The following is a 72,089-nucleotide window of genomic DNA, read 5'->3' as shown; positions in this document are numbered from 1 at the left end:
TCGGCCTTTGAGTTTTGGGGATTGGTTTATTTCACTTAGCATGATAGTCTCATACTCCATCCATTTACCAGCAAATGCCATAATTTCATTCTGCTTTATGGATGAGTGATATTCCATTCTGTATATATACCACAGTTTCTTCATCCATTCATCTGTTGAAAGGCACCCAAGTTGGTTCCATTTTTAAGCTATTGTGAATTGAGCTGCTATAAACATGGATGTGGCTGCATCACTGTAGAATGCTGATTTTAAGTCCTTTGTCTAGAAACTAAGGAGTGGGAAAACTTGGTCAAATGGTGGTTCCATTCAGAGTTTTCTGAGGAATCTCTATACTGCTTTCCAGAGTGGTTATACCAATTTTCAGTCCCACCAGCATGGTATGAGTGCACATTTTCCCCCACAACTTCTCCAACATTTATCATTGCTTGTATTCTTGTTGCGTGTATTGTTGCCATTGTGATTAGAGTGAGATGAAGTCTCAGTGTAGTTTTAATTTTCTTCATAATATCTTTCACAGAACCCACTCAATTTTAACTTAATTTTGATGAAGTACATTCCATCTAATTTTCCTTAGGTAGTGTTAATGTCAAGTCTAAATTTTTTTGGCTTTCCCTAGTGTGAAGATCTCTTCTATGCTTTCCTCTAAAACATTTGTCGTTTTTCTGTTTTACATTGAAGTTTATGATCTGTGTATCCATTTGATGTTGATTTTGGATGAATTTTAAAGTCTTAGGTTGAGGCCCTTTTTGGTCCTTTTCAAATTATTTTTGTCTATGGATGTCCAGTTGCTTCTGTGCTATTTCTTGAACTGTTGAATGATCTATTGCTCCACCGAGTTGCTTTTGCACCTTTAAAAAAGGCTTTGGGGCATATTTCTATAGATCTATTTCTGGGTACTCTGTGCTGTTCTGTTCATCTATATGTCTCTACTTCTGACAGTTCCACATACTGTGTACAATAGCTCTCAAGTAAGTCTCAAAACCCAGTAGATTTAATCTTCTGCTTTATTCTTCTTGAGACGGTTAGCTGTTTTCATTTTTTTTCCTTAATACTGCACAATTATTGTGTTTACAAAATGTGTACTTTTAAAATATCTTGTATAATGCTAACTTGCTGAACTCATAAGTTTTGAGTGTTAGAAATTCTTGGGAATTTTCCATGTTGACAATCATGCCATTACATAGGGGCAGTTTTATGTCTTCCTCCTTTAGGATTTAGATCTATGTACATTTCATTTTCTCTCTTGCCTTACTACACTGGCAAGAACTTGCAGCACAAAGCTAAGTCAGAGAGCTCTTTTATTTCCTGAAAGAGACTACGTAGATTTCATGTGATTTCTTTGTGAACATGGAAGCCTTCTCCAGTGAAACCATCTGAGCCTGGATCTCTGCTTTTATTAGGGAGAAATTACAAGTTCAATGCCCTTAATGGTCCTAGGTGTATTCAAAGTATCTCTTCTGTATTAGGTAAATTAGGATTTGTATTTTCCTGGTTCAAAGCCCTTGCTCTAGAAACCTCCCATTCCAGAGGCAGTAATGCCTGACTCAAAGCAGGGCCTCTGAGGGGAAGCAGTCGCAGCACAGACCCATTAAGGAAAAGAAAATAATTTAGAAAAGGGAACCATAAAAAAAGATGAAAAAAATTATCCCCTCATAAACATTGCTCTTTCCCAGGCCACAAGCAGTTTCTTCTGGTAAGCCACCTCTATCATCCTAACTTGATCTGAATTGTGCATATTGCCTAAGTTCTAATTCTGGCTCTGCTACTTGTGAGCTGTATGACTTTGAATCATTTACTCAGCCCCTGTGTACCTCAGTTCTCTCTCAGTAAAAATGGCCATAGCAATTAGTGTTTTCCTCCTAGAGTTGTATGAGGATTCCAATGAGTTAATAACTACAAACTTTTAAAAATAATAAATAGTTCATGGATTTCATGTTTATTTAGCACTCTTTCTTGAGAGATCTTTCTCTTACCTGCTGGATTGCTTTGACAATTTTTTTTAGAAGAACTTCTGATATGTAAGTGAGTCCATTTCTAGACTCCTTGTTTCTACCAATCCTTTTGTATATACTTTTGCAAACAGCACACTATCTTTATTACTTTGGCTTTTGAGTCAGTCTTGAAATCAGGGAGCACAAGTCTTCTAATTTTGTTTATCGTCTTCATGATTGCCTTGCTATCTTATGTCATTTGCATATAAATTTTGCAAGTAGCTTGCCAATTTCTATTTTTGAAATAAAAAAAAAAGTCTGATGTAATTTCAACTGGGGTTGCATTGAATCTACAGGTCAATTTGGAAGATGCTACAGTTTCCCTCTGAAATGTTCCCAGCGGCCCATGTGTTAGAACGTTGTTGGTCCTCAGCTTCCTGCTGTTGGGAAGCGGTTGAACTTTGCAGAGGTCACCTCATGGTAGGTTTTTGGTCACTGGTGGGGAGACTGTGCTCTCAAAGGAGACTGCGGAATTTTGTCCTCTTCCTCTGTCTCTTTTGCTTCCCAGCCATGAGGGAGCAACTTTGCTCTATCATATGCTTTCCATTATGATGTGCTACTTCACCAAGGGCCCCCAAACCACAAGCTTACCAGTCATGACCTAAAACCTTCCAAACTATGAGCTGAAATAAACCTTTCCTCTTTATCTCAGTCCATTTATCTCAGTTAGTAACCTAACTCAGAAAAGAATTGACATTTTAATAATATTGAGGTTTTTCAATGCACAGACATGGTCAATGGACATATTTATTTTAGTTCTCAAAATGTCTTTCAGCAATGTTCCCTAGAGGTCTTATATATCTTTTTTTAAACATAATCCTAGGTGTTCTTTTTTAATAATATTAATAATTGTTACTTTAAAACCTCATTTTCTAATTATTGCTGGTGGAAATAAAATCAATATTTTTCATGTTCAACTTTTAGCCTACAACTTTACTAAATTACAGTATTAGATGCAGTGTTTGTTTATTGATAACCCTAATCCTAACCCTCAGATTTCCTATATACATAATCATCTGACCTTCAACTAATACTTTAATTTTTATTTTCCAATTTTTGTATGTATTTACCTTCCTACTTCTCTCTCTTTTTTCTTTCTTTCCTGCCTCATTCATTCTCTTTCCCTTTCTTTCTCCCTCCTTCTCTCCATCGGTTCCTTTATCTCCCACCCTACCCTTTACTCTTGATGGTGCTGACTAGGACCTGTGATGCATTCTGAATCAAATGGCGAAAGTAGAAATTCTTTCCCTGTCTACACCCTTAAAGGAAAGATTCAACATTTAATTTTTAAGAATAATGTTAATTGCAAATTTTCATATAAATATGCTTAACCTTCTGTATGTTTTGAAACTTTGCAGTTTTAAACTTGCTTTTTCTCTACACATTTTATGTGGAGATCAATCCCTGATGATAGATATATATATCATTTCTTTTTCACTGATGCATGATATTTACTGTGAAACACAATCAAACTTGTTTATGCATTTACCTCTTGATATTTAGGCTGTTTTATTCTTTTTAAATGTATGTAGTACTTCTTTTATAACTCCTTTGTATCCTTCTGTACAAGTATGAATTTTTTTTGGTATATCCCAAGAGTTGGAATAGCTAAGTCAAAGATGTATCCACCATTGACATTAATGTGTTTAGACAAAATGCCTTCACAAAATTTGGGGATCTAACATTATAATTCTGTGTAAATGGTGAGTTCCCATGCAATAAATGCTTGTCATTATCAAATGTTTGATAATTTTTTTGCCCATCCGGTATGTATGAAATTGTATCTGCTTAGATTTTAATTTCACTTCTCTGATTACCCACAAAATCGAAAGTTTTAAAAATTGATCTTTTAGTTTATTTCATAAATGAAGGCTTCAGTTCCTCATTTGGCCATGCGAATGAACAAATGCCCCAGCACCTTTTGCTGAATTGTCTATCTTCTCTCTATGATAACGTGCTCCTGACAAGTATTGTAAAAGTGAGGTACATTTCTGCCCTTTTCATTTTTCTCTCCACATCTTCCCCATCTGTTTCTGTGGCCATACCAAAGCTTTATATAAGACTTCCTATCTGTGGGGCAGTTCCCTGACGACACTGCTCTTCTTCAAAATTTTCTAAGCTGATTCTTCCACATGCACTAGAATCAATAATGTGAGGTTTCAGTAAATTAAAAATAAATTGCTCTTAGAATTTTTATTTGCATTGTTTTTTAAAAATTTCTTTTTAATGGATGATAGTAATTGTACATACATATGAGACAGGGTTTAATAATTTAAGACTGTGACTCCGTGGCTTACAAACTGCTTTGTTTTAAATAAAACCTTTATTTTTTCCCTTTTTAAATAAAAATTATTTATTTATTCTAATTTGTTATATATGACCGCAGAATGCAATTCATTTCCTATTATACATATAGAGCATAGTTTTTCAAGTCACTGGTTGTACACAAAGTATTTTCACACCATTCATGTCTTTATACATGTACTTAGGATAATGATGTCTAACTCATTCCACCATCATTCCTACTCCCATGCCCACTCTCCCCCCCTCCTCCCCTTTGTCCTATCTAAAGTTCCTCCATTCCTCCTGTTGCTCCCCCTGCCTTTTGCCCTTATGATTCAGCATCCTCATATCAAAGAAAACATTCAGCCTTTGATTTTGGGAGATTGGCTTACTTCACATAGCACTTCCATTTACCTGAAAATGCCATGATTTTATTCTCTTTTAATGCTGAGTAATATTCCATTGGGTATATATACCAAAGTTTCCCTATCCATTCATTTACTGCCAGGCATCTGGGTTGGTTCCACAGTTTAGCTATTGTGAATTGTGCTGCTCTAAACATTGATGTGGCTGTGTCCCTGTAGTATGCTGTTTTTAAGTCCTTTGGGTATAGACTGAGGAGAGGGATAGCTGCGTCAAATGGTGGTTCCATTCCCAGTTTTCCAAGGATTCTCCATACTGCTTTCCATACTGGCTGCACCAATTTGCAGTCCCACCAGCAATGTATGAATGTGCCTTTTTCCTCACATCGTCCCCAACACTCACTGTTGTTTGTCTTCTTTTTTTTAAAGTTTTTTCTAGTTGTGTATGGACTCCATGCCTTTATTTGTTTTTATGTGGTGCTAGGATGGAACCCAGTGCCTCACACTGGCAAGGCAAGTGCTCCACCACTGAGACATGACTCCAGTATCTCAGTTGTTTGTATTCTTGATAGCTGCCATTCTGAGTGAAGTGAGAAGAAATCTTAGAATCGTTTTGATTTACATTTCTCTAATTGCTAGAGATGTTGAACTTTTTTTTTATATGTTTGTTGATTGATTGTATATCCTCTTTTGAAAAGTATCTGTTCAGTTCCTTGGCCTATTTATTGATTGGATTTTTTTTTTTTTTTTGGTGTTAGGGTTTTTGAGTGCTTTATATATCCTAGAGATCCGTGCTCTATCTGTTGTGCTTGTGGTAAAGATTTGCTCCCTTTCTGTAGGTTCTCTATTCACTTCACTGATTGTTTCTTTTGCCAAGAAGAAGCTTTTTAGTTTGAATCCATCCCATTTACTGATTTTTGGTTTTAATTCTTGCACTATAGGAGTCTTATTAAGGAAGTTGTGGGGCCTAATTCAACATGGTGAAGATTTGGGCCTACTTTTTCTTCTATTAGGCGCAAGGTCTCTTGTTTAATTAAACATAGGTAAAGAATGTGTAATTATCAAACTAGGGTGGTTAACATTTCATATTCTTAAATAGTTATTATTTCTTTGTGTTTGCACCATACAAAATTCTCTCTTCTAGATTCATGTAGATGTTTTACAATAATTTGTGGAAAATGAACAACTGTAGGACACCTTTTTTCATCTAGAAACGCCATCTTGCTCCATTTATCTAGGCCTACTCTAATTTATTTTAATAAAGCCCCGAAATTTTATAAAACTTCTCTCTTTAATTTATACCTAATATTTACATATGTTTTTGTTACTGTACATGGCATTTTCTTAAAAAAATGCATTTTATTTTGCTTTTAGAATATGAACATGCCACTGATTTTTATATGTAGATCATATTTATAGCAAACTTGCCAAATTCTCATTATTTCTATTTTTTTTCCTACTAATTCTCCTAGCAATTTTATGAGAAAATCGGATCTGTCAATAAGGACAGTTTTGTTGCTTTCAATCCTTATACATTTGGATTTTTGTTGCCTTTTAGAAACTTTTCTGTCGAGGTGACTGTGGAACAATGAATTTGAGTTAGAGGAAGAGCTGTAGTTTCCTGGTCCATTGGGCTTGTTTTGTGACTGATGCCTAGACATTTTATTCCAATGTTCCCTGTGTGCCGGATCAAAAGTACATTTACTCATGTGTTTATTAGACCAACTTTTTAAATTGATCTTTCCAACTCTTCCATGTCCTCACTGACTGTTTTGCTTATGTGTGAGATAACTTCCATCAAGGTTCTGCATTTTTCATTTTTCCCTGAGTTTCTGTCAATTTTTATTCTAGACATTTTTATCTATTTTAACACTATTACAAGGAATTTTCATATCTTCTTGAGCTATTAAAATTCAGTATTAGTCGGTTTGAGCTGTCATAACAAAATATAATAGACTGGTTGACTTAAACAGCAGAGATTCATTTCTCTCAGTTCTGAAAGTTGGGATTCCAGGATCAGGGCTCTTGCAGGGTTGTGGTGAAGGCTGTCTTCCTGGCCTGCAAATAGCAGGCAACCTCGCCCTGGGTCCTTACATAGTGGGACTTGAGTACTATGATGGCTTTTCTTGTAGAGCCAATAATTCCATCATGAGGACCCCATCTCATTACCTTCTCTTGTCCTAAAAAATGCATTTTATTTTGTTTTCAGAATATAGAAATGCCACTGATTTTTATATGTAAATCATACTTATAGCAAACTTGACAAATTCCCTCATTATTTCTATTTTTTTTCCTACCTATTCTCCTAGCAATTTTATGAGAAAATTGGATCTGTCAATGAGGACAGTTTTGTTGCTTTCAATCCTTATACTTCCCCAAGACCACATCTCCCCAACACCATCACATTTGGAGTTACTGCTTTCATGGATAAATTTTGTAGGGATGCAGTTTAGTCCGTAGCAACCTCTTATCTACAGTTATCCTCATTTTCTCTCATGTTTTTACAAAGTATCTGTTTGACTTGAAGCTTCCTATGATGAGTATTTATCTCCTTGTAATAGTTTAATAGTCTAGTATACAACTATAGATTTAAAAAATAAATAACAAATATTACAATGACTGCCCTTTATTGAACATTTACCTATTTAAATGCAATATAATTACATATTTGAAATTATTTTTGTCTCATTTCTTGAATTTTCATTTGATTATTATGCTCTTTTTAAATAATTTCTTTAGTTGTAGATGGACACAATATTTTATTTATTTACTTTTATGTGGTGCTGAGCATCAAACTCAGTGCCTTATACATGCTAGGCAATAAGCACTCTACCACTGAGCTATAATCTCAGCACTGAATATTGTGCTCTTGATTTTATTTTTGTTGTCGTTGGGAAATACTTGCTTGCATTTTTATTGTTATTCTACAGTTTTCCACTCTTGTTTGGAATCATACAGCTGTTCTATTGTTTTATTTGCTCCTCTTTTAAATGGAAGTTACATAACCAGTAGACTATAAAATTAAGTGTTTACTCTCATCCTGAACCATCCAAATGCTTTGGTTTTATTAGTTTGTGCCTTTCCAACTGACATGATTATTGACATATATTTTAAGTATTATTGTTTATTCTGAAAATTAGGGAACACTACTTCTTATGTAAGTGGTGATCTTCCAATATACTGGATAATTTCTTGTTATTGTTTTGTGTATTTCAGGTCTTTGTTCAGGATTTATTTCCTTCCTTCTGCTAGTTCTCATATGAACTTGTTTCATAAAAACAGTTATTAGTAAAGTTTGGTTTTGTTGGAAATATATATATTTCCAAATACACACACACACACACACACAAACACATCCAAATAAAATATATTCGTCATTCTTGAATTACTATGATCTCTTTGATACACTTTGGCTGAGGTGCACTTTCATTTCCACCCTTTGGATCCATCATTCCACCATCTTGGAGCTTCTGTAATTTATTAAGAAGTCAACTTTCAGTCTGTCTTTTGCATATAATATGTCTTTTATCACAGGCAGCTTGAGCTCATCTATTTACCCTTATTTTTGAGCTGTTGTAGTATAATATTTCTAATATGTTCTGTACTTTTAAATTCATTAATTAATTCTTTGTATGACTGTAGTTCCTATTATATCTGAGATTACATGAATTTCTTCAAATCTGTAACTGTCTCACTAATGTTTCTTTAAATGTTTCCCCCATATTTAATTTCTTCCCATCTTCTGTAACCTATATTCTACCTTCTCATTCTATTCACTGTTTCTTAGTTTCTTCTTCATGTTTATAGACATATTTATGTATGTATGTATTCACACAGAGAGATTGTTTTAAAATTTCTCTAGTCCTCAAGTATATTCTTCCTGTCTTGTAGCACAGTTGCTCTTTCTCCCTTCACCAGTGACCGATCTGTCACTTAATCTACCTACAGTTTTATAATTTACTTATTATGTCTTTTTTTTTTCAACTTTAGAAAACCTTTCTGCCTTTCTTGGAGAGCATTTTACTTTGAACCATGTTATCAGTTCTGTAGTTTAATCCTTATAAAAGCTTATTCGCACTTATTTCCTTTGTAGATAAGATCCTAATACAGGGTGTCTTGGGGAGGCCCTCTTTGCTCTTTATTCTTTTGACCATCAACTTTTTATGGTATTTTGTAATTTTGGATATGGAGTGTATTTCAGTATGAACAAAAAAAGACAGTTTGTTTATGTATCTCAGTCATTATGGCTTCCTTAGTCCACTGAACATAATTATTCAATGTTATGTTTCAAATTTGTAATTTGAAATTGCAAATTTAAACCTCAAATATTCATAAGGGCAGATCTGTAATCTTGAAACCATGGACAAGCTACACAGGTCTTTTTTTTTATAAAGTTAGTTATTTTTTTCTGTCCTTTTACTTTATTATTGTTACTTTGGCTTCTGAAGGATGCCAATTATATGTACGTGTGTGTGTGTGTGTGTGTGTATTTCAGTTCTCATTCTTTCACTTTCTTGAGCCCATGTCTCTTATACCTCTTGTGATTGGTAAAATCCAGTATTTGAATTAGCTAAAATTGGCAAGCACCCTCGATAGCAGCTGTACCCTTACTGCTCTCTTGAAAAAATTCAGCTTGCCTGTTCTTTCTTTGTTTTCAGCTCCTGAAGACTAATATTAACTCCTTGTTAGCTATGCCTAGAGTTTATAGTTTGTGCTTCCACTTCAGGTTTGCTTTTAATTTTTCCATCAGGTCTGTGAGACAGAGACTTTGTCAAGATATAATATTTTCTTTTTTTAAAAAATTTTATTTGTTTTAATTAGTTATACACGATAGTAGAATATACACTTATATACTTTTTCATATCATACATAGATGGGATATAATTTCTCATTTTTCTGGATCATATTGTAGAATCCCATTGGTCCTACAGTCACATACATATATAAAGCAATAATGTCTGTTTCATTCTACTATCTTTCTTATCCCCACATCCCCTGCCTTCCCCTCGTTTCACTTCCCTCTACCTAATCTAAGGTAATGCTATTTTTTTTTTGCATTATAATTCTTAATACACATATATATACCACAATTTTTGTATCTCTGAATATAAAGTATATTGACACCCAATTCAAGTCTTCATACATGTACTTTATATAATGATGTCCATCACATTCCACCATCCTTGTGAATCCCCTGCCTCCTCCCTTTCCCTCCCACCCCTCTTTCCTATCTAGAATTCATCTATTCCTCCCATGCTCTCCCTCCCAATCCCACTATGAGTCAACCCCCTTATATAAGAGAAAACATTCGGTATTTGTTTTTTTGGGATTGGCTGACATCACTTAGCATTATCTTCTCCAACGTCACCCATTTACCTGCAAATGCCATGGTTTTGTTCTTTTTTAATGCTGAGTAATATTCCATTGTGTATATTGCCACATTATCTTATCCATTCATCCACTGAAGGGCATCTAGGTTGGTTCCATAGTGTAGATATCTTGAATTGTGCTGCTATAAACATTGATGTGGCTGTGTCCCTGTAGTATGCTGTTTTTAAATCTTTGGGGTATAGTCTGAGGAGAGGGTAGCTGGGTTAAATGATGGTTCCATACCCAATTTTCCAAGGAATCTCCATACTGCTTTCCAAATTGGCTGCACCAATTTGCAGTCCCACCAGTAATGTATGAGTGTACCTTTTTCCCCACATCCTTGCCAACACTTATTGTTGTTTGTCTTCCTATAGTGCAAGAATTAAAACAAAGAATCAATAAATGGGATGGAATCAAACTAACAAGTTTCTTTTTCAGCAAAAGAAACAATTTGTGAGGTGAACAGAGAGCCTACATCCTGGGAGAAAATTTTAACCCCTCACACATCAGATAGAGCACTAATCTCTAGGGTATACAAAGAACTCAAAAAGCTAAACACTGAAAACCAAGTCAACAAATGGGCCAAGGACCTGAACAGACACTTCTCAGGAGAGGATATACAATCAATCAATAAATATATTAAAAAATTCTCATCATCTCTAGCAATCAGAGAAATGCAAATCAAGATATAATATTTTCTATGTTGCCAAAAATAAAGTCTAATTCAACATGGTCATGTGTTGCTCAACAATGGGAATATGTCCTGAAAATTCAGCCATCATTAGGGGATTTTGTTATTATGTGAACCCCAAGTGGACTTACTCAAACCTACATGATGCAGATCTTTATACAACTGGGTTATATTTTAATCTTGTAGGAGCACCATGGTATATGCCTTCCATCACTGACTAACATCTAGTTATATGGCACCTGATCATATATGTCTGTGATGTTTGAGACTATGTTATATTATCTACAGTTAGTCAGGGACTCAAGTATTGGAAGGGAAAAAAAGTGTATTATCAAATAAGAAAAATCTGTCAAAATTTAGGTAAATCACACCAAGTGCTGGATTTGAATCTTGGAACCTCCCAATAGTACGCATGTGGTCTAGGAAAGTGAATTAAACTTTCTGTGCTTCAGTTTTTCACCTGTAAAACTGACATAATATTTGTGCCTATTTCTTAGAGCTTTAATATACAATAGGTGGATTAGTATGTGTAACTTGCTTAGAAGAGTGTTTGCAATGTAATTTTGACTATATCTCAGTTATTCTTATGTTGAATTATTACCTAAAGTTCAGCACTCTGCAAGATACCACACATGCAATAATGAATAGTAGCCCTGCTCTCAGGTTTCAGCTCATCACTATCATGGGAGAGGCTAATGTATAATCTGTACTATACATTGTTTACAAGTAACGAGGAGATCAGTGAAAGAAAGAATTAGTGCATTAAACAAAGCGTAGAGGTGGCTCAGGGGATGAGTTGATTAATTCTTTCCTCTGGGGTGAAAGAGGCAGAAAAGAGGAGGGTCACATTTGGGAAGAAGATGATAAATCTCCTTTGTGTCGTGATAGATTTAAAACCCTTTCGGAGATGACCATCAGGCAGATAGGAAGGGAAGCCTGAAGTTATTAAAGACAGCTTGAGTTCTTTGTGAGCTCCAGGTTTCTCATTCAAATGTGTTTCCAGTCCTGGATTTCTTTGACACTTCTATTATTATGCAGAATCAATCATGAGGTGTTGGAGAAGATGGATGAATGCTAGACTGAACATAATATTTGCTCCAAGAACCCCACAGATTGCCTTGAAAGGGCAGTGCTTGCTTCTTTTATTTTCCTTCTGTTTCCTACACATCCCCAACTCCAATGAGGTTGAAAAAAAAATGACTAATGTGCTATTGTCCTTCAGTTGGATACAAAGGACATGAGAATTCCTTTGAACATTAACTGACTACTTTATACAGCTGGAGGCTTTGTGCTGGGGACTTGCTCAAGCTTGTCCTTTTAATGAAACACTTGGTCCAAACATTAAAAAAAGTAATAATGAATTCCTTATGAGGCCACAGAAAGAGGGTGGAAGGTTAATATGTGTTAGAGATGAGAAAACAATTCAACCACCACAGTCGATGAATACAGATTTCCTTCATTCTTCTTGAAGTCATTCACTAAAATTTTTAACACCTTCTCTTCACTTCCGATGACCTTTTCAAGGCCTAAATGAGAGGAGTATAGACTAACCCTCCAATCAGAAATCTTCATTCCTTGTACCGTTATAGCAGTGATGAGAGATGTCTCTACCCCCTAGACTGAGGCATTGGGGGATTCTGCCAAGTCATCAAAGAGTTTACTCTGTTCAGAAGCATATGTTTACCCTCTGCTGCTGCTTTGAAACTGAAAAATCTACATGTAGTTGCCATTATGATGTGCTTGGTCCGATTCAGCAACCACTGATACAAATCCATTTTGTTGCCATGTAGTCACATGTCACCTGTGATCACTCTGCATTAATTAGAATACTTGGTTGACTAAGATAATTCTATTTTCTAGTCAGGCTTGATGATGACATTTCATTTATATAGGAACTTTTATGATTTGAATTTCCTGATTAAAGCACTCAGTTCCTTGGTGTAAATAGAACATGGAATGGAAGCGTGCCCAGCCTGCCACATGAGGGAGCAGAGGGGTGTCAATGTTATAGGAAAAGCAAACCCTGGAAAATATTGGGAATATATGGGATTCTTCCAGGAAAACAGGTGCTATAAGTTATTGCAGGATCTCCAATTCATTTCCCTTACAGACAAGCCCTCATCTAGGAACAAGCATCAAATACTACCCTTTTCCACACACAACCAAATACATAGCAATATATTTGTAACACATGGCATAAGATTCCATGGGAACTTCTGAATTTCCTATAATGACCTCCTGTTGAGAAGTGCTAATTAAGTGTTCTTTTTCCAGAATCAGTTGGCATATGAAATCAAACATGTTCTTGACCATGAAGGAGCTTGTGGTCCATTGGAAGACATAGTAAATCAAGCATTCAATTATAACAGAATGAAAAGAGAGAAAACACAAACTGCAACAGGAATCCACCATTAGGATACATATAATGGCTTTGGGAGCCAAGTAAAAATAGACTTGCCAGAAAAGCATGCTGTAATATTTACTTGAAGGATAAGTAGAAAATAGCCAAGCAACATTGGTGAAGGATGTGCCCCGAGGGGATGGAAAAGAATATGCAAAGATCTGCTAGAGGCAAGATAACACACAGTTGTGTTCAGATAAATGAATGTTGTCTAATACGGGTAGAGAATGATGAGAGATTATCCAGGAATTCGACCATCTGCTAAGCTAGACCCACACCTTTTGTATGCTTTGCCCTGAGGGCAAGAGGAAATATTATATTCTAGCCTTAGTGTGAAAAATTGTTTGAAGGGATGACAAGATCAAGGAAAGTCATCCTAATTGTAATGTGGTGTCTAGGAGAATAAGACCTACTGTTAATTTGCTCGGATGTAAGCTCCTGCCTCACCACTTACTAAGTACTTAAATTTGGAAAAAAAAAAAATCTAGCATTATCTCAGTTAGTTGTCTCATTTGGGAAATGGAGAAAATTAAACATCAACAAGAGTTCTTTTGAGGATTGAATAGGGAAAGTGTTTGGTTCAGCACTTTGTCCAAAAGTTTTGGCTTATCACTTTCATTATCATCATGAGCAGCAGCAGCATTATTCAAAGTGAAAGTGTCATGGTGCATAATAAAGTTCTTGTGGTGACTGGAATGGAGACATGTATGCTAATTGGCCCTTGCAATTGATAGGATGGATGTGGAGGTAGGGGGGTCAGGTTAGGTGGACTTCTGCGTTTCTGCTTGAACAGTTAGATGAAAGATATTGTCATCATCACACAGTTTCAGGGAGGAAGGATGAATTCTTTTCATACACTCTGGTGTTGAACCTGCCTTAATATGAATAAGAACCAAACAGTTGGCTGTAAAGACAAAGAGAGATTAGAACCCACATCACGGACATTGACATATCACCTCTGGCTCCAGATTCAGTCAATCCCAGAGGCCTTTTGCTCTAAACAAGTTCACACTTTTCTAAAGTACTTGTTTGACCTTTATACAATTCTGTAGTTTAGATGAGTCTGGCGATCTTATGTCTATGTTGTAGATGGAAAACTTTAAGAACAAAGTTATCACTTTTCTCCACAAGCACCTGAATGATAGATGAAATCATTGACAACAAAAATAGCCCATGTCTTTACTCAGACTTCTACTGAACACTGTTCCTCACTGTTTTCCCTCACAGCTCAAGATTGAAGTAAACATGAGGTGGCCCAGGCTGTTAGATTCACTGAAATTGACTCAAGCCCCATGATATATGTATTGGGACTCTAGAGTGGGCCATATGGCTTATGGTTTTCCTACTTACTATGATGTTTTCCTTCTCCAATAATATCCCTTCAAAAGTGCCAGAATATTGCTAATATGTGGGTTGGCTCTCCCCTCCACTCTGATTATACCCATCCTCAACTGCTCTGATTTGAAGTAATAGTTTTTCTATTTTTGTCTTGATTTCCTGTTAGCCAGGCTGTCTAGTGTCAGATGATTGAGCACTTCACCAAGACATTCTAGTATCTGCTAAGACTTATCATCTTTTCCACCAAAATATTCAGATGTACCTCCTGATCAATAATATTAGTTTCACTGATAAATGGGCATCCCCAGAATAACTGAGTCACCAAAAGACAGGGGAAAGACTAGGTCAAGATCCAATTAAATCTCATAAAAGATGAAAAAGATGTGAACGAATAAGCATAAGCAACAACAAAAGTGATATTATGCCTATGTGCCTCATAAATAATGTCTCAAATTCCTTCCTTTTTTACATGTTTTATGCTGTCTTTTAAAGATCTTGCCGATGTTTTATTATTACTTTGGACATATATTTACTGTATGTATGAATAAAATGGATTTCATAAAATGCAATCCTATTTTTATAATGACTAAAAATCTATAGGGAAGAAAAAATTACCGGAGGATATACCTCTATGTCAGAATGGTAACAATGGGTATCTATTTTTAAGAAGCATGATATTTCTCATGAACTTGTTATGTTCATTTTCAAATCTTACTAGGAAATGTTATCTGGATATGAAGTAATTTCCACTACAGAATTTTTATTTTATTCTGTTTTTTTAAAATTATATTGTTATATTATCGTTTTAGTCAGCTGTTTTGCTGCAGTGGCTAAAAGATGAGACAGGAACAATTTTAAGGAGGAAAAGTTAATTTGGGGACTCAGAATTTCAGGGGTCTCAGTCCATGAAAAGCCGACTCCATTCCTTGGGGCTTGAGGTAAGGCAGAACATCATGGCAGAAGAGTGTGGTGGAGAGAAGCAGCTTAAGGCATCTCACCAGGAAGCGTGGGGCAGAGGGGCAGGGAGATCTGCTAAGCAAGGACAAAATATATACCTTAAAGGCACACTCCCAATGACCCATCTCCTCCAGCCATATCCTACCTGCCTTTAGTTCTACTCAGTTAATCCCTATCAGGGTTTAATTTGCTGATTGGGTTAAGGCTGTCTAACACAATCATTCCACCTCTAAGTCTTCTTGCATTGTTTTACACGTGTGTTTTGGGGGAACATCTCACATCCACACTGTAACAATTTTAGCATGTGAATGTTATAATATATGGATTATTAAGCTACAAGATAGCTTCTTAACCAAGTGATCAAAATTACCATTATCAGTAATGTTAGATACTGGCTAAGTATATTGATGTTAATGATATCAAATACCACTTGGTGTGATGCATTGAGAAAAACCCTACCATACTGCTGACCTTTTCTTGTTAAAAATGCATAACCTGAATTGAGTCATGAGACAAAAATCAGAGAAACAAAATGGCAACATTCTAAAATGCAATGGGCTTACACTCTCCAAAAACCCCAGTGTTCCAAAATACTAGGAAGCCTGATGAACTGTGTGATACTGGGCTGCATCCTGGGGAAAAAAAAATAGGGAAGTGTTTTGTAAAAGGAGCATCGGGACCATCAGCAACATTTGAAAATGGACTGCATATTAGATAATAGCATTGCATCCGTGTTATTTAAAGTTTATAACTGCACTGTGATTGTGCAAAGAGATGTTCTTGTGGTTAGAAGGTAGAGGCTGGGGTTGTGTGAGCAGAGGGAGTAACCTGGGCATCATACTCTCAGAAAGTTAAGGAGGAAGGAGGGAGGAGGGAAGGAGCAAACTGATTGGCATGTCTGCTTCAGCTGTTAGATTTAGCTCTTTGAAATTAAAGTGGTTTAAACATTAATTTTAGTTAGTAACATTGCCTTGCAACAATTTATATCTACTCTTCCAAAGAACAGTAGGACAAATGAATCAATATTTAAAAAGTGGTCCTAAATAATTTTTGTTGTCACTTCTGAGAAAGTAAAACAGAAATATTTGGATGACATTCATAAGAATACACATAGCAGCTTTATGTATAAAAGCTCCAAACTGGAAATAACCCAAACCTCTATCAATGGTAAAAGAACTTAATTATGGCATAGTCACATAATGGGAAACTACACAGCATTGAAATAGGAAAAAAAAAACAAACTACTTTTAGACATAAGGACATACATGAATTTCATAGGCATAGTATTGAGTAAAAGAAGCCAGAAACAAAAGAATATCTATTGAAAACTTCCGCCTATATAAAACCCAAGAACAGGCAAAATATATTTATGATGACAGAAATAAAAATAAAGGTGAGATGGAATGTGCTGTCTGGTTAAGTCTTTCTGGAGTTGGAAGTGTTCTGTGTGTTGAACTGGGAGGTAGTTGCACAAGTAAAGTCATCAGGTTACATCCTTACCGTTAGCATGCTTCACCAAGTGCGTGCTCTCTCAAACTTTGGCTTATTTGTAACCACTGCTCCTCAGTGTTCCCTTCGCTGTTTCTAGCCCAGAGACTTTATGTTGCATACATTCAAGATACATACTTGGAATGCATAAATCTGATTTACCATCCTTGTGTCTCATTTCCTCAGGACTGTTCTGAATGTTATAATCAATGTTAACAAGTATCTTATTTCTCTTAATTAATACTGTGGGAACAAACCTGAAAATGTGGCATTAATCTAAGCAGCAATTTGATTTGCTAGAATTTCAGATAAGGTGAGTAGTCTATTAGGATATGGGTGATAGTGGACCAATTACACACCTATTGTGTAAGTGAAGTGTGGTAATCCACGTGAACCCAGTGTTCAGTGAATTGGGAGGTATGAAGACACCCCCAACCCAGCACAGTTAGCTGGAAGTCTTTCGCGGGCAGGATGATGACCTATTCAAAGGCCACAGCTAACTGCAGACCTACCCAGAATGGTAGGCATCAGCATCCAGGAGGATGGAAGAAGGACACAGGGGCCAAAGTTTCTAGGAGGCAATGGTGGGAAGTCACATCAGGTCTTAAAGCAGATATCCACAAAGCTATAGTCAGCAATTCTGAAACAAACAAACAAACAAAAAACAGCAGAGGTTAGAGCAAACATACTGTCAGGGACTAGGCAAGGAGAGCTGGGGTTTAGTCAGCCAGATTTCAGTCCAAGTCAGACCTGAGATGAAGCCAGAGCCAGAAGTCCACCTGGGAGGGGAGCCCAAGGACTCCGGGAAAGGCAGCGCATACAGATCCATGCCCAGGTAGGTATCCTGGGCTTTTTCTACCTATGTCTACAGCTGTGGGAACAGAGGAAGTTCCAGATTCCACAGTGTCCACTTTCATTCAGGCCTCAGTGGAGGTGAATCTCAAAGTTCATCTACCTTTTTTGAAAGTGAGAGCCATAAAAGAAAGTGGCCCAGAAATGACAGCTAGGATTTTCACTTACACATTAAGTCAGTTCTGTTAATGGTCATCCTACAACACACCAAATTACATTTTGAGTTAGATCCACAGTATTAACTTTCCCAGGACACATGGGTAGTATTTAACAGAAAATGGTCCTCTTAAATTGCTACCATGATGCTCACTTTAGAAAAAATAATACGCTTTTGTAGTCTATGCCTTTATGAGCATCTTTGACATAATTTTTCCAACCCTAAAAAATGCTGAATTAATTTGCGGTTCAATGAATTATCTTTTTAAAAGATAATAACTAGAGATGAGTTGTCCCATTTTTATATTAACAAAAATATTAGAATGAAATAAGTATTCTAATTAGGAAACATAGAAAGTAGAATGAGTTTTTTTTTTTCTCAGAAATTGAATTGCTTTTAAAATCTGTATAAATTTTTAAGGTGTAGTAGAACATTTATTATATGTAAATAATATGGGGAATACTGGAATGGGAATTATAATATTTCAATAGAAATAGGGAATTTAAAAGCAAGATATTTTTCAGTTGCTTATTTTTTATATAAAATTTGTGGTACATACAATAGGACCTATGGCAAATTTATATTGCAAATAAAATAACTCTTTCTTTATTATGTTCAATTGTAAAGACGGCTTTGTGAATAGTTTACTCAAACTTATGTCAACAGATATCTTCAATATACAATTTGATGGAGAAATGTATGAACTTTAGACATTTTTACTGGGTGATTTGGAGAGTTCCATTAAACTGACACTTTGGGGATGGATCACGGTGCCAACTCACCTCACCTTGCTTTGAAAAGCAGGAATAGCTATCTTCAAAAGTAGAAAACTGGTAGTTTAGCAGATCATTAGTATTTCAGATCACATGATATCATTCTGTAAGTGGGATTTTTTTTTAAAAGAGAGAGAGAGAGAGAGAGAGAGAGAGAGAGAGAGAGAGAGAATTTTAATATTTATTTTTTAGTTATTGGCAGACACAACATCTTTGTTTGTATGTGGTGCTGAGGATCGAACCCGGGCTGCACGCATGCCAGGCGAGTGCGCTACCGCTTGAGCCATATCCCCAGCCCTGTAAGTGGGATTTTTAACAGAAAAGAATATCTAACTTATTTGTTAAAAGCACATTGGGTGTTTGATTTTCCTGTGTACTTACCCAAAACATAAAGTTATTCATACAACTTGTAGGTATCACTGTTATTTTATAAATGACTATGACCTTGAAACTTTGTTCAGGAATGGTTAGGGCTAGGAAATTTTAGTTCTGACTTTTTGTCATGCATGTACACATATATTCAAACATTCACACACCAAGAGCTTTTAGTTCAAGAAAAGATATATGTTGTTTTCACATCTCACCAATACAATGAATATATTTTCCAATGTATGCTATTATTTAACTGCTTAGGAAAACAATTGTTTCACAAGACATTATTTTTAAGGTGAATTGTGAATTTCCCTTTAAGAAAAGATCACATTTTCTTGCTTGTACATATATTGAGTTATTTTAGATTTTTTTCCAGACTTTAGGAGTATTTTGTTGTAGAAGCTCTGGATTTTGTTATATTCCTTCCAAGATTGTTGATCTATTTGTTTTAAGAGCCAATTTACCTGGTTAGATTCAAACTGAAAACTCTATCTTATTAAATAGCAACATGACTAATAGTTCAGATATTTTTGCAATCTGCTACAGCACTTGTAGAACCAGTCAGAGATTTGGTGTTATATACAGATACACACAAAACTCATACAGAATTTGGAATTATCCTTTTTTTTTTTAATTTTTTTCCTTTTCAAATTTGCCCTATCACTCTTTAGTGGCTCTGGTCTTTTTAGCCAGGAAAATAATGTTTCCCCTACTCTAAATCATCTGTGCTATATTGTGACTGTAATCATCTCCAGATTGAAGCCATAGATATAGGGAATTAATTCTGTGTGGTTTCCTTGCTTACTTCAAATTTTTATACCCCTCAAACATCATCCTACATTTTATTTACTCTTTAGAACACTAAAAGCAGATTTCATATATGCTTACTTCTTTATTTTGCTCATAATCATAGTTGCTAACTGCATGAAATCTGTTCTATTATGAATTCACTGCTCCATACAGGTGGTTGTTGGAAAAGGTGCTTAGAATTCATTGAAGCCGGTTATGATAAAATGGACAGACATGGAAATGACTGTCATGAAGGGATAGGTTTATACTTGTGGATTTCTGCAAGGAATCGACATAGCACACCATGGAGGGTGCACAAAGGTCACTCAAGAGGCAGAAGGAGAAGGAAAATGAGGCTATAGACTTTATTATGGTTTCGACCAGAAGCAGTGAGTGAGCAGGATGGCTGGCTTGGATGATTGCGGCTGTGGGTGAGAGGGTCTGTGCTTAGCTCTCTAGTGCTGGCCCTGGGAGATGAGGGCTGGGCTATGGTGGCCTGGAGAATGAGGGCTCCACAGAGAAGGTGATTGTGGCTGGGAGTTCTGGAGAGTCGTTCTATGTATGAAGGTCAGACTTGCAGATGAGTGCTTTAGATCTCTAGAGAATAACTGGCTGTGAGAAGTCAGTCCTTCCAGGATCAGCAAGCACCCCGGATTTCCAAACGCCAGAGTACAAAGTCATACCTAATAATAATAATAATCTGCTTGTAAGTTCACTTTGGTCCTGAACACAGTAGGTGCCTTCTCTGGGGCTTTTTGTTATGCATGTCAATACGACTAGCCCTGTGTGTTTATTTCGTCACCTTTGTGCAGTTACTCCTGTACATTCTTGACCTAATTGCCGAATTCTCATTATTAGACCATCCTTTAATTTCTGAGATAGCTCCCCTTTGTTGTATTGTCCCTTTTATTTAGATTTACTTTCTAGCATACATTGAGAATTTGGGATCCAGTTGTACAATATCATTTCAGTATTATGCCATATGTATTTTACATATTTTCTACATTTTGGAGTTTTGTTTTTAAAGATGGTATACTATGCTTTCTGATTGATGTGTGAAATTTAATCATTCTTTCATTGATATAAATTTATATTGCTTCTAAATATTTATAATTGTTATGATTTTAAAAATATAATTGCCATATGATTCAACAATCTCAACTCTGGGCATATATACAAAGGAAATGAAGTCAGTACATGAAAGACACATTTGCTCTCCCAAATTAATTGAAGCACTAATTTCAATAGCCAAGAAACAGAATCAACCTTGGATTCCATAAATTAATGAACGGATAAAGAAAATGAATTACAGATACATAATGGAATACTATTCAGCCCTAAAAAGGAATGGAATCCTTTCATTTGTGGCAACAAGGTGGAACTGAACGTCATTATGTTAAGGGAAATAATCTAGGCAAAGAAAAATAGGTACTGCATGATCCCATTCATATGTAGAATATAAAGAAATTTATTTCATAGAAATTGAAAGTAGAGTGGTAGTTACCAGACATTGATGGAGAGTAGGGGGAATGAGGAAAGATGGATCATTGGTTACCTGGTTAAATCTGGATGACTGTAGGAAGTCTGATGTGCTGTTGCATAGTATGTGATTACAGATAATGATGATGTACCATACATTTCAGAGAACTATAAGAAAGGACTGAAAATTTTCACCACATACAAGTGATAAATACGTTTAACTTGGTTTCAATGTTGCAGAAGTATATGTGTATCAAAAGATCACGTGGTACCTCATTAAAATGTATGATTAATATCTTTTTGTGTATCAGTTAAAATTAATTTAAAAATTGCCAGGCTTTGAACAAGTACTCAAGTTTTTCTGAAGTTTAGATTAATTTTTATATTAATGAGAATTATTAAAAATTTATGTAATTTTCATTTCTTAAAATGTGAGAATTCTTCCCCATTCCTAATATTTAATCTAGTTTTTTTAATTTTTCAGTTAGATATTTCATTATAGCATTCTTTTTTTTTTAACTTTTTTAGGATAAATGTGTTCCACATATGGTTGAAAAGAATAACTTTCTATGGAGACATATTTACATTTGTGATTTTTTTAAATTTAAAATCAATGTTTCCTTTACATGGAGTGTTTAGGTCTTGTGCTCTCTCTCTCTCTCTCTCTTTCTCTCTCTCTCTCTCTCTCTCTCTCGATATAATGAATACTTTTCAAACTTCTGAAAAAGAACCACTGGAAAAATTGCCTCCCTCTGTGGATATGTCTTAGTCATGCTTTATAACTTTCATAAATATTACATATGGATGCCAATTATATGAAGAATAAATATATAAATTATTGTATCATTTAACCAAAGTCTTGCAGCAGCTTCTGAATAAGGAGAAAAGCAGCTGGAAGGCAGGGAGACATGGAGAACTGAAGGGCCAGGATCTCAGGTGGGCGAGGAAGACACCCAATCTTCAGTTAAGAACAGAGAAACAGAGTCCTCCAATGACTCCTGTGATGCAGTTAGAAGGACCAAACACCAGAGGGCGACTCCGGGAGAAAACCGCACATCCTGTGTGTCTGTGGCTCTCAGGAAACACTGTTTTTCCATGATTGTTTCATATTTTACCCACACAAACAAATCACTGTAAGTAGAAAAACGTTTTTAATAACTTCACACATAATGTAATTACATAGCACAATTAAATAATGTATATGGCTAATAAAATAAAATAACATGTGATGAAGGAACTTAATAATAGAAATGACATTTTCTCTTGACTTGTTTGCATGCTCTGATTTTTGTAGCTTTTTAGACCTTGAAAGTGATTTCTGGGTGTGAACAAAATATCAAATTTTCCTTTATGAGTTTTTTTTTTAAATAAAAACCAAATGACTAAAACGATGTATATTCTCTTAGGATGAAGGAGTTGTGTTATTATTTTAAACTAGTGTATGGCCAAGTGACTGTGGTGATTCTGTATCATTTTTTCCTTGAGCAAGTCTGAACTTTCTCCCTGCAGACTCGAGGCTGTCTTAATGTTAGAAAAATTGTATTCTATTGCATGTGGGAATAAACGTTCTTTCCCATTGTTCTTCTGAGCTGCTTCATGAATACGAGTGGACTTTTAAAAGGATCATTGGTCTGTCTTCTAGAACTATCACTTTATCTTTTATCCTGAAATATTTTATGATCGCTTTCCACTTTATGACACACATTTTTCTCAAGCCATTTCTGTTAACTGTCTTGACTGTTCCCAAAAGTGCGTTCTCCTAATTGCTTCTTTTAATACTTATTTTATTCCTGGAATGATTTTCTATTTTTCTCCTGTTTCTTTTCTGATCTGTGCTACTTGGATTTTCATCTTTTAAAAAAATGTGTTCTTGGGGCTGGGTATGTGGCTCAAGCGGTAGCGCACTCCCCTGGCATGCTCGGGGTGCTGGGTTCGATCCTCAGCACCACATAAAAATAAAATAAAGATGTTGTGTCCACCAAAAACTAAAAAATAAATATTAAAAACTTTTCTCTCTCTCTCTCTCTTAGGAAAAAAAGTGTGTTCATTGATTATCACACTGTAGCCATTGTTTGAAAGAAACTTTATAATTTAAATATATTGTAGTTATTAGAGTAACCAGTAACATTTTTTTTAAAATTCTCTTTAAATGATATTATATGTTAATGTAATCTTAAATAGGACTCTTTATAATCTCAGTATTTTTTTCTCATGGAGAAATGATGCTCTTGCTGTTGGTTTTGCTTGTTTGCCTGTTTTCATCAGAACACTGCTCTCCTTGTAGATTTTCTTCATTTCTCGTTGGTTTTCTGTATTCATTTCCTTCTTTTTATACTTTCAATAACTTCCCACAAGGTGCATAACAACTGCCTTCTGGTTATGATTTGTCATTAAATGTGAGTTTTGGGGGTTTGGAGGGAGGCCATCTCAACTGAAAATTGAGAGCTCTGAAGCCGATTGTTGCTTGAGATTTTAAAAATTATTTATAAACAATTTTCTGTCTACTTATTGCCTTTTGAGTATTTTTAAAAAGAAAGACTTCTTTAATATATTTCTGTACTGGACATTTTATTATAAAAACATTGAGATATATATCAAAATGTTTTGTTTTTTTAAAGTACAGTTAACCCCGGTGTATCTACCACCTAGAGTCTATGGTTGCCATTCAATTCATCTTATACTTCTTGATTTATCCATCCTGATATCCAGTCACTCCATATTATTTTAGATGCATGCCCAAGCATGTTGTGACATGCGTACCCTTCTGTCTAAGCCCTTCAGGCTGCACATCATTTCATCATTTGTTTTCCAACCTCATTCTAAGGATCCTTGATGCATTTTTCCTTGGATGATTAAGATTTTATTCTTTGCAGAAAACCAAGAGTAGCAGTTGGGTAGATGATTGCTACCTTTTCCCTTTTTTTCCATGCACCAAGAGGCGGCTGCTTGTTCTATGTTCCATTTCCTTCTTTCACCTGACTCACTCCCCCACTCAGAGATGGTGCATAAAGCTACAAGAGCACTGACTGTCCAGAACTTTTCGAAGTATCTCAGCCTTGACTGCCTTTGGCTATTTCTGTCCTTTGTGAGATCTGCATGAGTCTGAGTCTGCTTTGAATACCCTCCCACTTCCAACATCCTATTTATTTTCACTGCAACTGATGCCTTTCCTCCAGGTTGTGTTTAAGTTTCTGATACTGTCTTTTTCAATTTGTTGTGGTTCAAACTTTGTCTTTAAGGTTTTGCTTGTTTGGTTATTCTTACCAAGATTTTCAGTTTATTTAAACCAATAAAACAGGGAAGCAATATTTTTACTGTGCTATATTTCACTGAAGGCTGTAGGCAATTTTACTTCTAAAGTAATAAAATTCTCTATCCCCCTTCTTCACTCTGTATAGCCAATTTCTTAGGCTATTGGTAAAAATCATACAAGTACACTGTCTGAGTAAATAAATTCCAGGGAAAAAAATATACTAGCTCAGAATATTTATTGGCCCTGAACCTTGGGCAAATTACATAAACTCTCGTTCTGCTTCCTTATCTGTAAAATGTGGGCAATATTAAACCTATTATGGTTTTTGTAAAAATTAAAGAAAACACTGATGATATAGTATCAAATAGAATATCTGACAAAAAAAAAAAAGCCTCTATTTTCCCCCCCAGAGGAAACAGAACAAATGCTTTTATTGTTACATTTTCAACTCATAGACCACGTTTCAAAAGTTCAGATTTTGCACATCCTTAATAAGAGATCCCATCCACAGTGATGGGATCTCAATTTTGAGTTTCGATGGTGGTATTTTATGAAAGTTAGAAAACCAAAGGACACCCTCGGCCTTGCTCTTTCCCTGAAGCTATGGATGACTCTGCACCATATCCACACAGTCTGCATGTCTCAGCACATCCTGCCAAGGGTAGAACTCAGAGCCTCGCTGCCAGGTGCATTCACCAGTTCTCATCATGCAGCACCTCTGCACGTGATCCAGAAGCCTAACAAGCCCTGGGCACACAGCCTGACACAGAATCATCTGACCATGTTGCTAGAGAAAGCACTGCGGCTGATCCCAAGTCCCACAGATTCCATCAGTGAGGCATGAAGTCAAGAGGCCTCCTAGCCACCTCCCCCAGAACCTTTGCTACACAGTGCCTCCAAGTGCAAAGCGCTCCACATCTTATGTTTGGAAGAGAAGACATGATTAGGAGCAGAGGAGCTTCGGAATTTAGGTACTGATCTTCTTGAGTCCATGTCACATCTGGAAATGCTGCAAGCAACATCAAAGACAAAACTTCATGTGTTCAACACAGAAATGTGCTTAGGCTGAAGTATAGAAGCATACCAGGCGAGAGAATAATTTCACACCAGTGTCTGCAGTGTCCCAATACTAAGCTCTGAATTTTAAATCTGTACATGCTACCATATTCATACAGAAACTTACATGAATTTTGAGTGTAAGGTATGTGCCCCCCCCGCAAAAAAATGGTTGTCTTTGTAGAATCTGAATTAAAGACATTTCTACTGTAGGTTTTGATGCTGATCCATATTGTGGGGTTTGTGTATAATTACCATTACACCAATCAAAGTATTAATTGATTACATGGACCAAAAATACACTTTCAACATTATTTCAACAGATATATCATATGACACACATAATTTGTCCATATTTTAAGTGCTATTCCATAGATATTTGATGCTTATATCAATAATACTACTGGAATAGAATCATATCACATAGCAAGGTATATGAAAACCAGCTATAACAAATTCTAAAGGGGTAAATTTCAGTTATAAAATGGATCATAGGTTAAGAAATCACTACTTACCCACAATTACAAATCAAAAGATAGTGACTAAAAGGTTACTCATTAGATATCCAAATCTAGAAACGCACTCACCACCAGAGCTAGAAAAACAAAAATATGATGGAGGAAGCAGCATCCGACATGGCAATCCCACAGGACAAAACCCAGCAGGCTTGTCTAGTTTGAAAAGGAAGAGCCTAGGTCTTCTGCATTGTGTACCCCTGACAAGACTCTTTCGTAACTTAACCATACGTAAAGCTGCTGAGACACAAACAGCAAAGAGCACAGCCCTTGGGGTTGTCTACTGAGACCTCATGAAGAATAGCATCTCTGTCTGGGGCAGCCCAGCCACAGATTTCTAAGCTGACACCAGTGATCTCAGTTACGAAATAACAATCTTCAACAATCTTCCTAGTGAACATTTCAAAACCAAGACTGTTATGTCATCTGTTTAGGGGAAAACAGGCTATTTCCCTTTAAACACAACATCTGAAATTTAAAAGCTGACAAGTTTGGTTGCCATGGCTCTGAAGTCAACACCACTCTTCAGCAGCCTGGGAACAAAGCAATGATATGCAGGCGATTTCACCCGTTCTCACACCTTGGTGGTTATCTACTCTGGGCCATCCACTTGGCCCCAGAGGTTTATCACAGGCTTTCTAAGTTTGCCTTGCAAAGGCTGAATCAACAGCACACTGGATAGTCCGTCAAAAATAAAATGCATCAGATAAATGAAACGTGTTTCCAAATGTCAGAATGCTGTATATTACCATGAGTTGGCAAAACTTGACTGACCACCGGGATTCAGGCTTTGCAGGCGAAGGCCTCCTTGCCACTACATGGATCATCATGCCAACTAGTGGTGGTAGAGTTCACATTTATGATGTCCCAGAGGTTGTCCTCAGAGAGAGTAAAATTGTCCCCTGCTAAATTCTGCAACTATAACATCCTTTTCTGCCACGTAGGTGTCGGCTGTCTTTGACAGCTGTCCACAGCTTCTCCGTTCTGCCTCATCAGGATAATGTTGAGACCTTGGCTTGCTAACTCTTCAGCATAGGCTTCTCCACTTCCATCTGCTGCACCACTGAAACGGCCCATCTTCGGTACTGCTTGGTTCCGTCTGCCTGCTCCCCAGAGAAGGATAAAGTGCAGCCTGATCAGGCTGTAGAAGTCATAGATGATGGTGATGTTTTCCTGGCCTTGTACCAGGCTTCAACCAAACCTAGTGCTTCCATATAGCAATTGCAAGACCTGGTGATCTTACTGTGCAAGAGGTAGAGACTGTCAAGGGCAGCCCTGGCAGCCTGCAGCAGCGCAGACTCCAGAGCCCATCCTGGTGGACAGCCCCCCACCCCCACCACCCCTGTGGGTGCTGCCCCACGTGACCCGCGCCAAAAGGCTCTATTTTTTCAAATATCAAACATTTGAGATATATTTCCTGATATTAAGAATGCTTTTTCTTGTGTCTGAATTTTGTTACTGTTAAGCAAGTTTTCCTCATTTCTGAATTCTAAAGGAATTCATTTTGTCCAGATAAAATTTGCAATGAAAATTTTAGCACCAGAAAAAGGAAGAGGAAGGGGAAGGAAGGGAGAGGGAAAAGAAGAAGAAGATGAAAATATTTTGACCTAGGTGTGGTTGTCCAGGCCTGTGATCTCAGTGACTCAGAGGCTGAGGCAGGAGAATCACAAGTTCCAGGCCAGCCTCAGCAAATTAGTGAGACCTTAAGCAACTTAGTGAGAGCCTGTCTCAAATTAATAATAATAATAATAATAGACTGGGCATGTGGTTCAGTGGTACAGCACCCGTAGGTTCAAGCCTCACTATAAATACATACATATACACATGCAGATATTTTGAGAGGAGAGAGTTAAATTTATGAAGAAAAATAACATTAATGCTGTTCAGATTTTGCACTTTCCCACTGAAAAAGCTCGAAGTTCTTTCCATTATTTCACATGTAATTTGTTTCATTCATTAAGCTTTTCTAATTTACTTTCTTTTGACATATTGTGTTTTTGCCTAGGTGTTTGAATTTTCATGTGTATTTTGGAGTGTTTTATGTTTTCATTATGATTCTTATCGATGATGCATTGCTCACTACTGTTTTAAATATGCAAATGTAATTTATTTTAAATATTTCATAATAGATTTCTAATTTATTTTCACTTTAAAGACCATTTACTTCGTAATGATGAAACTCTAAAATGTATTCATACTTGATTCATGATGTAGTATAATCAATATTTATGTTCCCTTTTTAAATTGAAGTGGATGTAAAATTTCTCATTATTGGATGAAGGACTTCATATATTTCTACCAGGTGTCAGATCATGTTTGTTAGTAGTATGACCCAAATCTCCCATGCCTCATTTAGTTTTTGTCAACAAAAACTTCAGGTACCGTCATCAATGTGTGACCATCTTTGTCACAAGGTGAAAATCACAAATTCTCCTTCAGCTCTGTCAGTACTTACATGTTTATTATTATATCATCCTGATCAGTTAGTAAGTTTATCAGAATGTATTTTCTTAAGTCTATTTTCTTTAAGTCTAGTTTGTCTGATTTTAATGTAGTCAAGCCATCCTCTTTTAATTAATTTTGGGCTTGATTTGAATTTTCATTCTCTTATCATGCTGGAATTTTATCTGACAATCTTCATATTATAATGGAAATGTGGTGCCACAGAATATGCAATGTAATTTCTAAGATATCAGATTATATTTCTATTCTAGTTTTTGTGGATTCTATTTCCCCTATTTTTTATATATTCTATATGCTTTCTAAACCTAGAGTACTTACTGGACTGCTTCATTTAGTGAACATCTCTTTTCTCTTTGCTGCAATCTTGCTTTTATTGTTTGCCAGGTACTTTACACATTTTAATAATTAAACAGGTATCCACGCCCTGTCTTTAAAAATACATGGACTTGTAGATCCCTAATTTCTGCTTTCTGCCCACAGTATATACCATGATGTCCGATATTCAACTTTAACTTTGCATCTACCCCTTTTGAGCAGTTATTGTTTTATATTCAATCTCTATCACATTTATTCATGTTCAACAGTTTGGCACTTGTTTTTATTTATTTATTTTTTTTAATTTTTTATTGTGGGTTGTTCAAAACATTACAAATTTCTTGACATATCATATTCCACACTTTGATTCAAGTGGGTTATGAACTCCCACCTTCACCCCATACACAGATTGCAGAATCACATCAGTTACACATCCATTGATTTACATATTGCCATACTAGTGTCTGTTGTGCTCCGCTGCCTTTCCCATCCTCCACCCTCCCCCCTCCCCACCTCTCCCCTCCCCTCCCCTCCTCTCTCTCTACCCCCTCCACTGTATAACCCTGAGGGTCTCCTTCCATTTCCATGCAATTTCCCTTCTCTCTCCCTTTCCCTCCCACCTCTCATCCCTGTTTAATGTTAATCTTCTTCTCATGCTCTTCGTCCCTACTCTGATCTTAGTTACTCTCCTTATATCAAAGAAGACATTTGGCATTTGTTTTTTAGGGATTGGCTAGCTTCACTTAGCATAATCTGCTCTAATGCCATCCATTTCCCTGTAAATTCTATGATTTTGTCATTTTTTAATGCAGAGTAATACTCCATTGTTTTTGCTTTTTTTCTTTCAAGAATCTGAGACCTTTCAATTATATCATTTTCAGTCTCCCTGAGGTGTATCCTTTAAAAATTTCATTAATGAGCATCTTTTGAAAAGAAGAAAACCTTCATTTTTTTTGGTCAATTCGCATACATTTTTGAGTCACACTAATTCACAAAACAGGTACTAAAATGTTTTTAAATTTACAGTTTAAAGTTGACAGTTAATTTTTCTCCTTACTTCATTTGTACTATATATTTTTAAATTTTGGTCATTCCATGCTGCTTTGAGAAGTCATTTCCCATAATAACCTATCTTTAGTTTGCCTGTGTTTGTGGATGGGTATTTGTTTATTTGCATGGGGTGGGGTGTGCTCTCTAAATCTGAATAGTGGAGTCCTTCATTAGTTCTGCAAAATTCTCACCTGTTATTTATTTTTCCATTATCTCCCTCCTTACTTGATGGAATCATATTAGTTGCACTATAAATCCTTCTACCCAACCTCTATATCTGTTTACCTCACTTTCATAGTTCCATACTTTCATACCCTGGATTGTGTTATGTTATATTCCTTTTGATACATTATACAACTCATTCATTTTGTTTCCTGCCATTTGAAATCTATTGTACTTTCTTTTTTCATTGGGATTTTAATTGTACTCATATATTCATTTCTGGAGCTCTATTTGGTTCTTCTTCTCATTTTTCTGGCTTTATCCTATTATCCTTTTGCTAACCTCATTATGTTGATAAACGGTTGAGCATTTAAATTCTATAAATTAGGGCTGGGGATGTGGCCCAAGTGGTAGCATGCTCGCCTGGCATGCGTGCGGCCTGGGTTCTATCCTCAGCACCACATACAAACAAAGATGTTGTGTCTGCCGAAAACTAAATAAATAAATATTAAATCAATCTCTCTCTCTCTCTCTCTCTCTCTCTCTCTCTCTCTCTTAAAAATAAATAAATAAATAAATTATCATTTTAACATCTGCAAACTTTGCAATTCCAGTTCTACAATATTTCTCTGACTTTTGCTCACTGTGTCTTGTTTCCTCAAATATTTTGTGATTTTTCTATAAATCATTATTTTTTGGATGCATTGTTGATGGGAATTATTTTGGACCCTGATTAAGAGACCATGGGAGATCCACAGAGGTTTCAGAGATGATTTGCTTTTGGAAGCCACTTGAGGCACTGCAAACCTGAAATTTATTAAATTAAAGATTTGGGGTTGAGTTATTTTGAGTCTTATAGGTAATATTTACTCAGTATATATTAATGTGAGATTGAACTTTATGTGAGGAATTTCTCTCTCTCTTCTACCTAGAGTCCAGATCAAGGGAGGGAATGCCTTCTTACAGCATGGTCCTGGGAGTGGGGCATTTTTTCCTAGATGACAAACAGAACAAATTGCTTTGAAGAGTCTCATTGTGAGCCAGGGTTTCTGACAAGAGCTCTCACCTGTAATAGCCCCTGGCTCTGTCTTTGCTCCCTGCCTTTGAACCTAAACAGCAGGGTACCAGCAACTTTATTCCTCTGCTTCCAAACCTAAAGAAAGTGGGCAGATGAATTGCAAGTTTCCTCAGCATGGCATTTACATTTGAATGGAACTGCACAGGAGGTCTGAGTTTCTCTTGAAAATCCATGAGCTGCCTGTTGGTTTCAGTGTTCTGTGATCTTGTATAAATCTCTTTGACGAGATTTATTGCCTGTGATCAAAAGATAGCTAGTACCGGCTTAAGAGGGAACTTTAGCTGGGCATAGTGTAAATCCAACGACTCAGAAGGCTGAGGCAGGAGAATCTCAAGTTCTAGGCCAGCCTCAGCAATTTAACGAAGCCCCAAGCAACTTAGCAAGACCCTGTCTCAAAATAAAATATTAAAAAGGCTGGGGATGTTGCTCAGTAGTTAAGCACCCTTGGGTTTGATTACCAGTACCCAAAACACTAAAACCAAAAACAAACAAAAAACCTTAGAAAATTGTTGCTACCTTATTACCAATCCAGAATTATTGTTAATAATTAGGAGTAGAAAATATTTTTAAGCTAAAGATTTTATTGCATTTTTAAAAAATTTCTTTTTAAATGAAGTTTCATGTTGCTTAGCGTATAAACATTTATTTATGGGGTAGTGTTATAATCTCATATGTGTATGTAATGTGTAATGATTAAATCAGGCAATAAACATTTCCATCTCCTTAAACATTTCTTTGTGATAGGAACCTTCAATCTTCTGTTTCCTAGTTCTTCACAAAATACACGATTGTTTTAAATTATAATCACCTTACTGTATTGTTGAACACTGCAACTTATTTTAAACCCAAACCAAGAACTTAAAACCTTAATTAAATCCCCATATGGACTATTATGAGTTTCTTAGGGTTGCCGTAACAAAATACCACAAGCCAAATTAGTTAAATAGTAAAAATGTACTTTCTCACAATTCCGGAGATTAGAAATTCAAGGTCAAGACTGCAGAAGATGTGCTTTTTCCTGATACCTAACTTTTTGCCTTGCAGACAGCCACCTTCTTACTGTGTCCTCTCATGGTCTGTTCTCAGCTTGTACACTTCTAGCATCTCTTCCTATAATGACACCAGTTCTATCTGACTGGGCCCCACCCTTATGACTTCATTTAACTGGAATAACCTCCTGTTTTAGTCATCTTTTTTTTTTGTTGCTATGACCAAAAGACCTGAAAAGAACAATTTTAGAAGAGGAAAAGTTTATTTTGAGGATCGGAGTTTCAGTGTTCTCAGTCCATAGACTGAGGGTCCCAGGTGAGGCAGCGCATCATGGTGTAAGAACCATCAGAGGAAAGCAGCTGGGAACCTGGCACCAAGAAGCAGAGAGAGAAACAGCTCCCATCACTAAGGACAAAACATCCCCACCAAAGGCTCCACCCCAGGGACCCACCTCCTCCAGCCCCATCCTACCTGCCTCTGGTTACTACCCAGTTAATCCCTATTAAGGGATGAATGCACTGGTTAGGTTAAGACGCTCATATTTCACCTCTGAACTTTCTCGTCTCACACGTGAGCTTTTGGGGGTCACCTCCTTATAAACACATTTCCTAACAGTCATATTGGGAGCTAGGGTTTTTTCCTTTGAACACAATTCAGTCTTTAAGATGCAGTAAATAACCCACTTGAGTCAAATGTATGAAAGATGATATGTCATGAGCTTTGTAATGTTTTGAACAACCAATAAAAAAAAAAAGAAAAAAAAAGATGCAGTAAATAAACCTAAGTAAATAAACCTGATTTTTAAAACAATAACTGTTGGTTTAAATTTTAAGGAGATGTGAAGAAATTGTGAAATTGCTATCAGATGGTTGGAGCCTCACCACCTGAAGCTTTCTTTCTGTCTAGCAATCTCTTCTATATCTCTGCAGAACAGACATTGCATATGTATTATATATTTGGAGACATTCAATCCTGGAAGTGATACACACGCTGTGTCTTGTTTTTCATCAGAGATAAAGGTCATTCATTGCTCAGTGGGAACACAGAGTGAAAGAAAAACAGGTTTCTGGGAAGACAGGAATGGCCTGGAGGCAACACCCTGAGCTGTATTTGAGATTGACTTGGAGTGAGAGTCTTTTGAGAAAAGTTGTGTGGGGGTGAGGGGAGTGAATGCCTTTTACAGATCGTAATCCATACCATGTGTTTTCAAGTCAAAGGAGCTCAGGAAGAGGGCAGGGCTGACTTGTTGCTGTATCAAAAGGTGTGCATGAGGATGAAACCATTTCCTGGTGGACTTGGATATCAGATCAATGTTAAATAAATGATTAAGATCATTTATCTGGAGTATGGTGCCATTGGCTTTATATGTTAAGAAATCAAACAAACCGTACCTACTTTTTGAAACCTACTTGTGCCATCAACAATGAATTCAATTACAGTTTTTTGAGATGTTCCAGGGATAAAACTGAAAACCATCCCAGGCTGAGGATTGATTGCCGATGCAGAGAGACTATAGCACATCCAAGCCAGCCAGCATCTGTCCAATGCAATCATATCTGTCAACTGCATCTGGAGGCTGCAGATTCCAACCAGGCTGAACATCAAGTCCTGAAATCTAACCTCAAGTTTCAAGTGGATATATGTTTTGTGGTGTTATTCTGGTCCTCATTTATTACTGTCACAGAACCACTGTTCAGTTGAGCATAATTCATTGCAGCTGGTGGTCTTCAGTCAGCAAAGGCCAGGAACAAGAATAACTCCAGTTATGGAATGTAGTAACATTCGATTGTGTATACGTTTGGGTTTAGAGTCAATTCAAAATATTTGGTGGTGTTTCAGCCTTTAAATTGATAGCTTACCTTCTCTGCCTGGACTTAGGAAATATCTAACTTAAAGAGAAAAAAGCACAAGGAATTAATTCCTCCATAAATGTACATGTTTTATTTGTCTAGCAGTGGAAATGGTTAAAAAAAGAGAGAGAGAGAGAGAGAGAGAGAGAGAGAGAGAGAGAGAGAGAGAGAATGGATCACAATGAGTAAGACAGATCCTTTATGGTTCTTTATTCCAAGATGCATTTGGGAGCATGTATTCATTTTAGGGTATGAAAAGACTAATAATCCTACATTTATGAACTGGATATAGCAGAGGGCATTGTTAGGAGGAAAAGACTGTTATTGTCACTGATTTTATGATTGAAAAGTTTTTCTGGACTGGGAATGTTGGGCAGGGAGCCAGACTCCTTAAAGTTTTACTCTTTTATTACTGTCTAGTGGGCTAGATCATTTTCTGTGACCCAGGTAAAACTAGAATCCTAGAGTTTGTGAATGGCAATTTCTAATATTCATAATTTTGTAAACACTTGTACACTAAGTACCTCTCTGTGAATTAGATGGAAACTGTTCTAAGAGGGTTAATTAAACTTCAAATTGGCAAGCACTTTTCCATATTTATATGGAGATTAAAACCCATATAGCAACAATATTAATATTCATCTTTACTGGGAGGTCAAGTCTGCCAGGACCACCCCAGAATATAATAATAGTGACTACATTGAATAAAATAAATGGCAAGACCTCAAAGAGATACACATGAATTTTGCTTTTAAAAATACTGACCTGAAAATTTATTAAAACTTCTATTGGATGGGGCAAAAATTCTGAGCAACTGGTCTTCTAAGAGCCTCCTTTGAATTGTACTTGAGCACAATTGTGAGATGCCTCCAGATATTGCTATGCTCGAATTTGGGACCCTCAAAAGACCACCAGAGACCGAGATTGATGTAAGCAGCAAAGAGGTGTTTATCGTGAGCCAGCTCGGTCCTCCACGCGCACACACACAGCAACTGGTGACGCTGAGAGGCCCTGAGCCCAGGGTTTGCAGCATTTTTATACATTCTTTGGGGAAGGCAGGGACCCCACATACATCATAGTATCTCTTAGCAAATCATCACACACCGCGGGAAAATCAAACAACAACTCTGAAACATGATTAGCACATTCACTGGCGGGAGCAAGTTGGGTAGGGGTGATTGGTTACTACAAGAGGGGGAGTCATATGAACTGATTGGTTTAAGCCAAGAGGGGTGTTCATGCTGAACTACGTGGTTTCTCAACATGTTATCAACCACCATAAACTACTCGGGGGTCATCTGGCATCCCAGGTATTTCCCTGTCTCATGCTGATTGGTGGCTGCTAGGGGGTTGCTATGGGTCCCCACCTAACCTGACTGAGTCAGGGACACCTAGCACAGCAGATCTCTCCTGTTATTTGTAGATAAACAACTCAGCAGGGTGGGAATGTGCCTAGGAGTGCTCTGTGGGTCTTTCCAAGGACAAGGGTCACTCCCCCTTCCTTGGACAGGCTTTGCTCTGAGGTAGGGGCTGGTTTTTCAAAATCAGAAACTCAGAAGCTTCATTCAAGCAATATCCTTCTAGATCTTTATTATTCTGAGTAAGTCACAAACATAATTTAACTATTGAACATAAGGTAGGAACAGGGAATCAGAATGTACCACCCCCAAAATATACTACTTTGGCGTGAGGATTATTTCGATCTGTAAATAACTGAAAATCAACAGCTGTAAGAACTCTCTACCTGCCATAGGAGAAGAAGTTTTTCCAAAGAAGTGTCTGAGGAGTTTATGAGAGGAGGCACAACTCAGCTCAGAATCAACGAGGTTCTTGGCATATGTGATAGAAAAGGACTTCCGCACAGTCAGCAGGAGGCACAAACAGAGGTTTACTTAGGAAACAGATCCACACATTCGAGGCAGAATGTGGGCAAATTAAAGAGAGAGACATATTCTAGAAATTCCTGGTTCTTCTTTTAAAAGAAATTCAGTGAGGGGCAGATATGGACAGGCATGTAGGAATAGTATCACCCGACAATCTCAAGATGGTTTCTGGAGCACTGGTAGGTTTAAAGATTTTTCAGCCATTTGGTAGCAACTGTTCTGGAAAAGAGGTTTATGGAGTGACAGGTCTGGAAAAGTATGCCGAACTTTTAATTAAAGTCTTGTTTTCTTGTCCTTCCTTCATATCTCTTTTTAACCTGATTTTTGTTTTTTTATCTTACCTCGTGCCTTCCTCTTTTCTTCCTAAATGAAGGTCATACATTTTTATTGTAAATGTGCCCGACCCTCTCATGTCTTCCAGGAAGAGGAGAGCGATTCTTATCTTTACAGCTGGAGAGCCAACATGGAGACGAGTTTGTATAGCTATCCCCAGCTAAAATAATCCTCATTCCCCATGAGTTCCCCCATGTATTTCTTGGTCACTTCTCCATGATTTGTTGTCCCTTGAAGTCCAAACTGTCTTTGTTCAAATAGTACACAATCCCCCAATTTTAACTACATGAGTTTCACTTCTTTTCTGAAAACTCTCTTGTGCACAAACATTAAGTGAAGAATTAGCACCTTTTCTCCCGAGAATCTTTCTTTTGCTGGTTTGATTCATAGGCCCCCAGACTAGAACATAAGAGAGGACAGAAAAAGTCTTTCTTCCCTAACAAACACATTAGGCTAATTAGAGTATAGGGAATCAATTGAAAGGACACGGGGACTAGACTGAAATTTTCAATGCTACCATGTGAGTAATCCCTTGCACATAAATTTTCAAGAAGACAGGAACAACAGCATTTCTGAGTGCATACTTCTTGTCAATCATTGCATTTCTAAATGAAATAAAGCTTAAAAGTAGATCTTATCATTCCTGATTTCCAAATAAGTTAATTACGTTTAGAGAGTGTTTGTTCATAACTTTCCCAAGGACACACTGATCTCTTTCAGCTTAGCTCCTGCTCTTTCTCCTGCATCTCCCTTTTTATTGCAGATGTCTTAAAAGACTGCACTCTGTGTCCAGCACAGGCCAGGCTGAGCTAATCATGTAGTGTCATAGTGTGTGAAGTTCCAGTTGCACATACTTTTCCCTGAAGTCCTCTTCCACCCAGTTTATGTTTCTTGAATGGGTGACTTGGGTGTTTTACAATTTACTGATGAACTTTCTCATTTTGCAACATAGGAATGTTGGCTTAAAATATATTATTTAGGCTGAGTTAATTCCTAATCAAGTTCCTTTAGAGTCTTCTCTTGGTTTTATTTTGGCACCATGGCCTTTTGAGGCAACTCCCCCAAATCTTTAACCTGCTTTTATTGAAGAAGCTGAATGTCTTGTACCCTGAATGTGCACACCCCTTCCCTCTGATTCCATGACTTTCTAGTGAGTCCTGCATTGAGCTTCCCAGGTCCCTTGTGATTGCCAGATGAAGCTGGCAACACTGCCTTCAAGTTCATTTTTGCCTCTGATTTTGAGGGATATCCTATCTTCAGCACTCCTCTCCAGAAAAATTTCTGACAGATAAAGTTAAAAAGAAAGAAAGAAAGAAAGAAAGAAAGAAAGAAAGAAAGAAAGAAAGAAAGAAAGAAACTCTTAAAAATTCAGAATCTGTCATACTGCTTTGTCATAGCCCTCAAACACCTCCCTGCCTGCCTGTTAACTTTCCATCATAGGATGACAATTCCATCTATTCACTTTCTTAAATTATTTTCCCAGGGAATATCGCTGCTTTCAGTTGGGGACATGAGGACTTGTGACTCTTAGGGACACATTTGTGCACTGATGTCTAACAGGGGAAGTCCCCTCACCCCTGGGTGTGGAGTGGAGCTTCTAGGCTAATAAGTCTTGAATTTTGCATTTTAGTATGCAGCGTATGCTTCTGTCTCAGAAGTCTCTTGAATTAAGCTAATATGCTTTTTATGACATAAAACCTTGGTTAGTTAAATTTTATCTACATACCAAAAAAAAATATATATGTTTGGGCCTACAAAATAATTTCTTTTACAGTTCCTTTGAAGAGTAATCATCTTTGTTAATTTGGCTGTATCTTTACGGATCCTTAGATTTGACCAAGTTTTGGACAAGGAACTAATTAATGTCAAGCAAAAGATACTGGCATTTGAGTGTTTCAGATTTTTTTTTTTTAATCAGAGCAAGTGTACATATTTACAGTTTGAGCAGGTGAAAGAGGGTGGGATGAACTAAATCCCAAGGGAAGCCCAAGCTCTCCTGGGGGTCAGGCCTGGCTGCTGGTTAAGGCTCACAAGGCAGCAGAGAGACCCAAGCATCGGGTGATGGGACTCAGCCAGGCCCTGAGGTTCTCCAGAGGAGAATCAGAATAAATACAATAGAAAATGGGACCAGTCAGCACATGACTGAGAAGAGCTTGAATCCAGGGCCTCTTTCTTTGGTTGAGGAAGAACATAGTGCATGTGAACTCAAGGGTATGTGTGTATGATGTATATGTGTGTAATGTGCATGTGTATAGTGTGTGTGGTATATAAGCATGTGACATACATATGAACATGCATGGTATGTACATGTGTGACATGCAAGTCGTGTGGGTGCTGTAGACATACATGTGCTACATGTGTAGGTGTGCATGCTTGTGTGTGTACGTGTGTGCCTACTGTGTAGGTGTCAGTGTGGTCAAGTATGTGTATATGTGTCCATGACTTTATCCTAAATAAAATTTAAAAAAAAAAAACTTTATCAAAACAAATAAATCCCCGCCAAAATTTTGAGGACTCAACCCAGAAACCCAATGGATGATCCAAGGAGAATAGTTTGATTCAAACCTTATTGTACGAGATAAAAAAAAAAAAGAGGCTATTCAAGCTCTCATTGTCTAAAGCCCAGTTGTTGCAGGCACTGGAAAGGGGTCAGGATCAGGCCCAGGAGTGGATCCAGCTGTGAGAGCAGCCTGGGTTAGAAGGAGGGTGGATTACCCATAGGAATCACCTCCAGTCCCCAGGGCCGGGGCACAGCTGCACCTCATTTCCCCCACAGGTAAACGTGGGAATGTGATTACCTCCAGGAATCCTCCCTTTTTAATCTTTTAGCCCTCTGAATCTAAAGTAAAACATTTCTAATATTGTTTCCTGGGCACTGTCAAAAAAGTGGTTTGTTACTCAAAGGGTGAACAGAATTCCTCGAGTAGATGATGAAGTAGCCATATTGTCAGGTTATGAAAGGACATGGTGGTGGAAGTGCCTATTGACTTCCAGAAATCAACCATGACTAACTGAGGGGCTGAGAGTAGCACAGGACTTGCTGGGATGATATGCAGATGAAAACGCCACCCTTCCCTCTTTGAGGCTAATTAGATCTCAGATATAATTAAAACCCAATAAAAAAGAAGAAGAAATTTCATATTTATTTTTGTCAACTTCTTGTAATTTCACAACATAAAAATATGGCAAAAATTCTTAGGTTAAGAAATTTACTACAAAGCAGTAATTACTTCATCCATGCAGCTTCACAAATAGAAACTGTATAATATTTTCCATTTAGTTGTGTTGTGGGTTATCATGTTTACTTTCAGACTTGATCTCTTCCTAGGAGGGGTAGATTAGCCACCTATCTCACTTGGGCAATATTAAGATGACTTATGTGTCTAATCTGTATATTAACATGGGCCTAGAGGCTATTTAACAAGCAAGCATTTGTAAGCATAATAAGAAATAAAATGTAACAGATGGGAAACTCTCATGATTTAGATAGCTCTATTGGTTTCTTTTTTTTCCCCACATTCCCATCTGAACAGAGTATGAAGATAGATGCTTTTTTTAGTTCAGTCCTCTTAACCCTAATTGTTTCTTTCTTTTCTTTTTCTTTTTTTTTTTTCTGCTTTGAACTTCAATTGCAGCTTCTAGCAGGATTGTCCATTAAACTCGTGATTCCATCTTGTTAAGACAAATACAGAGTTCTTCCAAGGCAGCTGGCAAAGCCTTTCTTTTCTGGATGGAGGAAGTAAATTTCTTTCCAGCTCACTTTTCCGTAACTCAGTTATTTCTCTGCTGCTCTGTTTTTAACCTTCATTTAGTCCGTCTAATACAGAGAATGCTGAGTTTGTGTTTGCTGGGATCTTCAAGTTTTAAAATACAGGCAAAGTGAAAGACCTTTTGATTGTATAACGACTCAGTATCATTCACTGACCCTCCCATGAAATTCTGAATCTTACAAAGACAGATGATTTTAAGGAGGAAGAACAATTTTAAATCACTTTTTCAAACCATTTTGGCTCCTTGTTTCTGTGTCCTTATCTGTTTAAATACACACTTCTAACTTAAAGAGGTCTTTAATATTATTTTCTACAAAGAAGATAGAAAGGTCTAGGTTGCTGTTGTACTTGATTCTATCCTAATGGGTATAGAATTTGTCCACTTCATTATTCTCCACAATGACACTGGCCAAGGGAACTGCATGATGGTCATAGAAATTCACAATAATGAGAGGTCACATTGAATTGGAAACTCTCAAGTCACTCTTGTGGCACAATGTCCTCGTTCTTGGGTTCTTTCTCTAATAGGTTCACAGTTTTTTGTTTGTTTATTCTTCTATTTTACTCAGTCATCCCAAGAGAGTGAACCTTGTCCCTCAGTGTGGGTTGTGGAGGTGAGAGTGGAGGGTGGCCAGCTGTTGTCCTGATATGTTTGCTATTTTTGGAATCTCATTGAGAACAAGTACACTGAGAAGCAGACACTCATGGAGTGTGCACTCGGCTACTCATCAGATAGCTGTTTCCATGAAACATCAGATCTGAGAAGAACAAGAAAATATAGCTCTTCATTGCTAACTTTGAAAACTCAACTTCTGGTTCATTCAACAAAATGATCCCAGACCCATCTCCAAGACTTTGAGATCAAGTAGCTCATTCTGCTGTGTGGGTCCCCATTTGTCTACACCATGCCCTGCTTCCTTCCATAATGCATTTCCTGGGATCTGCAACAGAAAAGTTTGCTCCTGAACTAAAAGCCCCTTCTCCTGCATCTAAAATTAAGGAACAAATCTAATGTCAACAGTGAACTTCAAATGCAAAGAGGCATTTCTAAGTGATCTGAGTCGTGGTACAGTGTGTAAATAATAAAAATCAGGTAAATAACACAAAATCCCATTTCCACACTGAGAATGTGTATCTGAAGAAATATTTTAGAGACCCTGCCTAAATCATCAGTTTGTACATTCTGCAAATGTTTATTGGAGACCTACTGCATGTCAGACATTGTTATGCATTGAGATTGCAGCAGTGAATAAAATAGGTATGACTCCATCCCGAACTATTATAATATGGTTGGACTAAAAAATAAATAATTGGGCAAATTAATGTATACTGTTTCAGAAATTCATAGGAATTGACTGAGATCGTCAGTGCTTTTTGTGTATGTTGGGGAGATAGAAAGAGAAAGAGAGAGAGAAAGAGAGAGAGAGAGAGAGAGAGAGAGAGAGAAGGGTAGATATGGAGACAGTGAAAGATGTCAAACACAGAAGGCTGCACACCTGTTATCATTGATATAAGATCCCATAGTGGGCTAAGCTAATTCTGGCACCAGAAGTCTGGATTATGTTCACTTTTGGAGATGAGGAACATGATAGTGACTATAAGTAGCTTTTTTCTATTTCTTGGCCTGACTTTTATTTCCATGGGTGACTTATTTATAATAATTCATCAAGCCAGATTATTATAATTTGTCAATTTTTGTGTATGTGTGTGTGTGTGTTCCACCATAAAATTTATTTGAAACCAAACCAAACCAGAAAAAAAAAAAAAAGACCTCACTAGGTAGAGAAGACTCTTTGCCTGGTGGCTGGTTGCAACTCCAGACCTTCGATTAACTGGCTGGTGATACTAGTTTATGTTCTTTGATTGTAAATAAGTAGGTAAATAGATAAATATATAAAAGAAACACCAGCTCCAAAAAAAAAAATCTTGCTGAATCTGACTTAAGCATAATAAGGCATTGGTTGAATGTCTCAAAATGAAATAAATTCAGTTCACGCACTCCAATATGCCAGGTTCTCATTTTCCTGCCAAAATGCAGTTCTTTGCTATTTGAACCCCTGCTCTGCTGCAGTGATCCAAACTGAATCTCAGCCGTCAGCACCTCCTTTTCCTCAGGCTTGTACACAGGATCTAAGTGGAGGATAGTTCAGGCATGCAATGGAATCCTCAAGGTCCTCTGCCAGGCTAGGGTCTCTTAAGATGTCCAGGGACCCGTCTCACTGGTCCCTTGTGCCTGTTGTACTCAGTCCCATCTCATCTATATCCCTGTTTTACCAAGATCCCTCCTCTCCTCCCATGACACTCTGATGTACCAGGTACTCAGTAAGACTCTCTATAGAGTTGTTTTGTCACCCGCACATTCTTCTGGAGGTCTGTGAACCTCCCAAGAAAGAGAAACTAGCTCCCTTTTTTTTTTCCAGATTTCACAGACCTACTTAGGAGTTTCATCACTCCAATCCAGGGTCAGTTTGGGGTGGTTGCAAAGGAGGTGCAAAATATATGTGTGCTCATGTGCACATGTGCAAGAGATTTTGTACACATGTGTAAGGGTGTTCATGCAGGTATGTGAAGGTACATATGACAGTGTGTATGTGTGTGCACTTAAGATTATAACTGTGCATGTGTGTGTATGATCTTCTGTACGTGTGCATGTATGTTTCCATGTACATGTGCTTGTATGTGTGCGAGTCTGTGGATGTGCAGAGAGGTGTGTGAATGTGTATATGTGTATATGCACGTGTGAGACTTTAAATGTGAGTGTGCATATGCATGTGAACAGGTGAGAGAATGGATGATTACATGTGACAGTTTACATGTAAGTATGTGCATATGTGAGTGTGTATATGCATAAGTGCTTGTATGAGTGTGTGCATGTGAAAGAATGTGTATACCAGAGTGTGCATGAGTGCATGTGTGACTACAGCAGCATGTATGTGAGCACATGCACACATGTGTGTATGTGTGTGTGTGTGCATGGCAGTCCAATTCAACACTAAAGCTCTCATTGATTTCCCCCTGATTCTCCTTTCTCCCCAGATGGGTAATGTTTATCAAGCCTGAAGGAAAATTGGTCTCCTCTGCCTATTTCATATTGCTGATTATTTCTATGCTCTCCTCAGAAACTTAAATTTTGAACCTCAAAAGGTAGGAAGAAACCAGTTGACTATCACATGGGTGGTCAGTGGTCAGGAATGAAAAACATCAAGGAAAGAAGAAGAGGATCCTGCTGAGTGCCTTACTGATTTGAAATCACTCTGCCCTAAACAAGTTCCTAGGAGTCTCCCACAGGATGGAAAGAATGAGAGCCATGCTGAGGATGTCAGGAACCGCAGGACAGAGCCCTTCCCACCTGCACCCTGCCTCACAGTGTGCTCTGCTCCATCAGCTCTCAGGTGCATGAGAGAATGACTGCGCCAGCTGCAGCCCAGTGTTTTCTCCAGACTGTGCCCTGTCCCATGCTGATGCAGGGCTGGGCCACATGGTATACACCTGTGTCCATGGCGATGTTTCCAGAAAAGGATGAATGGTCTGGTGAGCAGCCCCAGGAGGTGGCTGTCCACAGCCAGGTCATAGACTATGCCCTGAGGTCCCTAGGGTTCATGTCTGCTGCCCTCTTGTCTTTGATGTGACAGAAGACATTCAGGCCCCAGAGAGAGCTGGCAGAAGTCTTAATTAGAACAGCAAACAGTTAAGTTAGAAAACCAGTTAAGTTCAGAAACTGAGAACTTGATATTCCTCCCTTTTATGGTTAACCCAGATTTATTATCAAGTTTCTCACAGTGAAAAAATGAAGGAAAATACTCCAGGTATGAAAGTTTGTTAGTAAAAATATGACGGGAATAAACTTTAACAAGCACAGTGACTATAGTTTAAAAAGTGCACTTCTGTTCTCATCACTTTAAGCCTCAAAAGAAAAAGAAAAAAATCTGTGGATTCGGTGTCCAAAGAAGCATGTTTCCTTCCTCTCTCCTTTACCATCAGACTTGCATTGCCCTTAAGAATAGCTGCAGTGACCAAGACCCCAGAGTGTGACTCCTGCTAGTCATGGTCAATCTTGTATGTCTTTCCCATCACCATGGGTTGATTGGGGATTGATGGTACCTGGTTCCTGCCAACTGGACACAAAATCCCAGTTGGACACCGAAGAGACATCTGGGATAAACGTCCTTTCTTTTTAATTTCCATTTTTCATTTGACATATTTATACTTATTTATGGGGTAAAGTACAGAAGTCAACGTATAGACCATGTGCTATGATCAAATCAGGGCAATTACCAGTTCCTTCATCTCATATATTATCATTTCTATGTGTTGGAAACCTTCAAACTCTTCTACTCTAGTTATTTTGAAATGTATGATGAACTGTTATAGATAATTTTTCCTATTCTGCTCTAGAACATTAAAACGGCTTCTCTTATCCTGAAATATGTTGGTCTCCATTATCCTTTCTACCTGTCTCCCTCCCTCACCTCTCTCAGCCTCCAGTGACATTTCTTCTACCCTCTTTTTAAGAGTGATCAGTGTTTTCAGCCTTCATAAAGGAGGGAAAGAACAAGCAGCCTTTATCTTTCTGTGCCTGCCTCAGTTCACCTAACATACTTTCCTTGAGTATTTTCCTTCTTAACAATGAGAATCTAATGAGATGTTCCTATCACCTCCCATCTTTGTTTGGCAGTATGCTTGTAAGGATGGAAATTTTGGAGCCCGCGCAGCTAGCTACCTCATATCCAGGAGGTGGCAGCACTAAAAGGTGGGAGGGCCCTTGTTTTTACACTATCCACAAGCCATGAAGTTCACCAAGTTTTCAGTACCCACTCTCTCACTTCTGGTTAAGTGAGGCAATAAATTGTCCTATTATATATCTTTTTTTTTAACCCAGCATTTTATTATCGAATGCCATCAGGAAGAGCATTCTCCTTAATACCTTTTGCAGATAAGGCTACCTAGACTAGAAGAGATTAAGTGAGCTACCTAATATTGCACAACAGCGACATATTTTCTGAAGTTAAGCCCAGATTTTTGAATGAGGCATATTTTTTTCAGCGTACAGTGACCTTTTTATGGAGTCACAAGAGCTTTAGAGCTTGGTTTCTATTTAATCACAGGTAAGCTCCTCATTCATTTCCAAATGCCAGGCAGACCCTGAGCATTTGCTCTAATGACTTATTTGCGCAATGCCATGGCTCAGCAGGCATGGGGTTATTTAAATTCCATGTGAGGCACTTGAACCTCCCCCTCCCCCACCAAGGCCACCAACTCCGTCATATCCTCATGTGACAATTATCATCCATCAACATGTGCACTCTATCTCTTTCTCAGCCCTGCTGTGGTGGCAGAATCCTTGTTTTTTTTTTTTTTTTTTTTAGGCAGTTGATGCTACCCACTTCTCCAAGTCTTCGTGCCCACCTTTGACCCATTCCAAATCGCCATCTATCAGACTCATGCCGACCTGGAAGGAAGTTCACATTTCAAGTGCAAGAGTCAGCCCCATGGGGATGAGGGGACGGCTTGAACAGATTCCAAGTGACCAGTTGTGGTCCTGGATTGCCCACTCCAGAAATGCATTTCTGAAGCAAGCCACTATGTTTCCTTATCAATCAGATGCACACTAAATTGAGATTCCTCACAGCTGGGTTATAACTTTGTAAGTTTAGGTTTGACTTTCATCAAGAATTCAAGGGAAAAGCAATAATGGACCACCTACCATGTGACAAGTATTGTCCACATACTGGGGCCATAGAGCAGATAAGGCAGGAGAATTCTCTGGAAAAGAAAAATTTAATGGAAGAATCAAGATCAATAAAAGAATGTAGACCAAAATGGGGCATTGACAATGGAGTCAGATCTAGGTGGTGGGAAAAAATAGGTGCTGAGTGGCAGGGAGGGGCTCTTTCTCTTACACACTCCTGAGCCCCTGCATGGCTTCTCTGCCACCTCCCTCCTGGGCCTCTGCACAGCTGGCAGCAATGACATCTCTTCTCCTGAAACAAAATATACAATTCCAAGTCCTAAATTTCAGAATTAAAAGGTAATAGAAAATAACATATATTGTGTGTATGTATGTACCTACATAACTTGAGATTCTGTAGCCCACATTTCATGTGGAGCAGAACACTACTTTTGGAAATTGCCAAATGTAGGTCATTAAAACTTGTTAATTCTGCCGTATCAAGGAAAAGCCTATTAAGCCTGGAATTTGGGGCTAATTTATACATTGGGGACTGAAAAAAAATCCTTATATATGCTCAGATGAGTTCCTCAATAAGATAACTTCTGTGAGAATGTTTCTAGCGGGTAGAATTAAGACCGAGTAACTATTTCTTGTCATCAGGGCTAGTTCATTAGACTCAAGGGCTCTGTTATTACCACAGGAGTGGCTCCAGGCTACTGTTAATGAGGAATATTTGGAGACATTTACATTCTCATATCCCCCTCAAAGCAGGTGCTATATTTACTGAAGACTCTTGTTTTATGGTTCTTTAAAATGAGAGTGAACACATGAAGTTTCAATGTGACAGTAGGATGAATCAGGTCTCAGAGGCCTCCAAGACGTCCCCCGGGCACCCAAAGGGACTCGGACACCGTGCTTCCTAGGCCTGCCACCAGAACCATGTTGTTTTCCCTCTGAAGCTCTACAACCTGCTAGTTAGATAATTATAGCTTCTTTCATTGACCCATGTCAGAAAAGGCTTTTGAAAGGAATGTTGAATTAGAAAAAGGGAAAGAAATGACTTCGTAATGGATTAAATACTGGTGTTGGGAGCAAATGTGTGCTATTTTTACCAGCGCTGTTTTCTCTTTTCATTGCTCTGTCTTTACCAGAGTCAATATTGCATTTCATGTTTCTTAATGAAGGGCTGGCTTTAAAGCTAAAGTGCTTTGAACTCCCTGTGTCTCCATTCAGCTCAGCTGGAGCCCCTGCACCGCCCCTGTGTGCTGATCACTGAGATTGCTCAGATGACAGAACATTAGGGCAAATTAGGGCACTCAGTTTGGTGAAAGCTCAAACCCTCAGTGAAGAATAGGTTTTGTTCGCTGGCTACATCCTGCTGTGTTGCTAAAGTAGTGTAATTGCACCTCTATCTGCCCTCTCTTTTTCTGTGAGGAGATACAGTGGATACCTACACAAAACAGTCCCAGAATCAATATGCATGAAATAAAAAGAGCAGCCAGATGAATTTGCCTGCAGGCTAGAACAGAATAGAAACGCTTTGCGAAGGTGTTTGCTCCTCCATCAGCCTTTTATTTGTTCGGCAGCTCCTAACTCCTGACATTTTTATGTGGTGGTAACTTACACTCTGCTCTTTGTGTACCTCAGGGTTTCCTGAAAAACCAGGGAAGAAGGAATATTAGAGAGGAATGGAAAAAAAAATAATCTTGGGCGATAGAACAGGAAGATTGCCCAGGAACAATAGAGCTCATTTATCAGTATGGGAAGGGTCACTTTAAAGTAGCTTCAATTAAAAAAAAAAAATCACATTCTGTATTTTCCTTAGAAGAGAGCTCTCCGTGTATGTGTGCACCACACACACATCACAAATATGCACAAAAAAATGCACAAAACTCATCAGATTAGCCCAGTTGGGTTGTCTGTGGCATCCCTAGATTCAAAATGAGGGCACTTGCTTAATCCAGAAACTCAGTAGTGCTGATTCATCTAATCAAGCTGTCTTTGGGCACATGGAGACCAAAAATAAAAACATAATAAAACAGCATCCCTTTCTTCATTTGAGAATACAGAGCCGTGAGGGCAAACATAAGCATCCTCTTCTGTAATGGGAGTTGAGCAGGAGGAAGAATGTGTTATCTAAAGTAGTTTCTCTAGACTGGATGATGAACATCCCAAGTGTTGGCCCTTAAATACCAAAGCCATATATTTAGTTCTCTATATTTCTTTGTGTTTTATAGGACTGAGACGGGTACATTTCAGACACTTGATTACTCTTTGTTGAGTAAGTCCCCATCCCTTGTTCAAGCAGAGCTGTACCTCTTCTAGGCATGGCTGTTAGTGCAGTAGACACCAAGGCCCAAGGATCCCTTCTGTCCTATTGACATGATTTCTCAGCAGTGTTGCCCAGGACTGGAGGAATGAGGGCTCAGAACAGGAGCTCTGGGGAGAGACTGCCTGGCTAAAACCCCACGTCCTGCACTTAGGCACTATGCAGACTTGGGGGGTTGAGATAATTATCAAATCCCTCTTTTCCTCATTTGGAAAAAGTAGATAATATTATCAACCTCACAGAGAGGTTTAGATGAGTTAACACAAGTTGAGGAGATTAGTCCTGGAGACTCATCAAGAACTCAAAACCGTCAACTACTTTCTGATCGATGATCTATCCCCTAATTTAATTCCCTTGACCCTTATCTCAGGCTTGTCTGGGTTCCAGATGAGGCTCCCATGCCCTCTTCTCTCACTCTCATGCTACTCTCTGGACAAGGTCAAAACCTCATGGTTTTTATGGCATCACATGCTATTGACTCCCAAGTCAGTAGAGAACTCATAGAGGACTAGACAGCCAGTGTTCTCTCCCATAGAACATTTAAATCGTTGCCTAAGTTTTCATCCATATATTAAATTATAATATACTTTAATTTTGCATCAAATTAGCGTGTAGTTGAGACACAAATAAAAAACATGGAGTTAAAATAAAGAAAACAGAAACAGCTACTTCTTTTCTACCCTTTCAGTACTCTAGCCCTCTTTCAGACAGCGCCACTTTTATTAGTTAAACCTTTTCAGTCATTGATCCATTTATTTTAGTCATTATATACTGATTTTCTGCTCTGAGAAATAATGATTTAGCCACATAGAGCATAGCATTTCCTCTTTCCTGCCTCCTAATAGTGATATAGCTATATTAATCAATCCATGTTTACGTTGAGAGTATAATGAATATATATTATTTATATATTTTTTGATGTATATGTAATAGATATTACTATACATCAATTAGTATTCTAGTATAACATTCTTTCACAAATTATTTTGTTTTGTTTTACAGATTTTTTTTTGTTTTTACAGCAGGCATTTCTAACTGGATTTCATCATCTGCTCTTTAGAAGCTGCTTAAGTTGTTCAGATTCTCACCAATAGTACACAATTTCAGAAATTAGTTTTATTTTGAGGGGGAGGGTTTACCCGCTTTTAGTGCCACAAACAGAACCCAGGGCCTCCCACATGTTAAGTTAAATATGATCTGTCTCTGAGCCGTACACCCAGCTCCTGAAGTTACATTTTTCTTGAATATCATCCTTGAAGAGCCATTCATTCCCCTGCATGGTCCTGGGCCAACTGCTCTACTTTGTCATTTTGTCATTTATGTTTATTTTATTCCAAAGAATCTTTGGAATAAACTTCCTTCCTCCCCAGCCTCCCCTCTCCTGACAGGATATAGGTCTTTCTGCTTTGTGATGTTCTCTTTCATTTTGTTGGAACCATGACATCCAGTAATCCCCTTAGAGATGCTGACAGAATCGGCATTTCTCACTTTCCTATAAATCAGGAAATGTTTTAATTCTAATCTAATAATTTATTTAAAATTTAATGGGGGTAGAGATTCCCAAAATGAAAATGCATTTAAAATTCTTCTGCCATTTTTTTTCTAACATTCAATTTTGAAGTTGAGATATGTGACATCAATAGTTGTTTTCCATTGTTAAGGACCCAGTTATCCCCCCACAAAAGCTTTTAGTATATTCATACTTGATGTTTTAAAGATTCAAGATGATGTATCAAGATGCATCTTTTTCAGTCACTGCCATCCAAAGATTTACAATTTTCTGCTCTGAGAAATATTGCATTATTTCTTTAACAGTTTCTACCTCATGATTTTATTTATTTTTTCATTCTAAAACTCTTGGTTGAATTTCCTTGATGCATGGTTGAGTCTTATATATACTACATTCTTATGCAGTTTAGTATTGTTTTCTCAGATTTATCTTTATTTTCCAATGTCCCTATTGCTTCTTAAAGCTACTTTTCAATTACAGTAACCATTTTTTCTCAGTTTCCATGAGCTTTTTCTTATGCAAATGTATTTTTTTTTCTCCATAGCTTGCTATTCTAGTTGGATATAGCAGCTTAGCTCTGACAATGTTGCCTTTCTTTCTTTGCTTGCCTATGCCCTGGGTTTAACATACTTTTCTTAGAGATTGCTTGCAATGGATTTCTTTTCTCTTTCACATTTCAATATTTACTTCACTGTTTACTGATCCTTGATTGATATCCATGTGCTAAATGAGATAATAACATCCTTTGCCCAGATCTTGGTTTCTAATATCTTTCTTCAATGATAAGAACTAGGGCTCCTTGCAGAAATGGCCTATCCTAGGGCTGGGACAGGGAATAGACAGATGAGTATCTTCTGGTTGCAGAAAGTAAGAAAGTGCTCTCAAAATAACCATGACAATGGGGGCACCTCAAAGAGATTTAGGAGCCAACTGAAAGAGCCTCCAGTGGCCAGTGCTATACTGTTTTGAGCAACAAAATAAATACAATCATGCATTTCTTGCTGAGGAGGATATGCTCTGGGAAATGTGTCCTCAGGATTTCATCATTGTATAAATATTGCAGATTGTATTTCCGTAAATGAAGGTGACTACAGCATCACCAGATGATACATTCTTATGGAGTCTCTTCGTATCTGTGGTCTATCTGTGACTAAAGCATCGTTATGTTATATGTAACTCTGTGTTGTGTTATGACACAAATAATAAAATAGAATTCTACAAGTCCATACTGACAAAAATAAATTATTTTATAATATTAAATAGGGAAAGTGACAAACCTCCCATTTAAAAGAAATCCAAATAATTTATGTAGCTGCTGTGCCCTCAATTGAAGTACAACACCTTTCCCTTTTCTTGTGGGCCATGCACAAGCACATCTTTCAAGGAGCATAGCATAGGAGGGAGAGTGAGAAATTTGAAATTTACAGTGGATAAATCTGAAAAGCACCACTTCGGCCAAGTAGATCGTTTGTGATACATCATGAATAGGTGACAAATCGTGAGCACCTATTGTTAATATGATACGATGAGTATGGCATTTTATTTCAGTGATTTTTTTCCTCCCCAAACACCATAGCCCTAATATAAGAGTAACATCTGACAAATGCCAGTTGAAGGATATTCTACAGAACACCTGATGTTAGAGACTGTCAAGGTTAACAAAAGCAAGGAAAATCTAAGAAAATGTCACAGGCAAGAGGAGACTAAGTAGACCTGGTAACCAAATGTAATGCAGTACTCTAAATGGAAATCTGGAACAAAGAAAGAGTTGTTAGATGAAAACTAAGAATATCCAAATAAAGTATGAACTTTTAAAATAAGCATGTGTTGAATCAGTTCATTATTTAAAACAAATAAAAGTGTAAGATAATAACAGGGACAACTGGGTGTGGTGTATAAGGAATTTTTCTTGGAAAAATTTTGCAATATTTTATTCCAAACAAATACTTTAATTCTAAAAAGTTTATTGTTACAATGAGGCAGTATGAGGCAGCATTAGCACTCTGTGTACAAGAGCACAGTCATGGGGACATCATTGTTCAGAAGGAGTAGACACGGGGAGATTTTTTCTGGAAGAACATTTAAAATCTTTTGAAAATCTCTTCTACCTTTTGTTTGGGGGAAGCGATTCAGATTCCTTGAAGTAGAGTTAGGAACCTACATTCTCATATCCATAGTGGTTGTACTAATTTACAATCTCACCAACATTTTTTTTTCTCTACATCCTTTCCAGCATTTATTACTATTCATATCCCTTTTAGCTACCATTCTGACTGGAGTGAGAAGAAACCTCAGCATTTCTCTGATCGCTTATGATGCTGAACATTTCTTCATATATTTGTTGGCAATTTGTATTTCTTCTTTTGATAAGTGTCTGTCTAGTTCATTTGCCCATTTATTAATTATGTTATTTGATTTTTGATAGTAAAAGACTAGGAATGGAATCACCATATGACCCAGCTCTATTACTCCCTGATAATTAATCCTAAAGAACTTAAATCATCATACTGCAACAATACATACATGACCGTGTTTATAGCAGCACAATTCACAATAGCCAAAATATGGAAACAGTCTAGGTGTCCATCCATGGATGAATGAATAAAGAAAATGTGGTATATATACACAATAGAGTTTTATTAAGCCACAAAGAAAATTGAAATTATGTCATTTGCAGAACTTGAGAACATTATATGAAGTAAAATAAGCCAAACTATGAAGGTCAAGGGTAGTTGTTTTCTCACATATGTGGAAACTAGAGAGGAAAATGAACAGGAAGTCCGTAGTGTTGGGGAGGTGGAGATCTCACAAAAATTGAAGGGAGATCAGTAGAGTAGAGGAAGGGAACCAGGAAGAGGGAGAAGGAAGGAAAGAGGAAATGCTGGGGTATGATATTGCTCAAATTATACTGTTCTATTGTGTGCATATACAAATATGTAACAAAAATTCCTCCATTATGTAAAATTGTAATGAACCAATAAAAAAAATATGAAGAAAAAAAGAAATAGAGTAACAAGTGGCAGAAGGATAGGCTCTCAAATAGTTCTCCTGATTGATATCAACTTTTTCCTTGTTCTGTCTTCTTGAGCATCTCTAAATTCAGAGCATCTCTGAGATCTGCAAGAAGTCATGGCTGCTGTTCTCCTGATGATGTTTATGCATCTCCAGGCAGCTTGCTTTACCACTCCTCCGTCAGTTCTCCATCTCTTAGGAGTTTCTCCAGGTACCCACCCTCCTTTGTAGCTTTTGTCGTGTGTGTGTTGTGTGTGTGTGCGTTTCCATGCATGTGTGTGTACACACATCCTTTTTGTCATCATCTACTAGTGTATTAGGGGAAGGAGATTTACCCTTAGTGTTCAATATGGCACCTTAGCTTAGAAATCTTTGCTTTCCCTATTGATATTCTGTTACCTTCAATGATTCTTTCCTTACTCTCAGTGTGGTTGTAAAACTTCATTAGAAACTCTTCCCAGTAAAGGCAGGGACTCAAAGCTAGGACTGTGTTGTGATTTCCTAGGTTGTGAGTGACTGTAAAGCGGATGTTCTGGTGTAGAGTCATGGGACTGAATTCAATCTTGCCTCACTCATTCTGCCCTAATAGAACACAAACAACTACAGAAACATGGGCAGCATGTGTCTACCATCTAATCCAAGGTCCCAGCCACTTGTATCCTAAGTTTACCCCTCTTCTTTGGGGTATACATCTACCAGCCAGTTGCTTATCAGGGCCATTTTCTTGTTTTTCCACAACACAGGAAAATTTTTTTCTGAAATGATAATTAGGCTTTTCTTCCACCAGCATCAAGTTTCTCTTTCAAAACAGACATTAGTGAGCTTTTTTCTACTCTTCATCTAGAACAATGGGGAATCAGAACTCGGAATATACTGTGATTCTTTTTTTTTTTTTAAATTTTTTTTTTTTATTGTTGGTTGTTCAAAACATTACATAGTTAATGAGGAAGGGGAAGGGTCTTCACCTTTATGTCCTATGATTTCACAACAATCTAAACAATGTTTACTAAAGCATACTTCATTTTTACTAAATATTTGCATATTTTCTTGAAAGTACATCTCAGCCTTCCTACTCCCAGGAAAAATAAGCATCCTTTTTTTGAGCCCTGGTTACTGGTGTTGGTGGATGGTACCTTTCAGGTACCAGCAAATAACACAAGTGGCTCTAAAGTGAAAATCCACATCATCAGATGCCAGGAACTTAAAAATATAAATAATATGTATATTTTGATATGAATATTATAAATGCTTATATATTATCTGAATGACATAACTAATAATATCAATGGTATATAATCTAACATCAATAGTATAAAGAGTATTAATAATACAAACAATATATGATATCAATAATAATATGAATAATATATTAATAATATATAGCATATAAAATATTTGTTTTGTTCATTAGCAAAATATAACTTATAGGATTCTTGTTTCAAGTGATACAATGAATATAGAATGTCTGCCATGCAAATGATCAACACATAGTAGATATAATCACTATTTAGATAGAGAAGATTAAAACCCACAGATATAAACAGAGTGAGGGGATATATATTCATAGATTTCAGGGACAAAATATTTTATTTACCACGTACCAGAAAACCTGGGTAGATAAAATACTGTTCACTTTCTCAAGGTTCTTGCATGTCATGGTGGGGGGAAGCTTGCATGAAAGAAATCGTGATCTTATATAATAGATCGTGACATGGCACACAGATTGTTAGGGCAGGCTTAGGTTTCTATAGTAGCAAAAGAGGCAAGTATCTACCTGGGTAGGAGTGTGAGTTTAGGAAGATGGTTAGGTGGACAGAATGTCTAAATTCTTGGCATTACAAGCAGGTTGGGGACAGAGGAGTGTTAAAAGGAACTGTGAATATAGCTATGAAGTGAGACAACAGACATGTCTTTTCATTTTTGTTTTTATGGCTGTTGTTAAAATCCAGGAGCCAACATTTGTGGAAGGCCTGGGAGAACACATGAGGAGAACTATTTTAACTGGGGAACCAAAAATCTGAAATTCAACACCGAAGAGCAGAGACTAAAACAGGTCATGAAGCAGTCGTGTTGAGCACTGGTAGACAGTGGCTCAGTGAAAGTGTGCCAAATGACTGTTGTTAGTCTTATTTTTCATTAGTTATCTTAAAATCATTGCATTTGCTCTGATGTTGAGTTCTCATTCTCAGTCACTTGAGGAGAATGTCCTTTGGGAAGCCTCTATAAAATTCATCATTCTTTGTCTTCTTTCAAGCCACTCCATCTGCAAATTCTTGGATTTCCATAATCTCTACTCTGATTTCATCTTTCATTTTCTTCCTCAGTAAATCTGCACCTTAATCACCTCAGCCTTCTTCCTCTCAATTCTGTCCTTTATAATCATAAGTCCATTGACCTCTGTCTGGATTTTTTTCACCTCTCGGCTACATGGTTATTATCCTACCACCTCTCCCCAATTTTCACTACTCATTTCTTGCAAATCATCAGCCTTAGGTAATATCCACTGCCTGCTTTCTTTGATGCTAGAATTCAAGGCACTGCTGATCAAAGGCAATGCATTATCCACCAAATTTGCCACAAGTGCATTGTGTGATCTATTATTTTGCAGATATTTAATGTTGTACATGTTTCTACTAATATTAATTAACTGAAGACCATTTTTTACTACTAACTGAAAACCCAGCAAAAATGCCTCTTAGTGGAAGCTGACAAGATCATTCTATATCTTTTAACTCTCTGTAAGCCTATGCTGAATGTATCTGCTTGTAATTTGTTAAAAGCCTGCATGCATCCTATTGGATTCTTCCCTATTCACTAACAAAGCTTGTATGTTCAAATTATCTAACTTTATAACCATACACATACTTCCCTATACCCTCAAATCATACTCATACCAAATAAAATAATTTCCACTCTTCCAGCCTTTGTTCATGCTTCCTCTTCTGCCTGGAACGCAGTCCTCCTCTACATCCAGATGAACTCCAAGATGCAACTTTCAGATGCTGTCTCCTACTTGAGAACTAATTTTTCTCCCCAGTTCAATCACATTCTTTTACTGCATTCTCCCACAGCCCATATCTTCATCATGGTGATTAAGCTGCTCCTCACCTATGCACAATGGTTGCCACTTGTCACTGTATCCCAACAAAGCAGCTAGAGTCAGAGCATGCACTCAGTAGAACAAAGGAATGGTGAATGCGTCAATTAATGAAGCACAGATCCCTAAAGCAAGCCCTCCCCTTCACCCCCCCCCCTTTAAGTTCTTTATTGATAAGTCACAGGTGGGAATACCAAGAAGAGTGGTTTCTGCAATGTGGTTTATTGTCTTACCACCTTGCCACAATTTTCACTACTTATTTCTTGCAAATCATCAACCTTAGGTAATATTCACTGTTTTTTGTTTTCTTTTGTTGGAAAAACTCTGAAGCAAAACATTCCACCTGACAGAGGCTTTGGTCTGAGCTGATAAGGGTGGTATCATCACTAGCTGCCTGTTTCATCCCTGGTCCACATCTCTCATGTGGAAAATGCACACTTTCTGGATAGGAAAATTTTATCAACATGCTTCCATGACCTACGCAAAGGCTTCTGTACTAACTGAGCTAAATTTTTAATAAGCACAAAAATACATTTTATGTATTTGAGTTGTACAAATCTACGGTTATTGTACAGCAAAGTCGCTTTAGCTCTGCCCTTTACCGTATTTGGATAGTGAATAAAAGGCCTTAATAATTAATGTTTAGATAATAGCAAAGCTGAAAGACACTCACCTTGTTACGTGAGACTCCCAACAGTGAAGTGGAGTTTGGGAGATTATATTTGTTTCTATGAAAAATAAAATTACATTATTCTAGAAGGATGAATATTAGACCAGCTCAAGAATTGAAGTAGCAAATAAAGATACTAAAAGAAGTTACCTTGAGAAACAGTTATACTGCTTAAAAACATAGAAAACCTGACCTCTTATTATTATAAGTATAACTTATTATTATAAGTAGTTGAGAAAGCTTATAATTTTTAGGGTGATAAAAAGGCAATGTAGTTTCAGTTTTCACCATCTTAGGCTTGGTTTCAGGAATTGGGGAGATAATATCCCTTTTACCCAACTCACTGGTCAGATCATGGTAAAAATGCTAAATGAGAGAACAATGGATGTCTAGGGATCTATAAAAAAAAAGAGAGGGTTATATTAAACATGAATGAAATTAAACACACACACACACACACACACACACACACACAGTTATACATTGATCAGTTTAACAGAGTTCAGAATCCTGTGGGGGATAATCTTTAAGGGATCTCTCATGAGTTTCACCAGTTTCTCCTGGTAAAAATTGGAGAAAAATACCTTGTGGTTCCAGGGAGGAATAGGAATGTGAATAAACATTTGAATATGACAAGAATATGTATTCTTGACATGGCCTGTTCACAAGAAACTGCATCCAACCTTCCATATCCATTGGTCCCACATTCTTGTATTCAATCAACCAGAGACTGAAAATAGTTGAAAAACAATTGCATCAGTACTGATTTGCACAGACATTTTTCTTGTCATTATTCCCTGAATAATAACAGCACAACAACTATTTACATTTTGTTAGATATTATAAGTAATTTAAAGATGATTTACAGTATGTAGGAGGATGTATATAGGTTATGTGTGAACACTATGTCATTTCCTATAAGGGAGTTGGGCATCTACTGATTTTGGTATATGTATAGGACCCAGAACCAATCCTTACAGATACAGGGGATGACTATTTAGCTAAAGCTAGACCAACTGGAATTTATCAGAATTTTAATTGATCTGGAGAAAAGGACATATTTAAATCTAGCCCATTCTAGATTTTGGCATGGGGAAGAGAAATGCTCACTTTTTTTTCCAACTGTATATAAGAAAAAATGAAGTTGCGTTTCTGGTAATTACAGGGAAAACACAACCATCTTAAAATATACCTTATTTAATGTTCTATTCTTTTCTCTTTGATATTTATATATCAAAGAGATATTTTAAAATATAAAAGAATGAAAATCATTCAAAGAATACTGTTAAATCACAATGGGATTAAGTTCAAAATAAGTAACAGAAAAATACCTGAAAACTCCCAAAGTGCTTGTAGACTAAACAACATACTTTGAAGTAGAACAAGTGTTAAAGAATAATTATCTCTATAAAAATATGCATATATATGTGTATACACACAGATATAAATATAAATAAATAAAAATGAAAATAAAACTTATCAAAATTTATGGGATGCAGCCAAAGCAGAGTTTAGAGGAAAATTTGTAATGGTGAATGCATATATTAGAAAAGAAAACAGATTTAAAAATGATAATCTATGTTCCCACATTAGAAAACTAGATACAGGAGAGCAAATTAAATCCAAAGTAAGCAGAACAAAAGAAATAGTAAACACCAGACCAGAAATCAATGAAGTTGAAAACAAGAATTCAATAGAGAAAATCAATGAAGTGAAAAGCTGCTTTTTTGAAAGGATCCATAGTTCATTTGACACCTTAAATAACACAATAAAACATATAATATCAAGGACACCGCCTGAGACTGGCTTTGGTAAATTCGTCTCCTCTAAAGAGCAGGCTTTCCTCTGGAGAATCCCTGATTTTTTCATAATGATTGCTCTTCTCCTGAGCTGGGGATAGACAGGAAGGATCTTTCCCAGGATCTTTCTTTGAAAACCTGGTGGGCTTGCCAGAAATAAACCCCACAAAATTATAAGACCCTTCCTAAGACTGCAGCCCAGCTAACTTCTCACTCTTCTGTTAGTCCACATTTAAGTTTCCTGAAGTACTAGAAAATTACCATTTTAATATGCTGAAAAGTTTATAGCATTACCCACATAGGTATTTATTCAAATGAGTAGACAATCTTTTGTTCCCAAAATACCAGGATATGAATGTTCACTATAGCCTTACAAATAAAAACTGGAAGTAATCAAATATACCTAGTAGGTGAATAAATAACAAATATACTTCCATACAATGAAATATGGTTTACCAATTAAAAGCAATGAGTTACCAAGGAGAGGACAGAGTTAAAAAAATCTTAATACATAGTTCTTAGTGAAAGAAGCTGCACTGAAAAGGATATATACTATATGATTCCAAATATATAAAATTCTTGAAATGGCAAAAATATGGAAACAGTAAAAAGACCACTTGTTGCAAGGAAAGAAGAGGTAGAAGAGGAGGAATAAGTGGAGCACAGTGGAATTTTAGGGCAGTGAATCTACTCCGAATGATACTATAATGGTGAATCTCTGACATTGCGTATTTGATAAAAACCATCAAAGGGTGAGCCCTAATGCAAATTCTGAACTTTAGTTAATAATGATGTATGAATAAAGTTCACCAATTGTAACAAAAGTACCATACTAATGGATGATTGATAATAGGTGAACTATGTACATGTGAAAGTGAGTATATATGCAAAATAATTTTGACTTTCATAAGTAAATATAATGCTACTCTATGCTTATCCTAGCTGAAATAATTGTGAAAACATCACTTAACCATAGATATTTTGCTTACTTTTTCAGTGAAGTCTTTTGTGGAGTTTGTAAGTGGTCATTGGATTTAGTTTTCGAAAGTTGTTGAACTCTAATGGCGTTTTTAATAGAAAATGGGGCTTTATTAAAAAAAAAAAAACAGGGAAAATGTGAACTAGGCAACTGTTTCTGTGGAGGGTGTCAAAGAATATTCACTGTCTGGGATGGAAATAACAATTGATCAGGAGTCTAGGGTATATAGTTCTATAGTACAGCATGTACTCAGTATGCACAAGGCCCTGGGTTTGATACTCAGCGCATTGAAAACAGAAGAATACAATAAAAAGCAAAGAGAGAAAGAGTCTGAGATCAGCAAATCAGGAGACTTCCCTGCATTTTCTCTTTCCCCAGCTGCTGGCTGCTGCAGAGGGCCAGTAGTATAACACCGTATGGGAGTAGCCTGAGTACCTGGGATGAATCAGCTGCCCACCAGAACCACTAGACTTTCACTGCTAGATAAATGAGAAATAAATCACTATTATATTTGAGACATTTGCATTTGGGTCAATTTATTAGAACCATCTACCTATATTAACTAATACAAGTGACATGGGACCTACTGAGTCCATTATTCATGAGGTATGGCAGTGTAGGAAGATTGAGTTTGTCAGGGAGACAAATGACATTCTCTACCTGTTGAACTGGGAACAAATGTTAAAGATAGTATTTTTTTTTTCCAGGAATATGGCCCTGTCGCATTTGAAAAAGTTTTCTGTCCAGCAAGTGTTTGTGTCCAGACTTCAAAATAAAATAGTTAACAATCAGTCCACTGCAAGGGATTTTGTTCTAAGAAGTAATGGTTTCCAAACATTGACTCAGCCTTCTTCAATTATCTCCTCCATGCAGAAGCCTACCTTCTCTCCCTCGGTCCAAACTTTCCATCACAGAACACTCGCCTTCCTTCAATACTTCTAATTAATGTTATCTCAGCATTTCCCTGGGTAGCTTAGTCTATTGCTCAAATATTCTTTTACTGAAATACAGTTAACCTAAGGAGATTAAAGGCCAGTGCCCGTGGTCACAGCTATGTGATTGAGCAGCTGTTGCCTGGCCTGAAGGAACAAGTACAAGATTGGATTAGAGTGGAACTTAGATGAAAGACCACCCTTCCATGTGGTTTCCATGAATTTGCTTCTAATGGCACATCTCTGGGATTTTCTTTTACTTCCCTTTGCCTAACACCAGGAGAACTGTGTTGGACAGAGGTTTGTGTGCCATCTCTCTCAGGTTTAGATACTTAGGTACCTAAGTAAAACATGTTTAGATAACTTAAAGATTTTTCAAAATCATAAACTGAATAAATAATATTTTAATTTGAATAGTTAAAATGTTCCAAATGCATACACAGCAGAAAATGTGGTGCTTTAACTTTTGTTTGAAGTGAGTTCAAGAGGAAGATGTTTCCAAAATAACCAGTGTGCTTCTGAGATGGTATGAATGCATATTCCCAAAGAACTCCAACAGAATACGTATATTGTTCTTTTATTGCTATGTGTATTATTTAAGTGATGAGAGCAATTATTCTATTACCAGATATACCTATCACATTGATTCTAGTATTTTTATTTATTTATTTATTTGTTGTTGTTGTTGTTCTTATTGACATATTGAAAAATTTCTCCAGACATGGTTCAGAGAAGAGTGATAGTATCTTTGACATACATCAACTCCTTCAGTCACCAAATATGTATTGAGAGCCAATTATGGGTCAGATACTGTCAGCAATGGGGAATGGATGGGATGGAAATATTTTATAAGCTATGGATGAATGATATATACCATTCAGCTATTTAAGAAGAAAGAGACTTAATAAACAAATTTGTTGCTTGTAAAATTGTTGAAAGGACTAAATTGTAGGGAATCAGATTGAGCCTCCAGATTTCACTACTAGAATAATGCCCTCAACCTGTCCTGTTAGCTGTCTACCTTTGGCAGAAGCAAGAAATAAAGCTACTGTGTCAGCTTTATTTGGGATTACAAGGCCTTACTTAAAATCCAAATATTGTTCCAGAGCCTGTTCTATTGATAATGTACACAATAGGTGCCTGCTATCTTTTCACTTTGTTAATTCTGAATTCAAGTCCAAGTCCAAGTACATCTAAGTTAAGCAACCTAAAACATTCCAAAAATCTAACATTTAGGTCAATTTATTAGAATGATCTACCTACAAGGGAGTCTGACAAGTGTAGTTGTTAGCTCTCAAGTCTCTGTTGTGCAGTAAGGCATGTTCTGCAGAAGTAGAAACAGATGCTGACCAAGCCAAATGACCAGGTCTACTACACAAGGATGAAGGGAACCATTAACCATCAATTAAAATATGTTGTAACATCGGAAATATAGATGCTACAAAAACGTAAGTGCAGAATCAAAATCAGACTTGAAGAATATTTTCTGGTAGAAGTGATACTTAAGCCCTGGGCAAAGATAACATGGAGTCAGTCTGGTGAAGGGGCCCTCATCCTGTTCACCCACCAGTTGAAGACCACAGAGGCCTTGAAAAGAGAGAAAATAAGAAGCTGAATTAAGTTGGTCTTCATATACAAATGAAGAAGTGTGCTCTTTTTGCTAATGAAGGAAGATTTGAAGATTTAAAAGAATGAGAACTGGACAGGTGTGTGAGATTATAATATGCATATTAAACAATACTTGGTATTTGGTTTTAGATTAACAAGGACAATAAGAGAAAAAATATAAAAAATAATGTTTTATTATAGTATAATGAATGTTATAATCTGTAGTTTTAGTATAATACATTATACTCAATCTCTAAAATAGTATTATTGTATTATATATACTACAAAATTCAGTAAAATATTATTTTTGTTATTTTGTATGATATATTTTTTGGTAAGAGAATGCATGGTGGTGATAGTAATTGAAATAGGAGGGATAAGATATGTCACTTCTTTGGCATGTGAGCTTATATTACCTATGGAATGCCCAAGTAGGTATCCAAGGATATGTGGAATAGAATCTCAAACAGAATTTTGCAATGAACTCAGAAATTCAGGAAGTATTGTCACATGGACAGCAGACGTAGTGATGGGAATAAATGGAATTGTACAAGAGAAAGTACAGAATAATAGAAGAGAGCCAAGGATAAAAACCTAAAGAATGCAAATATTAATGAATTGCCAAAAGTAAAAACTGCTTCTAAAAAATGAGATGTTGGTACTCAAATGAGTAGAAGAGAAAGTTGGCATTGAGGTTATTGGAGTTGAGGTCATAGACAGACTTCAGAGAAAGACTTTGCAAAAAAGTGTGTGTGGGGGGGATAATTGATATTTCAAATCTTCTGCCAGATTGAAAAATAATAATATTGTCTTGTGAGTTATCAGTTATGCTATTGCTTGCAACTTTGAGGTTATAATGAAGGCAGAAGTAGGAATTTAGAGGGCTGAGATGTGAGTGAGGAAGGAGTAGAGATAGGGAGGCTAGACAAATCTTTCAAGAAGTGCTAGAGAGGAGGAGGAAATAACAAAGTAACTGCCAAGTTTAAGAGGAAAGGCTGAATTATTTTAGGCTTTTATTTTTTAATAGATTTTATTTCTAAGCAGACTTAGTTTCATTGCAAAATTGAACAGAAAGTAGAGAGAATTCCTGTCTCTCCCTGTTCCCAAATATGCAGAGTCTCCTCCATTATCAAAATCTCATGCCAGAATGGGACATTTGTTACAGTTGATAAACTTAACCATTGACACATCATTACCACCCAGATTCCATAGATTACATTAGGGCTCATTCTTAGTATTGTACATTTTAAAATTTTCATAAAAATATAATGGCGGATACCCACCGTGGTAATATCATACAGAATAATTTACTAGCCATAAAAGGCCTCTGTGTTACTGAATGCACTATGCTTTTTTGTGTACTGATTCAATCTTACCTGGGCAACTACAGACATTTGTATTGTCTCCACAGATTAGCTTTTCCCAGAAGATTATAGAGTTGGAATCATACAGTATCTGGTCTGTCGACTGTATTAACATAGTAATCTGTGTTTCAGTTTCCTCCACCATGTCCTATCATAGTTAAATTGTTCATTTCTTTTTCGCACTGATCCATTGTCTATACACACTACAGTTGATTTACTCGTTCACCTGTTTAAGGATCTGTTAAAAGTTTTTGAAAAAAGCGTGTTAAAAGAAAAAGCTGAACAAATTGACAAGCAATGGATTTTCTTGGACTCCAGAAAACAATTTAGATTTTGGGGCAAACCACTGTAAGGGTAAAAGAAATTGAAGTTAAAGCGTAAAGTTAAAGGGTAAAAGACCGGGTGTTGTAAAGTTTCTAGGCTGCAAGGTCTGAGTTAAAATGTAAAGGATTAGGTATTGTTAGGTTTCTATGCTACCTGCAAAACCTGAAATTTCTGTAGCTGTTGAGACAATGCTTGGAACTGCCCAGTAAATATTTCCCCTGACTATCAGTTGTTTAATAAGGGCTCTGTGTGGTCGCACGTAGGCATTGCAGGGCCTGGACCAATCAGTTTGAATGTAACCCCCTCCTTAGGAATGACCTGTCACTCCAGCCTGACCTGTTCCCGCCAATGAATGAACCAATCATGTTTAGGAGTTGTTGTTCAATTTTCCCGCGCCTCATGATGATTTGTTCTGATGTATACAAAGCCCTCCGCCCTCCCCAAGAAGTGTGCTTTAGCAGTGCTCAGCCCCTGCTCGGGGCTCTGGGCTGCTCTCCCTTCTTGAGTGGGCACGGAGCCCCAGCATGCTGGTTCAATAAATCCCCTTCTGCCAATTGCATGAGTGGTCACTTGGTGGTCTCTTTCTCCGACGTTTCTCGGGACCCTTACACCACCACCACAAGATCTGGAGACATGAATGAATTCAGAGCCTCAGGAGATCTGCTTCAGCTGAAGCAGAAGGTTCTGGATCCCAAACTAGAAGGAACAGTCAAATGGTAATTCTGAAAGCCTGCTGAAGCTTGCTGTGGACATGCTTGAGAGATAAAAATCTCATGGGTCCCAATTTAGGGCTCCCATAGTTAACAGATTTTAGTTCCAGAAATTCCACAAGATTTCCACATGACAGAACCAAGCATGATCCTCTACTAGCTCAGGAAGGGAGAAGAGAGTGAAACCACCATGCCCTAGTTTCCTACACAACAAAACATGTTCCAGGGAGAAGGACTTTACTAGAGCATCATTTCACCAGGTGAAGCACATTTCTCAGACTCTATCCCTCTTCTGCCTTCCAAGCCTACCTAATCGGGGGAGGTGGAAGCAAAAATAAAAATAAAAACTTATGCAGGCCACAGGCCCAGTAAAAACTGATATTTAATCATAATATTGATACCACCGGTTATCAGTGATGAGTTCTGCTTTCTCTGTTGAAGTTTGAACATCAGAGAAGCACACGGAGGCAAGCCTATAAATCAGGGCTTGTTTAAAAAGGGGTAACACAGACTTCTCCCACGAGGGAGAAGGGGGCCTTAGCTGGTATCCTGGTATCCCCAGAAGTGAGGTGTTCTGCCCTTTTTATATGTCCTGGGCTTCCTGTGTTCTGCCCCCTTCTCCTTATCACTCTCCCTCCTGCATGCCTGACTAGGCCTAGGAAATGCTGGGTGGTATGGCCTAAAGGGGGGAAACAGGTGGGCTGGAGGGGGAAGGGCAGGATGGTGCAGCCCAGGACACCTTAACTACCTTATAGCTCCCTGCGGGGAGGTTACCTTGGCAACAGGTTGGAGCACAGGCAGGTTCTTGAAAAGGGTGGAGGAAGGGCTCTGAAGGAATTAACATTTCAATCCCTCTGGGAACAGTCTCCAACTTGCAGGACTCACTCAAAATTGGCCTCCTGTCTCTGACCTGACTCGATTTACCTATCCATACTGACTGCCTGTCTAATTCTGGCTTCAGTTCTGGCTTCAATATTACGCAATTCTCAATCTCTTCCATTAATTGTCATTAAGGTAGGTCTCCAATATAACAGTGGATTACCACTGAAGGAGCTTCAAGTTGAAAACCTTAGCTGGGGGGAGGGGGTAGTGTTCTCAGGAATCCCCAAAACAACATGGTGGGGGGGGGGCGTAAAATGAGGCTACTAAATCAAGTTGAATCCTCAGGCATCTACAGCTACAAGAAACATTAACATAGCCTAATTCCTAGTCAAATTAACATAAGGCCTAACAATAAAGGCCTATTACTCTCAGTTTCTACTATCTGATGAGAAATTTAAAGCCAAGAAAAGCACATTCTGAAGCTACAAAGCAAGTTTAGAACAAGTTTTACATATGAAAAAAAAATGAAATAATCAATGGGGGATTTTAAAATAATGCTAATATATTAAGGGCTCTAAGGGATAAATAATGTGTAAGTACACATAAGTAACAAAGCACTGACATGGAAAACTTGAGAAAGAAAAGGAAATTCTAGCATTAAAAAGACTTTGTGGCAGAAGTGAATTTTGCTTTGGATGTTCTCATCACTAGACTGGACACAGCTGAAGAAATAATAGTGTGCCTAAAGACAGATCAATAGGGGCGGCTCAAATTGAGATGCAAAGAGAAACCAGAGGAATAAAGAAAGAGTAAGGCATCCAAGAAGTACAGGAGGCTTTCAAAACATACCACAGATATATAATTGGGACACCAGAGAATGAAGAAAATGTAGAAAAGATTTAGAAGACACTGCAGACAAGCAGAACAGACACTTTCACTTCTCCAAAAGAAAACATAATAACCACCACCATCACATAACCCAAACTGGGATAAAAAGAAAGAATTTTGGAAAGAAAAATAGCATTTGAAGCTCTCTTATTCCATTGGTGCCGCTATAACAAAATACCCAAGGCTGGACAATTTATTAAAAACAGGAATTTAGCAGGGCATGGTAGCACATACCCATAATCCCAGTGGTTTGGGAGGCTAGGACAAGAGGATCATAAGTGCAAAGTCAGGCTTAGAAAATTAGTGAGGCCCTAAGAAACTCAGTGACACCCTGTTTCTAAATAAAATATAAAAAGGCTGGGAATGTGGCTCAGTGGTTAAGCACCCCTGGATACAATCCCCTGTACCAAGGGGGAAAAAAAAAAGAATAAAAATTTATTTTCTCCCTGTTCTGGAGGCCAGAAAGCCCAAGATTAAGATGCTGGCAGGTTACATTGTCCAGTGAGGGCTGCTCCCTGCTTCCAAGATGGCACCTTTTGCTATATTCCCTGGGGTGGTGGTAGGGGGTGGTGAAGGGACACTCTTCTTCGTGCACATGGCAGAAAGGATGCAGAGTACAAAAGAGCAAAGTCCTTTTATGAAGGCATCTAATCACATTGATGAGGGTAGAGCCTTAATAATTCACTTACTTTCCAAAGGCCACATTGCCCAATGCCAGATTGTTTAGCATGAATTTGAAAAGGTGCAGAAGCAATCAAACTAAAAGAGAAACCCTGCAGTGGTCGGGTGTCTCCCCCTATGCATTATCTTGAGCTGAGAGTTGAGCAGCAAATAGAATGCTCCTTGGTGTTCAGGAGATACTTGGTATACAGGAGACTGAAAGTCACTTTGAGGGCAGCAGGCTCACAAAGGCAATGCTATATGCCACTAAGGTACAGGGCACCAACCAAAGTCCCTGAGCTTCATTGGGTTCTTTGTTGGAAAGGGAGAGGATCTGTAAATTACCTGATGGTCTCAGCAGGGTTCTGAAGTCAATTAAGAGGTTCCCATGCAGGAACAAGAGTAAATGCATCAAAAAGGAATGGTATAGGGCTGGGGATATAGCTCAGTTGGTAGAGTGATTGCCTTGCATGCACAAGGCCCTGGGTTCAATCCCCAGCACCACAAAAATAATACTAATACTAAAGGAGTGGTGTGAGCTGCCTGTCAAGTGGACAGGAGAAAAATCCATTGTACCTTGCAGTATATCACCCTAGGGAATCAAAGTGAGGGTGGCAGAAGTTGGGCAGCCTGACAAGTCCCACTAGAAGGAGCAGGCTTGCTGTCTGGACCCAGTACTCAAACTAGAGTCCCTAAAGGAAAAGTAAGGGTATCCTAGACATTAGTAATTCCATTTTGATTCTGGGACTCTATCTTAATCCAAAACCGAAATTTATAAACTGCCAAGAAAAAGAAAACTTAAGATACCCTGTTTCCATACCCCACCCCCTTCTCCAAGGTCCTTCAATACAAAAATATGCTGTTACCCAACCACCTGTATCCAAGGTCATTTCCAGCTTGTTCTTGTTCCTTCTTTAAAAAGATATAAAATCCTCTCTTCAAGTGACTCTGGCTGCTGTGCCACTGGGCAGCCTGGCAGACACCTTCCTTGTCAATAAACTTTGCTTACTGAGCATGAGACTCTGTCTTTGAGCATTCTATCCTACAAAAAGCACTTTCTAGCATTAATGGGACAGGGATCATATCAACCCCTGGAAGTTTAGGAATGACACCAGGAAGGAAGGGATTGTTTGGGGAATACCTTGTTTCCTTTTCTCCCTACCTCATTTACTCATTCTGCCCTTCTCCCCTCTCCTATCTCTCTCTGTCCCTCCCTCCCTTTCTCCCTCTTTTTCCCTTCCTTTATTTAGTTATGTGTCTAAATTATAGGTTTGAATAGAGTGAGGAATGGATTCTGGATGATTCTGACTTAACAAAGAATTGTCTAGATTTAGATATAGAGGCCAAATCCAAACTGAGCTAAAGACAAAATTATAACTGCACACCTAGGTATTATGGGCTTGATATGATTGTACAATTTTTACCCACTAAATAGATTTTTTAATAATAAGCACTGTATATAATTTTATTTTCTCCTATTATTTTATTATGAAAAAATTTCAGGCATTCACAGTAAAGTTTAAGAAATTGTACAGTGAAGATGAATATACTAACCACCCAGATTCCACCATAATGTTTTAGCAAATATCTGTATGTTTGTTCATTTTTCTATCAGTCCACAAATATTTCTTATTTTTGAAGCACTCAGAGCTAATTGCAGAAATCAGTATAATTTCTCCAAAATATTTATTTCAATAGCTACATTATAATTAGAGTTTTATATTTGTTTGGAGATTGATATTTTTGTTTGATATAAAATATTTATAAAATGTCAAGTTTTTAAGTGCACATGTTCTGAATTCTGAAAATATTTATGCCTGAGTAACCCAAATACTTATTGTGTTATAGGATAGGAGATGGCAAATGTTCTTACATTAATCCAGATTGTCTGTATTTTTAATGTTATGGGCCACATACAACTCTATTACATATTCTTTTTTATTTGTTGGCAACATTTAAAATATTTTTTAAAAATGTAGCTTGTGAACCACAAAGGAGGGTTCTGGTCTCTGCTTCTTATCTGTAACTGTATTTGATTATCTTTAATCTTCTTTCAATCTCTAAACACCAATGATGCTGTGAAATATTATCTATAATTCTTTTTGATCACTCAATCCTAATTGGTTGCATTAAAAAGAAAATATCCTATTGGATATGCTGTTCTTTCTTTCTGGACTGTTTCAGAGGGGACAACTCTGATTTGAGAAATAAGCCACTTGAGGTTCCATAAGACAGAGTGGTGTGAAATAATCTGATTCAAATATAGTATATGATGATTTACCAGGGAATGCTAATACTGTTAACTCTGGATTAACACATTCATTTCCTTAATGCAAGCTATGGTAAAAATAAATACAAGTAAATAATTCATCTTTTATTTTGATTGTAACAATCACCATTTATTTTACTTTTCTGTTGCTTTGTAACTGACAACCATCAACTTCTTGGCTTCAAAATAACAGCCTACTCTCCCAGTGTTTCTGTGGATCAGGGCTGGGGACAGTCAGCTATGATGGTCTTATGTGATTGCAAGTGGCAAGTGAGACAGAACAGGTGTTTTTTTCTGAAGGCCCCGCTGCTGGAGTATCCAAGTCTGGGCTCTTTTTATGGCTGCTGGCAATATTTGTTTCTTTTAGGCTGTTGGCAGCAGGGTCTCAATCCCTAGCTGTTTGTTGTTTGGCTAGAAGACACTCTCAGTATATGAATGTTTAGTTTCTCAAGCATGGTGACTTGCTTCACAGAACACAGGAAGGGAGACAGTCTACTAGTGAGAGGTACATGGGAATATTTTGTAACTTAATCATGGAAGGCATGTCCCCTTGATATTAACATAATCTATCAAGTACAAGAGGAGGTGATTTTTTTTAAAGGACATTGAAAAACAGCAGGCAGGGTCTTTGGGACCATCTCGAAACTGTGGCTAAGCCATTTTATTGTGTACTTCATATGGTTCAAATGCAATTTGTTAATCACTGGATTATAATTGAAAACCTGATGATTTAATTAATTATGTTTATAAACTGGTCAGTACATAAACATGCAGATATAAGACAAGGTTTTGTGAGCACTGGAGGGTTCTTGTCTCACACACCGGAAGAGTGAAGTACACAGAGGGTGGTGGGTGAGAATTCAATAGCAGATTTATTAGAAGCAAGCAAGGATAGTTTCCATAGCATGGGAGGGGGCCCAAAGAAGGTACCATTGGTGTTTCTTTGTCTAGAGGTTTTTATACTACTTTGATGAGGAATGAAGCTTTCATTGGAGAGTCCCTCTTGATTATTCTCCTTCTCTGACTTAATTGAATGTATGCAATTTTAACTTTTATTCCCATGATAACATGGTTTAATGTATTTGTTAACCTGAGTTTGTCCTGAACTTGTTCCTTAAAAGAAAATAATTGCTTGGGTTCAAAACAACTTTATGGGGTTGACTGATATTAAGGTAGTCAAGGAAGCAGGGGTGGGGGGGCCAACAAGAGAATGTAGGGCATCCAAGCATGAGTGGGGCCTTCCAGTGAGGAAGCACCCCCCAAAACAAAACAAAACAAAAACAAAAAAGCAAGTTTTAATCTAGGGTTTTAATCTGGGGTTGTGTGATCCCAGTCTCAGAGGTCCTCATTTCTGTGTATAGATAATCGATGTCCTGCCTTACTAGGAAAGCACAAACACAAAACAAACTTGTTTTTGTTTATCAGCAGGTAGATGTCATTCTCCGGCATTGCACACAGATAGTAAGGCTACCCTTCTTTGACCTTACCATCCCTAGGTACCTAGGTACCCGGTTTTTAAAAGCAGCTTGGAGCTTGTATCGTTAAGCTTGGAATGCTTAAAGAAAATAGCCAGAGGAAATAGCAAAACAACTTGCTTTCCTTTTCTTTGACAGGCAACACTTCCTAAGCAAAGTGCTTCACAGTTTCATGCTCCTAAACTGCTCTCACAAGTCTTCCTTGAACTGAGCTGATTTCTTCCCCTCTTCCTTTGTGCAGCCAGTTCCTGAATAACCCCTAGTGATGATGAAGTCTGATGAGGCCACAAATGCAGCACTTGAGTGAGGATTTGCCTGAAAACACTCCTTCTGAAGTTGCTGAAGACAAAAAACAGAATTAGCCCACCAACCTATTATTAGATGTATAAGAGGAAGAATGAATTAGGCCTCAGCAACATTATTCATGCCTAGTAAATTGAAGAAAAAAAAAAGTATTGCAGAAAACTGGAATCTCTTACTGATTTTCTACATCTGGATGAGCTATTTTCCAATCTTCTGTTCATTTTTGCAAAATTTGTTTTATTCAGAATATAATCTTGCTGGATACGGTAGAGTGTGCCCGTAAACCCAGCATCTGGGGAGGCAGGAGGATGGCAAGTTCAAAGCCAGCATCAGCAAAAGCGAGGTGCTAAGCAACTCAGTGAGACCCTGTCTCTAAATAAAATACAAAATAGGGCTGTGGATGTGGCTCAGTGGTTGAGTGCCCCTGAGTTTAATCCCTGGTACCCCTCCTACACAGGAAAAATAATATAATCTTTGCTTACATCTTCCATTTCTTGCACATGGTAAGCACCTACATGTTTGTTCTATGGGTAACATGATAAATCTTTTCTTCCTTAGTGGCAGTAGTGGAATTCTCAACACCTAAGTTTGTCATAAATGTTTCCTATTTTTGTTTCTATAGTATCTTGATTTATAAAATCAAGAGAGCACTCATCGTGCACCATTATTCTGACAGCACATCAGATGGATTGTCATTCAAACCCACTGACTTGGTTTTTGCACAAACTAATCTAACATAGTTTATTCACATTAACTTTATGGATTATAACTCCTCTACTTTGTGCTGAGGACTTGTGATTGTCTTTGATAGTATCTTTAAAGTTTTCCCTGAAGTTCCTGATTGGCTAATTCTCAATAAATTTACAGTATAAAATGCATTAATGTTAAGTCATAGAACTTATAGATCCAAAAATGTAACTTTGTTTTTCTATTCCACAAATAAAATTTTGTTTTAACCCATTCACTGCAAGATGGCATGCGATTTAATATAGGCCCTCGCAGTTGACCTAGAATTTTAGAACTGGAACTCAGGAAATTCAGGCTTGGAAAAGAGTGTTTCAGGATCTTAGGCATGCTCTGTCTTCTCCTGGTTCGCACTAAGCTGTGTTCCTTCTGTCTCTTCTTTGCAGTAATTGGCATCTTTCCTCATTCTCATGTCCCAGACCCATTGTGGCCCTCAGTTTCCGGCTTTTTTCAGTGTACTTCTTGTGTGTCGCTCATGTCCTGCGTAGGTGAGGGAATGGGTACCTGTAGGAGGGATGGGCTGACTGCCAAATAAAAGCTATGAAAGTAATCTATCAGAAATGAAGACAAAAGTCAAGAATTTGTGGGAGAGTGGGGTGGGGGCAGTACCTGGGATTGGACTCACTCACGGGCACTCAACCACTGAGCCACATCCTCAGGCCTATTTTGTATTTTCTTTAGAGACAGGGTCTCACTGAGTTGCTTAGCACCTCGCTTTTGATGAGGCTGGCTTTGAATTCATGATCCTCTTGTCTCAGCCTCCCAAGCTGCTATGATTACAGGCTACCGCGCCTGATTAAAAGTCAAGAATATTTTTAAAGCAGGGGCAGGACCAGTTGAGCTTGGTTTATTTATGGTCATAAAGATCAAAGGCAATCAGCCGCTCTGAGGCTGCTATGTGA

The sequence above is a fragment of the Marmota marmota genome, unplaced genomic scaffold (assembly GCF_001458135.2).
Source record: "Marmota marmota marmota unplaced genomic scaffold, marMar, whole genome shotgun sequence".
Taxonomy (NCBI): Eukaryota; Metazoa; Chordata; class Mammalia; order Rodentia; family Sciuridae; genus Marmota; species Marmota marmota.
The sequence above is the reverse complement of the archived record's forward strand: the minus strand, read 5'-3'. Positions refer to the sequence as shown.